The sequence below is a fragment of the Protomyctophum parallelum genome (assembly GCF_964188405.1).
Source record: "Protomyctophum parallelum genome assembly, chromosome: 12".
Taxonomy (NCBI): domain Eukaryota; kingdom Metazoa; phylum Chordata; class Actinopteri; order Myctophiformes; family Myctophidae; genus Protomyctophum; species Protomyctophum parallelum.
The window spans coordinates 20,005,574-20,066,521 of NC_139712.1; the positions used below are offsets into that span (position 1 = coordinate 20,005,574).

General features: G+C 41.9%; 1 protein-coding gene across 2 annotated transcripts; it reads left to right on the forward strand.

Annotated features, from left to right (window-relative positions):
* Positions 1-28,572: 28,572 nt before the first annotated feature.
* abcd3a (ATP-binding cassette, sub-family D (ALD), member 3a) lies at positions 28,573-60,526 on the forward strand. Of its 2 annotated transcripts, none has more exons than XM_083778335.1 (23): positions 28,573-28,705; positions 31,566-31,602; positions 31,965-32,063; positions 37,807-37,895; positions 38,619-38,688; positions 42,118-42,215; positions 42,605-42,728; positions 43,377-43,433; positions 43,540-43,682; positions 44,292-44,361; positions 46,664-46,733; positions 49,000-49,097; positions 50,320-50,411; positions 51,231-51,322; positions 52,624-52,696; positions 53,081-53,144; positions 53,432-53,509; positions 54,712-54,777; positions 56,074-56,163; positions 56,544-56,663; positions 57,199-57,303; positions 57,870-57,926; positions 58,423-60,526. In XM_083778335.1, exons 1-23 carry the CDS (start codon positions 28,593-28,595, stop codon positions 58,498-58,500), a joined length of 1,983 nt encoding a protein of 660 aa, XP_083634461.1. In that variant the 5' UTR covers positions 28,573-28,592; the 3' UTR covers positions 58,501-60,526. The 2 variants fall into 2 exon arrangements, with proteins under 2 accessions (XP_083634461.1, XP_083634460.1); XM_083778334.1 differs by lacking the exon at positions 38,619-38,688 and adding an exon at positions 41,360-41,429.
* The last annotated feature ends 422 nt before the right edge of the window (positions 60,527-60,948 follow it).

Genomic DNA, 60,948 nt, shown 5'->3' on the forward strand with positions numbered 1-60,948 from the left:
ATTAATCTGAGGGTCCTTCAAATGAACCATTGGTCAAGTCAACCACATCTCCCCTGAAAGTTACTTATATGAAAACATGCCCAAGTCGCTTGTAATAGCCAGACATGGCAACATGACTTCCAGCGCAACAGATACTTCTAATTCTTGACTTTACAGCCTTGTATAAGTATTAGGACCTACATATTGATTACAACAACCAACAAGAATGCACACTGTGACACTACACTCTGTATCAAAGCCCGACCACTGTGATTATAAAAGAAACAACCTACTCCTTAAGAACAGCAAGAGCAACTATACAGCAGAGCAGGTAGGCTATACGGCTGGTTTGTTGTGGTTTCCTTGATATTAATCCTGAGGACCCGACGTGAACATTTACTTGCTCTGCTGTGAACTGGTAATGTGTGAAATGACTGTTTGAAAATCTGCCACACATTTAGACACAGAGCAGCAAACTGGCTGGCTGCGCCGTTCAGTTCACACGTGTGTATGTGGCAGGCAGCTCCGCCCACAGAGGTTGTCGTATTTAAAAGAAAAGACTCCAGGGTGTCTAATGAAGTACTGTCACCCCATAGACACATGAAAAGCTGGAAAAATACAAAAATTGTGGCACTCCATCTTTAAAAAAGGCAAGTGCCGAGTAGCAGCACTGGGAGATGATGACGTCATGGGAAATATAACAGACACACTGAAAACGTTTACAAACTCGGCCTGAAGATGCCCTCTGCTGCACCCCCCCCCCCCCCCCCCCCCCGAATCAGGAGAACTGAAGTGGAGATGTGAGTCTTATGAAGCTGTGGTGCACTCGGAACTGGCAAGAAGATTTGATCAGGACAGCATGCTTATAGCAGTAAATAGAGAGATGACTGTTATCAACGCAGCAAAGGGAGAGCGCACAGCATTTGATGCACAGGCACTCCACATCCCCAAGCCCATGCAGCTGGACACGTACAGATCGCCTGCAGCGCCAATTAAAAACGTTGGGAGACGTAGCTAAGGGTACCCTTACGGTTGCAGAAGTTGGTGCATGTCTCGCCCAGCTTCAACCACCAACTAGGGCCTTGTACAGAGATGTGGAAAACCTCATACAGTTGTGCCTCAGTCTGCCAATATCGGTTGCATCCTCAGAGAGATCCTTCTCCACCCTTCGGCGCCTGAAAAGCTTTACGCGCAGCACAATGGCCCAGAAAAGACTCACCCATCATGCACGTACACAATGCCATCCTGGACACGTTGGATATAAATGCCATGATGAGGGAATTCATCGCTGTCACCCCGGAGCGCAAGAGCACATAAAGGGTTTAAGGTAAAGAAAGCATTTACTATTTAACTATATTATTTCTCTAATAGTCACTATTGCAGTGAGAAATAATATAGTATTTAATAATTACTATGGCCGCCGTGCCAATTGAAATGCTGAATACTGCTGCAATTTAATGTTAGATATTATGTATTGTGTTCTGTTCTTAGATTCTGACAGGGAGGGATCTATCTATGATGAATGATGACGATACAACACCCGGGTCGCCGAGCCCAAGCGTGCTGCGCTGTCAACTTGTTGATAAGACTTTAGGATAGGACTTTATATTATGCCTCCTCACTGTCCACAGCTCCTTTGTTGTATATTTAGGCCTATGATTTATATGCTTTGTTTTGATATCGGCGCCTTGCCAATGTCATGTGTGCTGTTTGGCCGTGCCAGTGATAATCAGCGCCTTGCCATAAATACACTGTGTGTAGCCTAAATATGAATTCTTTTCCCTGATGGGTTTCTGCCTCACTGCCTCTGTGTTGTGTTAATATTATGGGTTCTTACTGTTCCATGTCCTTACAGACCATGGTCGTGCAAGACGCGCATTGCACCGTTTAGCCTATTATAGGCTGTTATAATTTATATTTTGTCAGCGCCTTGCCAATACCATAAATACACTGTGTGTAATAAGCAATTTTTTTCCTAATGGGTAAATTATGTGATATAGCCTGCGTGAGGATGGATTCTGTATTCATTTTATTTATATGTTCCAAACTGATTCTTGTTACTAGGCCAGGCCTAATAAATATGCTGTATATCACAGTATCGGCGCCTCCTGGTTAATTGCCTGTGTCAGTTCCCAGCAAACATGCAACGTTGTACAGACGTCCTATTCAGGTCGAAATGACGTCCGTCGGTCGGGGACCTGAATACGACGTCCATACCACGCCGTATTCAGGTCTTGGAATTTCACGTCATTTCCCGACCCTTTAATGACGTCGATATCCCGTTATTTATGTCGACTTCTGGCTTGATCGTTTTTTTGACGTCGTATGGACGTTTGCTACTGTACTATTTTTTTTGTATGCTGGGTCAAGCCGATTGGTTAATTAAATTGGTTTATTTTCATAGAAATGGGTAATCTGATAATCCAATTCGCTGGGTTAGTTCTGTTTGGCATTTAGTTATTATACTGTTGAGTTATGGACTGCTCTGGGACTAACCATTAAATTGGTTATTGGGTAACCGCTCGTAAAGTTTGCGCATGGGCAACCACAACAACCGCGCTCTTTGAATCATGCAGCCTCAGCCTTGAAGCAGCCTCGGAAAGTGGAAACCCAGTTTTTATTAATAATAGTTATATTATATGTGTGTCGACGGCCCGACGCACCACTACACAGAAGAGAGTCGATTCAGTGCAAAGCAAGGTTTGTACATATCCACTATTGTTTTACCATATAGTTATCTCACCAGACTGTTCGTCTGTGCGGTGTGCATGTGTCCATCCTTGTCCAGTTTCCTTAGCCTTACTCTGGTGTATTTGAGTCAAAGAAGCCTTCTCTGAGTCGGTGTCACTGTCAATGTTGTTGTCGTTGAATCTGTCCTATCGAGTCTCCCTTCCTCCCCTCCTCTTGGGAGACTCTGGGGATATTGCTTAGTACGTTCTGTAGCTTGCTTGGTGCCCTTTTGCGAGTGCTGCGACAGGGGTTGCTGGCCCCTGTTACCCCGCCAGTCTTTCCTGGAGGTCAGCTGTCTCTCCAGCGTCACTGACCTTCCTCGGTTGCCATCCAGACTTTCCTGGAAGTCACTGGTTTCCAAAGGTGAGGATTTGCTCTCTCTGTGTGGTTCATCCACGCTGTTTAGGTTGTGGCAGCTTCTTCACCACATCACATTTCAGAACATGTGCCACATCGTTTTCCTTTATAGCAAATGTGGGTCTCTCCCATGCTTTCGTGTTTCCCGGGATTCTTCTGATAATTTGTGCAATTGTGCATATATTTCTGGTGTATTATCTTCTTTTCTGCCTTGGCCTCAGTGGCTGCCTTCTCCATTTCCACAAGGGCGGTTCCACCCCAGGTTGTCTTTCTGGTGTATCTTGGCATTTTCTACAATGTTTATGACATAAACATAACATATGCAATGTAAAATTAGATTAAATATGTTTAAGACTGAACTTAACTTGTGCCTCATGGTGGGGTAATTTGTAGAGCATTTGTCTCACTTTACCCCACACTTTGGTAAACAGGACCTCTTTTAGCAATTCAGGCTAATCTTCAGCTAGCAGCAATCTCATGGATGTATATGTTGGTAGTTCATCAACGTTTATGATTTAAGTTTTTCTACCTGAATTAATTTGTTTTGACACAACAGCTGATTATGTTGACGACAAGAAAATTTACTTTTACATGCAAAAAACATATTTTTTTGAAGGAAATAAACATGCTTACCACAGCTCTCCTCCATGGCAGGTAGGAAATGGGAGGGGCTTCAACATATAATGGTCACATGGCACAAATGTGTTGTGATGCAGGGGGTGTCTCAGTTTACCCAGTGTCTCACATTACCCCTGTCTCCCCTACCTCCCTTTCACTCCCATTCAGTCCCATGCACTCCCATAGTATCAGTCCCATAGTAACAGTACCTCCCTTTCACTCCCATAGTAAGTAACAGTACCTCCCATTCACTCCCATTCAATCAATCCCATAGTAACAGTACCTTCCATTCAGTCCCATTTTGAAAGGTGTGTTAAAATGGCACACAGTCACATTTTATTATGACTTAGGCAAAATAAAATGGCCTAAGTCTCCCTCTTGACATAGGCCATTGTTTTAATAGGGTGTAACAGGAAGGCCTTTTACGTTAGGGCTTAGGCGATTTTATCAGAGGTGGCCAGCATCACCAGGTGGTGATTTAGGCCAAAAACTCATTTTCGGCAAAAAATGACTTAGGCAATTAGTTTAATAAGGTGACGATACAATAGATCCCATGATATTTTAGCCAGATGCAATGTCCTGGGGTCTGGTAGGACTACAGTAAATAATAATTAAGAAATCGCCGTACAATTTGGTAAAACATGTACATCAACATAACGTAAAATACACTATAACTATTTGCTCAGACACTATGACGTGAAATTCTCCATTCATTTTCAATGGGAATTAAATTTTGGTGTAAGATGAAAATCTACACTAATAGCTGAAGGATCAAAAACAGCAACAGCGGTCTTGTTTCCACTCAGACCCTATGCAATCAATTCATAGACATGAAGAATACAGTAACGACAATCACACTTGTGTGAAGTGAGGGGTGCTCCTATCTCAAACATCACATTCCATGCTCAGCCAATCAAATCATTACAAATCACTTTTGGCGTCTTCACTTTTTCCGCCCCCTCTTTTTATCCCCAATATGTACAATTGTACATCTACATGAAAATTGAATCATCTCTATGGCATGATGATCAGCCAATCAAATCATCGTGTTTGTGTTCACACAAAGACAAAGCCCAATAGGACGAGCTAGCACCCCTCAACAAAATCAATAACATCAGTAACAACAACAAAATAAATCATTACAGGAAAATATAAAACGCTAAGTACAGAGTGGGAGAAAGTTTAAAAGAGAAGTAATAATTTCCTCTTCATTGGGCCTGCTGAAAGGTGGACTTTCAGGCCTGTTTTAAAAGATTTAAGTGATCTGCATTTTTGAGGGAAGGGGTCAAAGCATTCCACGCCTGGGTGGCCGTGCTGTAGAAGGAGAATTTACCCATATTTGTTTTGAAATATAGGAGCAGTATAAAAAATACTGTCCTTGTCTATCGACCTCCCTACGGACATACAGCTGTTTAATTTGATCTTCCCTGCGAGCTCATTTATAGTGGAAACTTTCTTTTTTTTACCCCGTGGTGTGAATGCAAGTGACCCGAGTTATTTAAACTTTGGTCACACCGTTTAAAGTGGACACCTTTTTTTGCCCTGTGAGAACTGTGGACACCAAGGTGTCTCTTCAGATTACTTGAATTGTTGAAACTCTTGTCAGAATGTTTACATTGGAAAGGTTTTTGTCCAGTGTGGACACGGAGGTGTCGCTTAAGGAGAGATGAGATTCTGAAACTCTTGTTACAGTGAAAAGGTGTCCTGTGTGGACACGATCAGTTTAACTGACATCTGAGTGCCTTCAGGTTACTTAACTGAATGAAACTCCAATGTTTCCATTGGAAAGGTTTCTCCAGTGTGGATACAAAGGTGTTTTTTCAAGTAGGATGACACGGTAAAACTCTTGTCACAAAGTGGCACTGGTGTACCTTCAGGTTTTGTAACTGATTGAAACTCTTGTCACAATGTTTACATTGGAAAGGTTTTTCTCCAGTGTGGACACGAACGTGTGACTTCAGATTAACTGACAGACTGAAACTCTTGTCACAATGTTTACATTGGAAGGGTTTCTCTCCAGTGTGGACACGAAGGTGTGGCTTCAGGTTACTTAAATGATTGAAACTCTTGTCACAATGTTTACATTGGAAAGGTTTTTCTCCAGTGTGGACACGAACGTGTGACTTCAGATTAACTGGCAGGCTGAAACTCTTGTCACAATGTTTACATTGGTAAGGTTTTTCTCCAGTGTGGACACGCTGGTGTGTTTTCAAGTAGGATGATGAAATAAAACTCTTGTCACAAAGTTGACATTGGAAAGGTTTTTCTCCTGTGTGGACAGACTGGTGTGCCTTCAGGTGATGTAACTCTTTGAAACTCTTGTCACAATGTTTACATTGGTAAGGTTTTTCTCCAGTGTGGCCACGAACGTGTGACTTCAGATTAACTGACTGACTGAAACTCTTGTCACAATGTTTACATTGGAAAGGTTTTTCTCCAGTGTGGACACGAACGTGTGACTTCAGTTTAGCTGACTGACTGAAACTCTTGTCACAATGTTTACATTGGAAAGGTTTTTCTCTAGTGTGGCCACGAACGTGTGACTTCAGATTAACTGACTGACTGAAACTCTTGTCACAATGTTTACATTGGAAAGGTTTTTCTCCAGTGTGGACAAGAACGTGTGAATTCAGTTTAGCTGACTGACTGAAACTCTTGTCACAATGTTTACATTGGAAAGGTTTTTCTCCAGTGTGGACAAGAACGTGTGACTTCAGTTTAGCTGACTGACTGAAACTCTTGTCACAATGTTTACATTGGAAAGGTTTATCTCCAGTGTGGACACGGAGGTGTGTTTTCAGGGAAGATGATGCAATAAAACTCTTGTCACAAAGTTTACATTGGAAAGGTTTTTCTCCAGTGTGGACACGCTGGTGTGTTTTCAGGTTACTTAAATGATTGAAACTCTTGTCACAATGTTTACATTGGAAAGGTTTTTCTCCAGTGTGGACACGAACGTGTGACTTCAGATTAACTGGCAGGCTGAAACTCTTGTCACAATGTTTACATTGGTAAGGTTTTTCTCCAGTGTGGACACGCTGGTGTGTTTTCAAGTAGGATGATGAAATAAAACTCTTGTCACAAAGTTGACATTGGAAAGGTTTTTCTCCTGTGTGGACAGACTGGTGTGCCTTCAGGTGATGTAACTCTTTGAAACTCTTGTCACAATGTTTACATTGGTAAGGTTTTTCTCCAGTGTGGCCACGAACGTGTGACTTCAGATTAACTGACTGACTGAAACTCTTGTCACAATGTTTACATTGGAAAGGTTTTTCTCCAGTGTGGACACGAACGTGTGACTTCAGTTTAGCTGACTGACTGAAACTCTTGTCACAATGTTTACATTGGAAAGGTTTTTCTCCAGTGTGGACAAGAACGTGTGACTTCAGTTTAGCTGACTGACTGAAACTCTTGTCACAATGTTTACATTGGAAAGGTTTATCTCCAGTGTGGACACGGAGGTGTGTTTTCAGGGAAGATGATGCAATAAAACTCTTGTCACAAAGTTTACATTGGAAAGGTTTTTCTCCAGTGTGGACACGCTGGTGTGTTTTCAGGGAAGATGATGCAATAAAACTCTTGTCACAAAGTTGACATTGGAAAGGATTTTCTCCAGTGTGGACACAAACGTGTCTCTTCAGGTCAGCTGACCGACTGAAACTCTTGTCACAATGTTTACATTGGAATGTTTTTTCTCCAGTGTGGACAAGCTGGTGCATCTTTAGGGAGCCTGAGTCTTCAGTGACTTCAGTATCAGATTCAAGTTCAACTTCAATCTCAGAGTAGTGGGAAGATATGTCTTCTTCATCATCATCATCATCATAATTTTTTTCTTCACCTTTCACTGCTAGTAATGTCAGCGTTGACCCAACAGGTTCCTCTGGTCTTTGAAGTAGCTCCTCCTGTTCTTCTTTAAACTCCTCCTGTTGTTCTTTAATGTGTGGAGGCTCTGGTTCCTCCTGGAGCAGACTGTGGCTCCTCTCCTCTTCAGGAGAAACCTCCTCTTTACACACAACCATGTGCAGGATGTCTAGGAGCAGAAACATAACATGATGGTCAATACTGGATTCCTAAAATGTAAATCCATTCTTCTTCCATGTTCCATGTACAAAATAAAACATTACCTACCAAGATAAGATTGACTAAACCATTATTAACTACAGGTTATTACTGTTCTAAAAGATTTTATCAAAAATACAGAAAAAGTAATGTTTAGTAATATATAAAATACAAAATCTGATTTGGAAGTAAATTAGTCATGCCACTCAGTGCATGACGTCATGAAACAGAAGCACTTCTGACAATGAAAGCTTGAAATGTGGACCGATGGTGGCTTAACAAGCTATGTAAAAGATTTCTACTGTGTAGCTCTGTACGTCTGGAAATGTTTCTGTGAAACTGTCTGACTGTGTGGCAAATTTCACAAGCGATCAGTGCCAAATGTCTTGTTCACGCTGCCAGTTGGCCATAGCGGGGCAGATAAAGTGCAAATTACAGGAGAATCGTTCACTTACAAGCACCAAAATTGGCACACATACTCCTTAGGTATTGCTCTTTTCATAAAACCATCTGGCCAACAAAGAAATTCAAAATGGCGGCCATTTTTCATATATTTCATATATTCATTGAATATACAGTAATATTGCATTTTGCAATAAAATCCCATAGACTTGTCCTATTTGATTGATCTTGGTGTCGAATCATAAATCTTTCACTATGTATAATCCAAATTTGGACCCATGGACTTACTCACTGGCTTCCTTGTACCATATATCAGTCCCGGAATCCTAATATTCTGCTAAATTAGAGGTTTGTGTTATGTCTGACTCGGGTAAGATCACCACACCTTAATATAAAGCACAGCCATTTTGTCTCAGTCAGTGAGGTGCACATCACTGGCTGTGGCAGGTCTGTATCCCTATTCTTCTGCAAACATTTTACCATTTTACTCTTCATTACAATACATGATATTAACACTGACACTGATTGGTTTTAGACTCCAAATACTACACTGGTGAACTGAACTGATGAGCTGGATGAGCTGTTGCATTTGAACTGAATTGGTGAGTTTGTTTGAAATGTTGTTTGTTTGAAATGTTTGAAGTGTTTTGTTTGGTTTTGTTTATTTTCATTTTGAAGTTTGAAACGTAAAAGATGATTTGACATTTGTAAATGCTGGTTTAATTGTATGCTGTTGTAGATCAGCTACTTTAATTATTATTTTGGTTATTATTAATTTGGCCTTTTTGTGTTCAGGCCAGGTTTTTTCCCATTAGTTCATGAAACCCGATGACGATGATGCTGAACACAATGGCGAGCTAGGTCCCAGAGCGATCCCCTGTTTCTGTCCTACCTGGACGGTAGGATATCTCTGCTTCACTCACACACACACTTCCCCCCCATAACTGCTGCATACACTCTAAGAACTGCCTCACATCACCCCTCTGACCTTGAATGACTTTGAACATTTGACTTTGGACAAACCACGACTGAGTCTATACTTTTGGGTTGAATTATGTTGTTTTATATCTGAATTGATAGTTGTTTACTTTTGTGTTTTTCAATAATAATATCTCATTAAGCATGATTTTCAGTCTCTTGGTTCTTTGTTTTTCAATGCAAACTCCTATCATACGCCTACTTCTGACAGCAGTACTGGTCCAATCATATCCCTATATCACTCAGTATAATATGCTACAGCTGTCATCAAGGCAGATGGGGGTGCGATTGGTGTGACTGAAGACCATCAGCACTGAGAAGATGGATGATAGCTGGTCCTGAAGTCAGCCACTTGGTTTCACAGTATGAGGCAGCATGTGGGGCCAAAGAGGGGACTAAACACACCAGCCATCATGAGGAGACAGAACGAGTACAAAGAGGGTTCCTTGAGAAAGTAGAAAAGCTCTCACAAGTCATGAAAGATATGGGCAATACTTTCCAGGAGGAGAGTCAGGACCTGCTTTCACTTGATACAAAGGATATTGCTCACCCCACTGCCGCCGAGCTGATTGGCACAAACCTTGAGAAAGGCAAGGTCCGTTTCCAGAAGTTTATGAAGGGACTGGAGGGGAAAGAAGAATCCACCTTCTATGAAACAATCAAGAGGAATAGGGTTGACTTCTTCCGACAGGTACCAGCCACTGTTGACTCTTCAAAGCTAAAAGTGCTGAAGGAAGACTGTCAACTGTTCTCCAAGCTGTTCATATCATGCCAGAGCAGAGAGTGTGACTTGAAGGAGTTCTTCCGTCATGAGAACCAGTCACATCCTGCTGCCCTCAGTGATGGTGGAAAACATCATTGATGGTGCAGCGTTGGTGAACAGTCAGACCCCAAGGAGTTCAAAGACATTTGAAGAGTACGCAATGCTTGATGTCCTTCCTACAATAAAAGCATACTCGACCAAGTACAAGAGAACAGACATTGTGTTAGATGTTTACCGGCCATCTAGTATGAAAGCTGAAACTAGATCGAAGTGTGGACGTGGGGTGAGACGCAGGGTGACAGGTTTGGGCAAAATTCCCTCAAAATGGCAAAACTTTATGAGAGAAAATGACAACAAAGCTGAGCTATTCAACTTTCTGGCTGATAAGATAGCATGCACCAAATGTAGTCATTGTGACAAAGGAAGAAGAGGCTATCATTGTGCATGCCACAGAGCAGGGTCATCATGGTCAAAACCAACGACACAGATGTTGTCATCTCAGTCAGTGTTCTGCAGGCACTTCAGGAGCTCGATCTGCAGCAGTTGTGGGTTGCCTTTGGCCAAAGACAGAACTTAAAGTGGATTCCTGTTCATGACCTGTTCATGACTCTTGCAGAAAAGAGCAAAGGGATGCTCTTCTTCCATGCCTTCACTGGCTGTGATGTTTCAGCATTCCGCGGAAAAGGGAAGACGTCTGCTTGGCAAACCTGGAATGTTTGTGATGAGGCTTCCGGCGTCTTCAGCAAACTCAGCCATTACCCACCTGTAGTGAATGATGAAGACCTGAAAACCTTGGAGAAGTTCGTGGTCATGATGTATGACCGATCCAGCACAGCTGAAGGTGTCAATGATGCAAGGTTGGACTTGTTTTCTCGGAAGCAGAGGCCGTACGAAGCCATTCCTCCAACCCGATCAGCACTGAAGTAACACATGAAGCGTGCTTCCTACCAAGCGGCCTGCATCTGGAGTCAGTCAACAGTATGTCAACCAGAAATGCAGACTCCCGCCAACTGGGGCTGGACCAGGAAAGGAGATCTGTGGCAGATTGATTGGACTGAGCTCCCACCCATTGCAGAGAGTTGCCAGCAGCTGACCAAGTGTGGATGCAAGTCGGAATGTTGCTGTCGATGCAAATGCTACTGCTTTGGTCTAACCTGCATGGCACTGTGCAACTGCAGTTGCGAGGTTTAGAAGCGTTGTTGTAGTATAGGCGTACTATACTATTGTACTATAATTTTATAAATAACAAGTATAGGCCTACATGGAAAAAAAACTTCTAAAAAAAGAGAAAAGAAAATTTGAAAAAACAAAAAAAAGACTGCCTCCTGCCTCGACGGGTGGGGCAGTTTGAGTGTCTCCATGACCCCCAGAGCTATGTCGGCAGGAGTCTTGTACTCCTGGCAGGGTTACCCAAGTCGAAAAGGTCAAAGGGTAGAGACTAGACAAAGAGTTATCCCATGGCGCTATTATGTACCATGCATTTTAGCCGCGTCAGCCACTGTGCATTGACATGGCATTGACTCTGTTGAGTTACAAACAGGTGCTCCCAATCTGAAGAGCCGGAAGCAAATCTACTCCCAGACACAACACACAGACATGGATACCAAGTCAAACTGAATTTGCACTATTTATACTACTAGTTACAATACGTTCTAGTTTGCCATTGTTATTGTACAGTGAAATTAAGACATTGTGGCAGCCCTACAGAACAAAAAAAAGAAAGGAAGAGCACATGCAACTTACCGAGGTGTGGGTGGTCTTCAGCTTCCTGTTTAATAGAAACGTCTTCAGCGTCCTGTTTAATAGAAATGTCTTCAGCTTCCTGTTTAATATTAGAAACGTCTTCAGCTTCCTGTTTAATAGAAACGTCTTCAGCTTCCTGTTTAATATTAGAAACGTCTTCAGCTTCCTGTTTAATAGAAACGTCTTCAGCTTCCTGTTTAATAGAAACGTCCCTGGCTGAGTCTGGAGAGTTCATCTTCACTCGGGAGTGATGCATCATGGGTATTGTAGTTCTTATAAGTCTGGAGAGTTCATCTTCATCTGCAGTCTGGACTCTGGTCTGAAATCAAGTGAATAAGGAAGGACTTTAATAACTGGAGACCTATAGTCCGGAAGCTGGGGATGTGGAGTGGGAAATTTGTTATATATCTTTTTCAATTTTTTTATCCCACGATTTTGTAACCCATTTTTCAACCCTGTGTCAATTATCTAATGTGATCCTGCATGGGCTCTACACACCCTCCGCCTATCTGGGGAGAGCAACGGACTTAAACTCATGCTTCCTTCATGACCGAGTGTCCAAGTTGCTCCTTTACACCTGACAGGGGAGAGATTCCCCAGCCGGATGTAGCGCGTGGAAGGAACACGTGATTCCAACCAGTTCCTTTCCCCTCCGTCAGGCTGGCCAGGGGGAGGTAGTTTAGAGAAGAGGATTACTGCATGTTTTTTGTGAGGGTACCTACCTACCCTAGGGGACACGGGGAGAACATGCAAACTCCACACAGAAAGGCCCTTTTGCTGTGGAGGGCAGTAATCCTGGTCTTTAAACTACCACCCCCTGGAGGACATTAAATCCCCATTGACAATGAACGAAGAATTCAGCGTCATAGTGTCCCTCTTTTGCCGCTCCCTAAAAGCTCAGTGAGATGTTTATTTCAGATTTAGCCCAGATGAGTGAAAGAAAAACACCCTTTGGTCAACAAGAAAACTACAACAAATTAATCTATTTGGAAACACTTTGGTTTCAAGGAGTCTGGAACAACAAACTAATTCCGTGTTAAGATTTGTTACAATAGGTGTTTGTTAGGGTTTGGGTTACATTTCAATGGTGTGTGCAGGTGCACTACAAAATAGGTCAAACCCACTCTAAAGAGCACCTACGGGGTTTTTCAATTTGAAACTGGCCTCCGTAAAAATAAAAAACGTTTTTCTCTTTTTTTCCTTTTTCTGTAGCCTACGTCTTTAAATGTTCTGATGAATTGAAAATGGTGGACCCTGATATAAACAAGTCTTAGTGCTTGTCGTGGTTTCGTCCTCAAATAAGCAGTTTTTGTATTATTGACCTGTGCATTCGTTTGAAATGTACCCATTCTACATACTGAGAATACAATTTTCAACAGTTGAACATTGTATCAATCGGATCTCTCTCTCTCCTCCAAATCAGCAGAGCAGGCAGGCAACAAAGCCACGTAGCCAAGAGAGCTAGCTCCCTTTGGAGTGGCAACTTCTGGGAACTCAGATTACCTTTGGAGGAGCGGCGTTACAATAATATTACTGCGGTTAGTATTAACTACTGCTTAGAATAATTTATAACTAACAAGCAGATATGAGAGAAATACTCGTCATGTTGTTCCATGTTAAAAGATGAGTCAATAATATAAAAGATAGGCTATATGTAGTAAGAACAAGCTGTGAATCAGTTCATATCTTACCTGCTGTGTTTCAGGGTTGAGATGCTTAACGACGACACTGTTTTCAAACGTTTTACTTTTATTATTAAAGTATTTTCAAACGAGTGCAACTGCAAACAGCTAGCTGTGTGTGTGCGTGTGTGTGTATAAGGGTTGTGCGCATGCGCACTAGCCCTGCTGGAGCCTGGAACGTGCACTGTGCACGTACCATAAACGATCACTAGGGGGAGCCATGATACAGTGTAATACAGTGGGGAGCAGCTATGGAGCTATAGAGATTTACTGAAATATTTATTTATATAAATTATTCTGGTGCGATTCGGCTCGGCTCTGTAGAGGCTAGAGCCTACAATCATGTAACGTAATTTGAGGTTCGGGGGGGGGGGGGGGGGTGTACCGTGCTAAAGTCATTTCGGCACTACAGCGGTAAAATAGGAGTATGATATGATATGATATGATATGATATGATATGATATGATATAGTACTTTATTGTCAGTTCACACTGAAATTTGTCTTGCGACACAGCAGCCAAGTATGCAGAAACACATAACAAAACACAAATAACAAGACAATTTACAATTTACAAGACATGAGCAATATCCACCGCTTAGATTATCCTGTGGCTACTACATCTCCTGATTAAGCCTCAAGGTCGATTGGTAGACAAAGGACCTCTTTAGTCTGACCTTATTGTATGCTGGTACACCATATCTCCTTCCTGAAGGTAGCAACCTATATTCTCCATACAACACATGCTTAGTATTAGAGGTGATATTCCTTGCTAACCTTAGGATGCTGTTATCATATGTGGATGTATAAAGTTTCTGAAGTTGTTGTCCAACAATCTTTGAACAAATGTTCAGTTGTTGCAGCAGTTGTGACTTTAGGGCTGCAGACAAACATCCATACCAGGTGGTACTACAGTACTGAAGAACACTCATAATAACAGAAGTGAAAAACAAAAGAAGAATCCGTCTACTAGCACCGAAGGATCTTAGACGGCGAAGGAAGTAGATTCTTTGCTTTGTTTTCTTACACACTGAATCAATCTGATCTTTCCATGACAAAAGATGGTCTATTACTACTCCTAGGTATTTGTACGAACATACCTGGTTGATCGGTTCACCATGAATAGTAATGGGGGATCTGTGTATCTCTGGTGGTGTACCAAAAACAATCTCTTCTGTCTTTTTTGTGTTAATGATGAGAGCGTTGTTATCACTCCATTCAACCACCTTATTTACTCTGTGTTGGTGCAGTCCAGGATCACTGGAATTATCTAGGAGAGAAATCAAAACTGTATCATCTGAGTATTTTAGAATGTATTGGTCTGGTGTGTCAGTGCGACATTCAGACAGGCATTCCTCAATACGACAGCTGTCAGTATAAAGGGTGAAGAGTACAGCTGAGCTCACACAACCCTGGGGAGCACCAACATTAGTAGTTAATGCTGATTAGTTAATGCCGCCACCGCGGTAAAGTTGGTTTCAGGTTTTATATCCATCCAGTTGGATATTCGAAAATGTTAGGGACCGTCAATAAATTACAGATTGCAATTTAAAAAAAATGCAATATCTCCTAGACAAAACCACCTGGACACACCAAAACACATCACAATGTTCATTGGCCATGCCTACACTATGCGCACCCTTTATTTTGAATTCTTTCCTAAAAATATATTTTTTATGAATTTCTGAAATCTAAGAAATTGAATAACTTTTTGGTCATGTGACTAAAAAGTTATTCAATTTCTTAGATTTCAGAAATTCATAAAAAATACATTTTGAGGAAAAGTTTCTAAATAAAGGGTGTGCATCATGTAGGCATGACTGACAGACAATATGAACAATGATTTTGTTGAAGAGGTCATGTGACCAAAAAGTTAATCAATTTCTTAGATTTCAGAAATTCATAAAAAAATACATTTTGAGGAAGAAATTCAAAATAAAGGGTGTGCATCATGTAGGCATGACTGACAGACAATATGAATAATGATTTTGTTGAAGAGCTCATGTGACCAAAAAGTTATTGAATTTCTTAGATTTCAGAAATTCATAAAAAATACACTGATAGGAAAAACAAACAAAATAAAGGGTGTGCATGATGTAGGAATTACTGACAAATAATTTGAACAATGATTTTGTTGAAGAGATCATGTGACCAAAAAGTTATTACATTTCTTAAATCAGTGAAAAACATGCCTATTATTTTAGGCTCATAATGTAATAAGTTAATTGTAATAAAAACTCATAATGTAATAATCAGCTCATAATGTAATAAAATCATGAGCGCATAACGTAATAACAGATTTTTCAAAAAAGACGTGTTACATTATGAGTTGCCTTAATAGGCAGCTCATAATGTAATAAAAGTTCATAATATAATAATGGCCCATATTGGTGAGAAAAGTCTTACACTGTCATTGTTATTACCTCTGTTGACAAATGTAGACTTTCATATGGCCCATATAGTCTTACACTGTCATTGTTATTACCTCTGTTGACAAATGTAGACTTTCATATGGCCCATATAGTCTTACACTGTCATTGTTATTACCTCTGTTGACAAAGGTAGACTTTCATATGGCCCATATAGTCTTACACTGTCATTGTTATTACTTCTGTTGACAAATGTAGACTTTCTTATGGCCCATATAGTCTTACACTGTCATTGTTATTACCTCTGTTGACAAATGTAGACTTTCATATGGCCCATATAGTCTTACACTGTCATTGTTATTACCTCTGTTGACAAATGTAGACTTTCATATGGCCCATATAGTCTTACACTGTCATTGTTATTACCTCTGTTGACAAATGTAGACTTTCATATGGCCCATATAGTCTTACACTGTCATTGTTATTACTTCTGTTGACAAATGTAGACTTTCTTATGGCCCATATAGTCTTACACTGTCATTGTTATTACCTCTGTTGACAAATGTAGACTTCCAAATGGCCCATATAGTCTTACACTGACATTGTTATTACCTCTGTTGACAAATGTAGACTTTCATATGGCCCATATAGTCTTACACTGTCATTGTTATTACCTCTGTTGACAAATGTAGACTTCCATATGGCCCATATAGTCTTACACTGTTATTGTTATTACCTCTGTTGACAAATGTAGACTTTCATATGGCCCATATAGTCTTACACTGTCATTTGTATTACCTCTGTTGACAAATGTAGACTTCCATATGGCCCATATAGTCTTACACTGTCATTGTTATTACCTCAGTTGACAAATATAGACTTTCATATCGTCACCTTATTAAACTAATTAAACTAAAAATATGAAAAGATATGACTATTGACATACAAATAAAGGTGTATGTCAATCATGTAACATGTAAGGATAAAATGACTTGGGTCAATATCTGAACATGCCTTAGGCAATTATAAACGTTATTTAGGCCAAATTACTTCTGCAGTAAGTGACTTAGGCAAAATGTTTTATTCCAATTATTTTAATGATGGTTTAGGGTCAGCCACAGAGTGTTTAAAATAATATCAGAGAACAAAGACATTTGACACTGAAGGGGAGTGAATTGGAGTGAATTTGGAGTGAATGGGAGTGAATGAGAGGTACTGTTACTATGGGACTGAATGGGAGTGAATGGTACTGAATGGGACTGAATGGGAGTGAATGGGAGGTACTGTTACTATGGGACTGATACTATGGGACTGAATGGGACTGAATGGGAGTGATTGGGACTGAATGGGAGTGAATGGGACTGAATGGGAGGTACTGTTACTATGGGACTGATACTATGGGAGTGAATGGGACTGAATGGGAGTGACAGTCCCATAGTAACAGTACCTCCCATTCACTCCCTCACTCCCATTCAGTCCCATTCAGTCCCATTCACTCCCTTTCACTCTGAATGGGAGTGACAGTCCCATAGTAACAGTACCTACCATTCACTTCCATTCACTCCCTTTCACTCTGAATGGGAGTGAATGGGAGTGACAGTCCCATAGTAACAGTACCTCCCATTCACTCCCATTCACTTTTATGCACTCCCATTCAGTCACATAGTAACAGTACACCCCATTCACTCCCATTCAGTCCCATTCACTCCTATCGTGTCAGTCCCATATAACAGTACCTCCCATTCAGTCACATTCCCTCCCATTCACTCCCATTCACTCCCATAGTATCAGTCTCATAGTAACAATACCTCCCATTCACTCCCATGCACTCCCATAGTATCAGTCCCATAGTAACAGTACCTCCTTTTCACTCCCATTCAGTCCCATTCACTCCCATTCAGTCCTATTCACTCCCATAGTATCAGTCCCATTGTAACAGTACCTCCCTTTCACTCCCATTCACTCCCATTCACTCCCATTATATCAGTCCCATAGTAACAGTACCTCCCTTGCACTCCCATTCAGTCCCATTCACTCCCATTCTATCAGTCCCATAGTAACAGTACCTCCCATTCAGTCCCATTCAGTCCCATTTTGAAAGGTGTGTTAAAATGGCCTAAGTCACATTTTATTATGACTTAGGCAAAATAATATGGCCTAACTCTCCCTCTTGACATAGGCCATTGTTTTAATAGGGTGTAACAGGAAGGCCTTTTACATTAGGGCTCGGGCGATTTTACCAGAGGTGGCCAGCATCACCAGGTGGTGATTTAGGCCAAAAAAAGAATTGGCAAAAAATGACTTAGGCAATTAGTTTAATAAGGTGACGATATGAAAGTCTACATTTGTCAACAGAGGTAATAACAATGACAGTGTAAGACTATATGGGCCATATGGAAGTCTACATTTGTCAACAGAGGTAATAACAATGACAGTGCAAGACTATATGGGCCATATGAAAGTCTACATTTGTCAACAGAGGTAATAACAATGACAGTGTAAGACTATATGGGCCATATGAAAGTCTACATTTGTCAACAGAGGTAATAACAATGACAGTGTAAGACTATATGGGCCATAAGAAAGTCTACATTTGTCAACAGAGGTAATAACAATGACAAGACTTTTCTCACCAATATGGGCCATTATTACATTATGAACTTTTATTACATTATGAGCTGCCTATTAAGGCAACTCATAATGTAACACGTCTTTTTTTGAAACATCTGTTATTACGTTATGCGCTCGTGATTTTATTACATTATGAGCTGATTATTACATTATGAGTTTTTATTACATTTAACTTATTACATTATGAGCCTTTTTGAGCCCTTATTACATTATGAGTTGCTATTACATTATGAGTTGCTACACACTTGCCTGTAGAAATAAAAACAAGGATGTGGGCAGGGAAACAATGAACCTAACTTATATGATGTCACTGAGCATCATAAAGGTACTGAAAGACCCACCCACCTCAGACATCAGCAACATTATGAAAATTACATGAATATTGTATGTCCGGGGGAAAATCACCAGTGTTTAGTGTTCCAGGGTTAACCACTGCAGATATCACAAGAGATTAGGGTGACCAAAAGGCCCCCTTTGCGTGGGACAGTGCCTCCCCCAGAAATTAGACCCTGTCCGACATTGTGACTGGCAGACATCAGTGTTCAAATGCCCTAAGTTATAGTCCCCTAACTAATACAGTATTTGGCCTTCTGTTGTTCTCTTTTCCAGCAAGATGTGTTTTAAGTCTGTTAAAATCACATGAGAAATATCCCCTATAGGCTACAGCACTATAGCTTAACAACCCATTGTTTGAGCCGAATCTGGGTTGAACGAGATTGGTGGAGTTTTTGAAGTAGTGGGTGTCTCTGGCCCAATATAGCATAATGAGCAGGGGGATGGGTGTGAGGCCAAGCAGTAGCCTGACCAGTGAGTTCTTGTTTTATCATGTAGGCATAAAGCCAAGGGACATTGGATGAGTGCAACCAGCTAAGAGTGTTCCTTGTTCTTTCGTGCTTTAGTTGCATTTTTTTTCCCACTGAAGAGATTTTTCCTCCATTAAAAAAAATACAATCCAGGTAGGTAATTTCCTCTTTTTCTTGTGATAACTTTTTAATTGTAACCCACTTTGACTGTAAGCCATCGGTCTTGCAGAGGTTTATATTTGACAAGTGGTGGAAAGCAAATTAAGTATGTTTACTTAAGTACTGTAGGCCTACTCAAGTACACTTTTGAGGTATTTGTACTTTCCCTGAGTAATTCCAACTGCCAGTATACTTTTACTTCTATTCCAGTACATCTCAGAGGCAAATATTCCTACTTTTACTCCACTACTGTCGTGTAATTTCTATACACTACACTGAACTGATGAAATTACCTACCTATAGGTTCCAGGTTGGAGGCTAATCTTTCCGGTGATAAAATGGCCACCAACGTAATCAAAAAAGTCAATCAAAGAACAAGATTCCTTTACAGGATCTCCTCACTGGTCAACAAAAACACCTTGAAGACCTTAACAGGAGCCCTCGTACAAGGTTTCTTTGACTATGCATGCAGCTCTTGGTACCACAGCACCTCAAAGGCCCTTAAAACAAGGCTCCAGAGTCCAGACCTCCCAAAACAAACTGGTCAGGCTCCTACTTGGCCTCACCCCCCGAACCCACCTCACCCCTGCCCACTTTGACAGGCTGGAATGGCTTAGGGTCGATGACAGAGTACAGCATCTTGCAATGGGTCTGGTCCACAAGATTCGATACATCACCAAGATACCCATGTACCTGTCTAGATAATTCCTTAATGTAAACGAAGTCCACACCCACAACACCAGAGGGAGTGCAACAAACCATGTACAACCCAGATTCAGCACAAACAAGGGACTAAATTATTTTCGCTTCTATGCCACCAAAATGTGGAACGCCCTACCAACGGTCATTAAGACATGTGAATCCCTTGACTCCTTCAAAACCGCTCTCAAAGGGCACCTACGGACGGCTGCAATTCGAAACTGGCCCACCGCCCCCCCCCCCCCCCTTTTCCCCTCACTGTATATGTTTCTTTTCCCTTTTTACTTCCTTTATGATGAATTAATGTTCTGTTCTTTGACTATAGAAGTGTCTATTTGTACGTCTCTAAATGTTTTGGTGAATTGAACATGGTGGACCATCTTGTAAACAAGTGTAATGCTTAATTGGGTCGTCCATTCACAGTCTTTGTATTGAGTTTGTGCTTGAAATGTACTGTAATTCTGCAAACTGTTAATAAATATTTCAATCAATCAATCAATCGACTAGAGAAGACTGGAGTTCTCTAAAGCAAACAGTAGTGTAATGAAAACCTTGTCATCAGAGCATCAGATGAAGAACGCAGGCAGAGAGAGATTTGGACTATTTATTGAAACCAAGACAAAGACCCTGAGCCCAGGAGCTCAGGCCCCATACCACTGACCGCAGCGGCAGGACGTGGCCAGTTAAGACTGAACTATTTAATTGACAACATGACAAGATATACGTTTTACATCAAACAAGAGTTGAATCCAGGAAGGGTGGAGTTACAGACTTTACATACATACAGATCAACATATGGCATAGAAATAGCAGATTACTGTCTCACTGTGTGTTTTGGTTCAAACTAAAGACTCGTCAGGACAATGGAATGATAATTTTTCACAAAACATCACAGTTTGGTTTGGTAATCAATGCAACTGAGGTCCAGATTGTTCAGATTGGTGCAGACTGCAGGGAAGATCATAGGGGTAAGACACCTCCCCTCTCTGCAGTCTATTTATGAGCAGGCTACATTAAAACCTGGCTCAAAAAATCGTCAGTGATGTTAGCCATGTTTTAAATGGCGAGTTTGTACTTCTGTCCTCTGACTCCTCTGGGAGAAGATACAAAGAACCAAAGTGGAAGTAGCCTACATCAGATTTAAATAATCGTTTGTACCAGCATCAACTAAGATGTTGAACGAGGCTCTGAAACAGCAGTAACTGTGTGAGGCGAGATTATATCCACATCATGTGTGCAATTGTGTAATGGTGTGTCTTCCTCGTTCCTCTGTAGCCTAATGTATTTTTGTTGTCATTGATGTTTTATGTGTGGCTGTAGCTGGGGTGAAAGCCCAAGACAAATTTCCCTTGTGGACAATAAAGTTTACCTTGACCTTGACCTTGAAAAATACAGGAGAACCTCTGAGTGATTGCTTCAGACAGACAGTCTCCTTCTAACCCATGATGATCAAATAAGCACAGAAATGTATAGTTGACCAAAATGTAGCCTAATTATTATATGAATTATGGATACCACACTACATTTATTTGAAAACTTTAGTTACTTTGTCGATTTTGATTATTATTACAAAACATACCACACCAGCCCCATTTTGGCTATTTGAAAATAGACGATACACAATGCAATGCATGTGAGCTTGTAGAATAGATTTTCAGACATTTGAAAACTTGAAAACGGACATTCTGTGTAATGAGTAGGCCTACTTTTACTTTTCGTACTTTAAGTAGGCCTACATTTTCATGTGAATAGCTTTTGTGCTTTTACTAAAAACAATTATTCCGGAGTTTTACTTGTAACACAGTACGTTTCTGCAATGCAGTATAATTGGTGACTTTTTCCACCACTGCCATTTGACCCAAAGAAGAGAATGGTTTATTCAGAGCCATGTGCAGAGCTAGCCATGGTTCATGACTCTCGTATTCATACGAGAGTCATGAAGAAATTTCACCCTGTTTTTTGCGCTCGCTGCATTTACAAGATTTCCGTATATATAAACATTCAGATTTCAAATATAATGTACTCACAATTTGTCCCACGGGTGTTAGTTAGTAGCAGCTCCAGCGATTAGAATTTCTGCATCCCGCGTTGTTTAATAAAAAGCATTTTTATCCAAGGTGTTATTTTGCCATTGGCTTTCAACTACGCGCCCCTATCGGTCGGGAGGAGAGCCCCTATCGGTCGGGAGGAGGGTGGCACTCGGTGTGTTCGATATAGGTACGCTGACCGCCCTGCCAATACAGACTAATAGGCGAGTGCGCTCCCGGTGTGCAACTGTGGATTTCCCAAACGAACCCCGTTTGAAAAAAGTAGCCGGGGAGCTCGGACAAAAATGCTTTTTATTAAAGGGGGGATGTCACGGCCCTCGGGAGCTAATAATGCTATTAAAATTAGCGTCTTGGATTATGACATCAGGTCGGGATCGCACAATTTGACCAATGAAATTGATCTTGTATCTGGGCTAAGGGCAGAGCGCCTCTGGGCTCTGCGAGTTAGCAGTCCTGGTGGCTATCAACTCATGCTAGTGGTTTTGGTGTCAGACTTAGCTTCATAATGGTTCATAATGGTTGAAAAAAAAAAAAAAAAAAAGTCGAAAATATTCGTTACAATGACATTGAGTTGACGTGTAAGTTTCAGGGTATACTATTACATAGTCGCAATTCCGCGTGACGCGTTCCATGCCCCCGGGCCCATCCGCTCTGTAACGCCGCTAACATACTGTCAACCACGGCCAGATTCAGCGGGCCATCCAGTCCTCTGTACCCGACGTCATGGTGCTTCTACCCGGGGCACTGCATGCAGCCTAGCCGGCTCAAGTAACCTGTTACCTGACCGCTCTCTCTCTCTCTCTCTCTCTCTCTCACACACACACACACTGACACACACACACACACACACACACACACAGTCACACGCACACACACACACACACACACACACACACACACACACACACACACACACACACACACACACACACACACACACACACACACACACACACACACACACACACACACACCGATATGGGGGGGCGGGACCTCTCTCTCTCTCTCTCTCTCTCTCTCTCTCTCTCACACACACACACACACACACACACACACACACACACACACACACACACTCACACACACACTCTTCGCGGCTATACGTGCATGGATCTTATGGATCTTTTACAAAACGCACATTTCTTTGTGCGTTTGGGCCTTTCAGCCACACGCAAACGGCGTTTTTGGCCACTCAAACGGAGGTTTTGGAAACGGATAAATAAGTGGAGATTTTCGAAAATATTTGTTTCAGTGGAGCTGTGTAGTCATGCGAAACGGAGCTTTTGAGAAACGATGATGTCACCGCTTATTAGCGCATATCATTTTTACTATAATTAGGTGAGAAATGCAGCTTGTGCCTGCATGGAAACTACACAGATATCTATCCGATTGTTCATGTTTATATATCACTGTTAACAACTTTAAAACTTATCATATATTGCATCAACTGCAGCGAGCAAAGGCTCTGCTCTGCTGCATCCAATAATAAATATATCAACTAGTCCAGTGCGGACTGGTCATTTCATTTGTATTGGTGCCGAGTGCAAAGCACAAGTTGCACAACCGATTGTTTTAATTCAAAGTGGTATATATATTCTGTGAAATGTGTATCGTCATTCCGTGTATACAAGCTCCAAGTGTTGTGTCCACAACTCACATGCAGCGCGTTGTGAGCTTGCAGATCGTCGGTGCCCCACTCGCCATGAATCCAAGCAGAGGTCCTCACAAGTAGGCCTATAGGTAAAACACTGCCAGTCTGCAGCACAATGGCCCGTTGTGCAAAGATGTTGAGATTTTACTTGTGCGATATTCAGATAGTCTACAACCGATTGTTATAATTCAAAGTGTTATATATTCCGTGAAGTTTATATTTTCATTTGGTGTACAAGTCATGTTTTTAATATGCCTTTATCAAATGATAGAGAGATAAGCCATGCAGCCCATTGACTGCATGTCACTCTGCCTATACATGCTGACAATGTGCGCACGTTGTATTAGCCTACATTATAACGTGACATTTATTATACAGCTCGAAAATATAGCCTCTCTACAAGCTCACAACTGGTTGTGGACACTTCTATAGGTCTGACTCTGCTATTAATTTCTGTACCAAGTCGCCAGAGCAATGGTAAAGTGTCTATCATTTTTTAATTATATGGAGAGAAAAGTCGAGAGTCGGGATCTGGAGATTGCTGACAGACAATGAAAGAAACATATACTTCCACTCACAATTTAGGTGGCTTTAGGTGGTACTTATTCCTTCATTAAAAAATATGATTGGCACCTCATAAGTGTAAATATAAAATCCAATATAATATAGCCTACAATTGAAACCTGCTACTGCAGTGATTTTATCCTGTGTTCAATGCGTTGCTGCGTTTGTGTGTGGACATATATCTCTGTCGTATGGCCAGGGATTTTTTCCAAAACGGAGGACGAAAATATCCGTTTTGCAAAAGATCCATGCACGTATAGCCTGGGCCTCAGAAGGCATGTGATGTCTTCGTCTAATGAAACGATAATCTCATTAATCATTGACATAGCGTTATTTAGGCTATAATGATCAACTTGTATGGGTGATCATTTTATGTATATCAAATATTATATTAACTCAAGGTAATTAATGCTACAGCTCTGAATATAAATGTCGGAACTGGTGTAAAATGGAGAATAAGTCTGTTGCAGTGTTGCGCGCTGAAAACCAGAACAGGTACGCTCGCCCCTTTTCCAACTCACCCCCACGAAAAGTGAAGAGCGGTCGCCCCGGGATTTCGAAAAGTGAAGGCTGCTTGCCCCAAAGCCATGAATAGCTCGCTCCCAAAGTGTGGTTATCTCGCCCCACAGCGTGGATATCTCGCCCCAAAGCACGAATATCTCGCCCCATGTTTATTTCATGTTTATTTCACCTTATTTCTCATATTAGAACCTTTAGAATCAATGTTGTTTGTCAAAGGAGAACATTTAGAACCAGTTTGTTGTTGTTGGTCAAATGAAAATGATGCATGGTACCCAGGGGGCAAACCACCCTTTTTTTAGGAAACCTGCACTTGCCATGACCTCAAAGGTTGTCCACCAGAAATAATATCTCATAGGATCACAACCTATATGGACAACCCGGTCAATTTCTTTTGCTGGAAATCAGAAAATATAGGTTTGGCAGTAACTTCTGAACCAGATGAGCTAGAAATGCAAACTTGGTGTCTATTTCATGGTTTCTGACCATGAGAGACTCAATGGAATACCTATTTTTTATTATTGGGTGTGTCTGGACCCTTATTGTGCATATTTACAAGATGGTGCCTACCCGAAACGTGAAACGTGAAAAAGAAAAGAGACATTGTCTCTTTTATTTTGCAGCCATATTGACAATATGCAAGCTCAAGGATATATGTCCCTTCTGGGCCATACATTAGCCAATGGATTAATATTGCTTGTGTTTGCCAAAACAGTCAACACTCATGGTAGAAATCATGGTAAAGCACAATTTCGATATTATTAATTTTGACAATTTAGATATTATTTCTGGTGGACAACCTTTGAGGTCATGGCAAATGCAGGTTTCCTAAAAAAAGGGTGGTTTGCCCCCTGGGTACCATGCATCATTTTCATTTGACCACCAACAACAAACTGGTTCTAAATGTTCTCCTTTGACAAACAACATTGATTCTAAAGGTTCTAATATGAGAAATAAGGTAAAATAAACATGAAATAAACATGGGGCGAGATATTCGTGCTTTGGGGGCGAGATATCCACGCTGTGGGGCGAGATAACCACACTTTGGGAGCGAGCTATTCATGGCTTTGGGGCAAGCCTTCACTTTTCGAAATCCCAGGGCGACCGCTCTTCACTTTTCGTGGGGGTGAGTTGGAAAAGGGGCGAGCGTACCTGTTCTGGTTTTCAGTGCGCAACACTGCAACAGACGTATTCTCCATTTTACACCAGTTCCGACATTTATATTCAGAGCTGTAGCATTAATTACCTTGAGTTAATATAATATTTGATATACATAAAATGATCACCCATACAAGTTGATCATTATAGCCTAAACAACGCTATGTCAATGATTAATGAGATGATCGTTTCATTAGACGAAGACATCACATGCCTTCTGAGGCCCAGGCTATACGTGCATGGATCTTTTGCAAAACGGATATTTTCGTCCTCCGTTTTAGAAAAAATCCCTGGCCATACGACAGAGATATATGTCCACACACAAACGCAGCAACGCATTGAACACAGGATAAAATCACTGCAGTAGCAGGTTTCAATTGTAGGCTATATTATATTGGATTTTATATTTACACTTATGAGGTGCCAATCATATTTTTTAATGAAGGAATAAGTACCACCTAAAGCCACCTAAATTGTGAGTGGAAGTATATGTTTCTTTCATTGTCTGTCAGCAATCTCCAGATCCCGACTCTCGACTTTTCTCTCCATATAATTAAAAAATGATAGACACTTTACCATTGCTCTGGCGACTTGGTACAGAAATTAATAGCAGAGTCAGACCTATAGAAGTGTCCACAACCAGTTGTGAGCTTGCAGAGAGGCTATATTTTCGAGCTGTATAATAAATGTCACGTTATAATGTAGGCTAATACAACGTGCGCACATTGTCAGCATGTAGGCAGAGTGACATGCAGTCAATGGGCTGCATGGCTTATCTCTCTATCATTTGATAAAGGCATATTAAAAACATGACTTGTACACCAAATGAAAATATAAACTTCACGGAATATATAACACTTTGAATTATAACAATCGGTTGTAGACTATCTGAATATCGCACAAGTAAAATCTCAACACTTTGCACAACGGGCCATTGTGCTGCAGACTGGCAGTGTTTTACCTATACTTGTGAAGACCTCTGCTTGGATTCATGGCGAGTGGGGCACCGACGATCTGCAAGCTCAACGCGCTGCATGTGAGTTGTGGACACAACACTTGGAGCTTGTATACACGGAATGACGATACACATTTCACAGAATATATACCACTTTGAATTAAAACAATCGGTTGTGCAACTTGTGCTTTGCACTCGGCACCAATACAAATGAAATGACCAGTCCGCACTGGACTAGTTGATATATTTATTATTGGATGCAGCAGAGCAGAGCCTTTGCTCGCTGCAGTTGATGCAACATATGATAAGTTGTTAACAGTGATATATACTGATACTGTGATATACCGATATATGTTGTCGCGCTGTGATGCGTTTTATTATTAGTATTAGAGAGAGAGAGAGAGAGAGAGAGAGAGATACGGAGGGAGAGACTGGCGGTGCGTAAGGCAGTCCATATGCGCGCTGAAGGCTGATGCAAGACGCAGTGTGTGAGACGTGAGTGTGTGTGTGTGTGTGTGTGTGTGTGTGTGTGTGTGTGTGTGTGTGTGTTGTCGCTGCTCCCTGGTGATCGCTGATCAGATAGGCTATACAACACTATACAGCAACTGGCCTAATCATTAGAGAGACAGAGTGTGTGTGTGTGTGTGTGTGTGTGTGTGTGTGTGTGTGTGTGTGTGAGTGAGAGAGAGAGAGAGAGAGAGAGAGAGTCGAGAGAGGGAGAGAGGGCTCAGGTTAGCCCGGCGCTGTAGCGCTAGACAGGCAGTGGTACTGGTAGTGGTAACCTCATGTGAAGCTCCAGGGCTCCAGCACGGAGCCCTGTTCAGCACTTAGCCGTGTTTGAGGCCATGTCAGCGGGGGGAGACGGGGGGAGACGGGGAGAGCATGGAACTCGTCACGCGAAAAAAAGAAAACGCAACAGTTTACCGTAAAACTTACACGTCAACTCAATGTCATTGTAACGAAGATTTCCGACCGATTTTTTTTTATTTTTTATGATAATTTCACCTAGTATGACGCAGAAAGTTACCTCAAAACAGGTAGCCTTTAGTGCGCTAGCCACTCAGCTTGACTATATGCTAGGTCACGTCAGAGCCTGAGATATAGTCACGTGTCGTTTAAAATCGTTTTCATTCAGACCACGTGATGTTCCTTATCAGCAACGTTAATCTCGGGCCGTGACATCCCCCCTTTAAACAACGCGGGACGCAGCAATTCTAATCGCTGGCGCTGCTACTAACTAACACCCGTGGGACACTTTGTGAGTACTTTATATTTGAAATCTGAATGTTTATATATACGGAAATCTTGTAAATGCAGCGAGCGCAAAAAACAGGGCAAAGTTTCTGCATGACTGTCATGATAATCATCATGGCAGTCATGTTCCAGGGCTAGTGCAGAGCCAGATTTTACCGAGTTCAGAGTGTCATATCCAAGTGACATATCCACAAATCGCAAATGTAATAATACTAATACTAATAAATTATTATTAATTATAATTATAATTATTATTATAATGTTTGTAATAATAATAATAATAATAATAATAATAATAATGTTTTATCAAATTAAATCATTTAAAGTTGCCACGACAACCCAAACCAGCCATTCAGAGGGGAGCGTACCTGCTGGGCTATGGGATCTGATCTGATCATTAATTTTCTTCCTGCCTGCCTGCCATCCCACAATGCAGTTCGTCTGTGTCATCAGAGCAGCAGAGGAGCAGAAACATGGCGGCCGTCAGTAAATATCTGACAGCGAAGAACTCCTCCATAGCCGGCGGCGTCCTGCTCGTCCTCTACCTGCTGAAGCGACGACGACGGAGGCTCGGCGGCTCGCACGGGTACGTTCTGGAAACGTTTAAAAATGACCGGCGTGGTCCGTTGGTTGGTGGTTTTGCTTTGAAACTCGTTCTTTTAGAGGACAGATTCCTGCCCCGGGTTATCAGCCATGGTTCATCAACTGCAATGACGCTCGTACGTCTTCTGTTCTGTCGCGGAGGAACCTCGACCTGGGCTTACGCACTCGCTCCGTTTACAGCCCTTTACGTCTACATAAACGTTCATGTTTTCTAATATTTGTGCTCGCCCCCAGGGTCACGGATGTCACGATTCACCTCGGCCGGGTATGAGTGCCCTTATCTTCCGCGTTGTTCATTAAAAAAGCCTTTTAATCACATCGGTGGCCATTTTCTCCGTATCCGTATGTATGCTTTCAACTACGCCGACCCTGTCGGCTGGGAACGTGCATTGCACTCTGATTACAGTATAACCTTTTGATCAAATGGGCCACCGATCGGATTGAAAATGGTTTTTATTGAACAATACGGAACATACGGGTACTTCTACCCACCCGAGGTGGATTATAGCATCCGTGGCCTCCGTGGGGCGGGAACTTTATATTTGAAACACGATCGTTTATATGTAGACTTTAGCGCTGTAGAATGGAGCAAGCGCGTAAAACCGGGTAAAGTCGCGTCATGATTATGACAGGGGCTAGACCCCTGTGTGTGTGTGTGTGTGTGTGTGTGTGTGTGTGTGTGGCGACGGATGTGAGTACAGGAACAGGTGTACTCACTGTACTGGAGTTATAACAATGATTAATATAATGATTAAAGTATCTTATTTGTGTTTGGTTGCACATCCCCAGCCACGTTTTGCTCACTAAATCTTGCCACATCACCTCATAGTTTTGAGGACAATGGAGGTCTTTGTGAAGAGTTGCCCCTTCTGATCTGACTGGGATTGTATAGTACTGTAATTGTTACTAATTATACATACTGTATATGTTACATTACACATAACTAGGAATTGCATGGTATTAATACGCTTACCTTAATTTAATTACTTACACATCAAGGAAGAGTGGGCACCGTTGGTGTTGAATTGGCAATTCTTTCCTAAACATTTTAGAATGTCGAATCGAATGTTTAGGCATGTTCTAAAAAAAAATACATCAAGATGGTTGCCCACTCGAGGCGTTTTTCGGAAAAACGCAACTAAAAAGCGTCCAGTGTGCAGGGGCCTTTAATGTATTTTTTGTATTTTTGAATTCGACAAATTGAGGTCTAATATTTCTTCAGTAGCAGATGTCCCTATTATGCCATCTATCCTGTATCCGTTACAGGTTACACACACCGGCTTATGTTAATTTCACGTAATACTAATTACACATATTCTAATTACACATAGTAGTAATTGGTACGACATGGCTAATTACTAGGGATGTCCCGATCCGATACCACAACTTCTATTTTAGCCGATACCGAATACTGATACCAGATATTATTTTTAATAATAAAAATAATAATTACTTATTTTATCTCGTGTTGTTAATAGCAGACTCCTCACTCAAATGTGCACTTGCATTTTGGGAAACTCGAAAGCAAACTCCACATGCCCCAACATTTTATTTACCTGCCATAGCGTCAACCCCTTACCCCTGTGTCGGATCGGTGGTTAGACTGGCATATTCGTCCTTACCAATATGACCCAATATGACCAAAAAGGGCTGATACAGTATCGGGACATCTCTACTAATTACATACACCTATGCCACATATTAGACACAGTGGTACTATTAAGGGCTCTATGCACATTGCACACAGATACTTCCTTCCTTCACAGGTGTTACCAATGATACTAATCCAGGCTCTGTTCCATTTAGTGTACCATGGTTCTCAAACCTTTTTTAATTTCAAGGACCACCATAACTCTGAGAGTGTACAGTACAAATGGAACGAAATGGACCCGTACAAATGGAACCAAATGGACCCGCCTAATTTGCATATTTAAATGTAAATTACAAAATGTGTGAATATGAAAAATATATATTAATATATATTAATTTACTTATATTGACAATTTAATATAGGTATAGCAGTGATGTGAATAGGAGTCCCGGGATGCAGGGGTGGTTTTCAGTCTCAGGGACATTTTATGAGTCCCACTTCAACAACGTTAGGAGTCATATTTTGACATTTTTACAAATTGCAGCATTTAACTCTTTCATTTATTATAGTGTGGTTATATTCATGTAGAAAAAAGAAGAAGAAATTATTATTATAACTAAAGCTAGCAAAATAAACTAGAATGAAAGAACAGTACTGTAGTGCACCGTGGATGCAGAGGCCGTCCCTTAACTATAAACTGCATTTTAGGATGCACAATGCACCCTATTTTAATCTCTGGTATAGTTTTGCCCACTCAATGCATAATTTACGTTCCAATTTTGGAGGTCTGGCTCATGGACAAAAAACTGGTTCTGAACTGAACTGGTTCCCAACTAGTGGAAAAGGGACCTCAGAGTTAGGGCCGATTCATACTCCTATTTTAGAGCCGAATAAAAGTCGGTTCAGCTCTGTAGAGCCTACAATGTGACGTCATTTGAGGTTCGGGGGGGGGGGAGATAATCGGGCCGGGCCGGGGGGGGGGGGGGAGAGATAATCGGGCCGGAGTAGGGAAGGGGGCCCAAGGTCTTAAATTGTCCCAGCATTATTGCAATATTGGGTCATTGAAATTGTCTGAATGTCCAGTGTTTATTTACACTGGACTGGTCTGCAATTGGTCAAAGTGCGTTTCTTGCTTCAGACGGTTGAATGAGTATTTAATCCACTGTTGTGCATGAAAATATTGCTGTTGTATCAGTTGTACAGCAGTGTAATCACTGATGTTGACAATTGCCTTCCCCCCCCCCCATTGCAGTACAGCGAAGGGCTCGGAGGTTGTGCTTAAAAATGACGTAAGTTTACCTTCCATTTCAAGCTCAATGTCTGTTCTTTTTCATGTACTGTGTTTGTTTAAAATTCAATAAATAAGTGAAATAAAAAAATAGCAGATATACAAGCCCACTGCACGCTACAAGTTGTACATCTGCTATTTTTGAAAGATGTGTAGAATCCAGACCTCGGACTTAACAAAGACTTTGGCAATTTATTGTCAACATTTATTTGCGTGCACGCGACCTCGCAAGGTCGTTTCTAGCCCCCCAGGGTGTCTTACTGGTTATTATGTTTAGTAGTAGTACTAACTGCAGTTTGGCTTAGTTCCAGAGATGTGTGTGTGTGTGTGTGTGACACATTTTGTGGGCTCTGTTCATTGCAGAAAGATGCCAAAAGGGACCGGGCAGCTGTGGACAAAGCGTTCTTCTTGCGAATCGGCCAAATCGTGCGGGTCATGGTGCCCCGATTTCTCTGCATGGAGGTGGGTCTTCTTAATTATTTTTGTGACGGTAACAACTCATGTGTTGGAGACATGTAGCAGTCATTCTAATTATCATCTAGTTATGCACTCATTCACCCTTTTTGAGGAGAAAAGCTTGGTAACAAGTCACAACCTAATGCAAAGCATCATGTGCATGGGGCCGGACTTTTGTTGTGAATGAAAGAATGAATGATTAATTTTCGTGTCTGGCTGTCTTCACTTATGGGATTATTCAGACAACATTTAAAGAACATAGTATTTCCTGTGCCAACATGCTGACACCCAAATGATAAACAATGTAAATAAACATCACACACTGTATAGCCTGCCCTACATGATTCTGATCAAGAGTACAGTCTAGTAGTCCAATTGTCAGACTAGAGACTAGAAAGGGAGAGTGAAAAGAATAAGGAGAGAATGACAGACAGAAGACCGACTTCAATGTTTAACTTTGACAAGGTGATAAAATTTTGTAATGCAGTGAGTGAAGCTGTCTTTTTATTTTGACCAATTGCAACACAGGTTTCATATCGGGGTTTCACAAGATCTGCAAAGCATCGATGTAACCTCGTTCCTTCCTCGTGCGGAGCAGGTGTTTCTGGTACATCTGTTTAGAGTAGACACTGTCCGGGTGCTTCTACACAGTCGCGTCACGAAGTTGCCAAAATGCCGCTCAGTGTGTTTCCGGTGTGTTCTGGCCGACGCGGCAAGCTGCAGCGTGAGTGGAGCTTCGTTTCCATCCACCGGCTGTCTTAAAAACCAGGAATAGACTCCTGCCGCGAGCGGCTTTTCGCCGTGCCTTGACACCCATATCTGCTTGTACCCTCTCAGTGTCTCAGTAGCATCAATATAACCCTTATTCCTCCAGGTGTTTCTGGTATATCTGATTAGACACTGTCCCAGTAGCAGGTCTCGCCCAGCGACGTGCTTAACCCATTTTGGGCGGGAACCCATTTTGGTGTTGGCATCATGTCGTGCTTTAGCTATTGAAAAATAGCAGATCTACAAGCTCATAGCTTGTAGGTCTGCTATTTTTGAAAAATCGAAGAGCGACTGACATAGACATTTTTAGAATCTGATCTCAGGTCAGAATGAAAACTGTCAGGATGTAGAAGACATTTTTGAATGAATGAATGAATGAATGAATAGTTTATTTCGATCTTTCAGAGGGAGACATTACACAAAAACAGTTTACTTTTTCTTTTGTGATCAAAAAGGCATAGGCAGAAGCTTAAAGCTTATAAGTGCCTATCCTTATCTCAACGTGCTCCAACATGCTGTTGAAGACATGCATAACAATCAACACCAAAAAACAAACAAAAAAAAAACAAAAAACAAATGACATTTATAGAAGAATAGAAAATTAAACAAACCAAAAGCAAAAGCAGTAAATAAAAACAGACAACGAGAAAGACAAAAGAAAAAAAAAGACAGGAAAAAAAAGACAAAAACAGACAAAGCCAAATGTTATACTAAGTCCAACTCTTCATGGCATAAACATAGCTCAGCTCCCTACTCATTCCAGGTTATATCCATGCAATAATTCCTGTTTGAGCCTCTTTTTAAATTGTTTAAGGTTGTTGCTTTGCTTAATTGACTCAGACAAGCTATTCCACAGCTTAACCCCATGGACAGAAACACACATGCTCTTTAAGGTTGATTCAACACTTATTTGTTTGAAGTTTAGTTCCCCTCTCAGCTCATACCTCCCATCCCTATCCCTAAACCTTTTTTGGATATTTCCAGGGAGCAGATTATGTCTTGCTTTAAATAATAATTGTGCTGTTTTAAAATCAACTAAATCAAAAAACTTTAATGTTTGTGAATTTAGAAACAATGGATTTGTATGTTCATGGTAATTTACTTTATTTACTATTCTTATTGCTTTTTTTCTGCAGTAAATATATTGGCTGAAGGTTGCTTTTGTAAGTGTTACCCCACACTTCCACACAGTAGGTGAGATATGGTGTTATAAGGGTGCAATAGAGGGTGTATAGTGATTTAGACTTTTTAGAATCTGATCTTGGGTCAGAATGGGTTGAAGGGGAACCACGCCCAGCCTAGGGCTGATTTGGGAGTTTTGTCTGTATTGCCAGCTCAGTGGCCTTGTGGTTGGTGTCCGTCCGGAAACTGGGAGGTCGGGGTCCGATCCCCGGCCGGGTCGTACCAAAGACTGTAAATATGAGCCCCTCGGCTGCAGCTCACCGCTCCAAGATATGGGTCAAGTGCGGAGAACAAATTTACAGCAGTGTATGTGACAAATAGTAGGACTTTAACCTTTTTCCACTTAAGGTCAAAACTACAGCAGGCTCTAAAACATGGCAGAGTCTGGTAAGCAACACGGCTGCCCCAAACAAATTAATAACGAGTTTGTTAGATTTAATAATAATAATAATAATACATTTTAGATTGCGCTTTTCAGGGTACTCGGTCGCTTTACAGAACAAAATAAAAACTGTTTTATTAGAAAAATAAACTAGATAAAGTTTAAAAGGTTAAACCAGAAACTATAAGGTAGACAAACAAAGTGGGGGGTGGGGATTTGTGTAGCGAAAGCAAGTCTGAAATGGTGGGTTCTGAGTGTGCTTTTGAACGTTTCGAAGGTGGGAGCAGCTCTGATGTGAGCAGCTGGGAGTGAGTTCCACGGTAAATGGGGCGGCCACTGTGAAGGCCCTGTCACCCCAGGTTCGCTTGTTGGACAAGCGACATTTTCATAGGCATCAATCAATCAATCAATCTTTATTTCAGAATAGGTCCATATTAAAATAAATCTTGCAGATCTGGAAGGACTTCAATTTGCAAAGCAGGATCAGTATCTACTGAGGGTATTGCTGGTGGCATCCAAAAAAGCCGTAGCAAAAAAGTGGCTTACAAATGTTATACCAACTATAAATGAATGGATTGATTTAATCTATAGTATATTTAGTATGGCGAGAATTACATTCAGCTTTAGAGGCCAGGTTGAAGTCTTCACAGATAACGACACGAAACATATACTAAACATATACCCTATATGTTTTTTTCCTAATGGAAATATCCTAAAAAAACAGGGTAGTATTATTATTGGGGACTAGACTATTTGACATTCAATGTTCTTTTTCCACAAATTAGTCTTGGGGACAATACGGTACTAAAGGGACGCATCTCAAAAACGTATCGGTACAGTAGGGCTGACCTTTTCACAAAATATTATTGTATTATTCCACTAGATCTGTGGGGGACATAAACACATTTGAACATTCTTTCTGACTGTTTTTAATCAATCTCCAATGTGCATGTTGAGTGTGTCTGCCTGTGTAGCAATGTGCCACTGCCTGTGACTTGAATCGCACAGTGCGCTGGCCTGATAGACTCCAGAATCTCAATCTCACCTGCTGTGCTCAATCTGGCTAATGACAAGCCTCTCAGTCGATGTTCACCAAAAAAGTTTTTTTTTCTTTTTTGGGGAGGTGGGGGTGCTCAGTCGACTAACAGCAAATTTATTCATATTAATTTCGACTATACAAATCCTTAGTCGGGGACAGCTCTACGGTACAGTCACTCTCTAATGTCTCCAGAAACGGGAAGAAAGAGGAAGCTGCTCTTAGGCATGCCATTCTGATGTACCAGAGCAAGCACGATACACCATATGGATGCATCTGAAATCTACTGCACACCCATTATTAATAATAATTTGATTAGCTGCAGCTGTGTTGCTAACATCACCGTGTACTGCGGAGTGCATACTTAGTTTAGACATTGGTTAGACATGGGTTAAGGTTAGGTTTAGGTGTGCTGCCCCGTGGGAGGTTAGGGTGAGGGTTTGAGATAGGTTGTAGGACTAATGACTGGTCTAACCAAATGACTAGTCTACTCTAAACCAAAAACTGTCTAAACTAAGTACTGCACCCGGGGTATCCACATGCATAAAGTGAATGGCAAGTCAAGTGAATTTAATGTCGTTTTAACATCGTTTAATACAATCAGGTAGGACTTTTCTGTTTGGATGTATGGGCTGTCAAGGCCAGAAAGTAGGTTTTTGCCACTCTGTAGGCGTTCCCACATAACATCCGGGTATGATGATGTCACGCGCATACCCTCTATAGGGGCATAGCAGTGGCTGGCCATTGTTTCCCATAGGGATTTACAAAAATCTATTATTTTAAGCCTAGAATCAAGCCACCCAGGATCCTGGTGAATCATGAATATTTAATTGTATGATGTACTACATTTAATACATACGGGTCGGGTACCCTTTGTTTAGTTAATTTTCTCACAGTATCAAAGGTTTTATCGTCGCGATTCACTGGAATTCTGGATGGCGTGATACCCTATAAGGTCACTGTCACCTTTTAATCACGTTGAACTTGAAGTAATTGATACTATAATACATTCTGACCGGCCTTGTACAAATCTCTGGAGAGATTGCGAGAGTAGAGGAAAGGGGGCACACGCACGCTTGTGTGTGCGTGTGCGAGCATACGGGCGTGTCTTCATGTGCGCACGTGTCATTGCGTCATTTTACACACCTCGACTTATCGTTGGCGTGCAATCAGTCCAGAGAGGGTCACTGAACACACTGGCCAAAGAGCTGCTTCTTTGGGTGCAGGCTCACTTTTGTGGCAAGAAAGCGCCTAGTCCAGGCGTCTCTTCCGGGTTTTTAAATAGATGGGCGCATGGAAATTACACTGGTGGAGGTTTCAACTTGTAGCGTGGGCACAAACCCGAAATGCTTTGCCAGTTGCCACGTTATCAAAACACTTAACACTCCTTTGAAACGGGTTGATGACTGCAAGTACAGTATTTGGGTTCATAGATCTATCTATCTATCTATCTATCTATCTATCTATCTATCTATCTATCTCTTCTTCCCAAAATGACTTTCAAACTAGGAAGCGTATGGCCTGGTCAGCCTGCAATGGCATGCATAAGAGGTGGTCATCCCAGCAGACTGTCGAGCCGATTCTACTCTATGGCTCCGAGACATGGACACTTTCAAAGAAATTAGAGAAACGGCTTTATGGCATTTACACCCGCCTTCTAATGAGAGCGCAAAATCTCTATTGGAAGAACCACCCATCGATTTCTCTAATAACCTTGTTTAACCCGTGTAAACTGTGTACCCGTGTTTCTTCACTAGTCCGATCCAGAAGAACACAGTTTGCCGGCCACTGCTACCGAGCTGACAATGAGGTATATATCTTCACCCCTTCTCTGGAATCCTGCCTCAAAGCAGACCAGAGGTAGAAAACTGTCGTTCCCTGATGTCATCGCTAGGGACACATGCATCAGTAGGCGGGAACTGGGGATGGCAATGAAGGACCGGGAAGTCTGGCGTGGCATTGTGAAATCCATGATCTCGACCGTGTTGTCCTTTCTCACTGTGTCACAAATTGCACGTTAGGGACACAATTATTTTTCAGTGGTGAGATTTTTATTTTTGCTTTCCTCAATGTGCTTGTCTCTTATTGCGAATGCAATGAGCACTAACTATGAGACCTAGCAGAACATGTCTGTAAAACGTAACTTAAAAAGAAAAAACGTTAAAAAAAAATCGTAAAAAAGCACGCATACATAGACACTACAAAAATAACTTAAACGTAACTTAAAAATATCTTCAAAAAACACACAAAAAATAAAGGAGAACAAAAAAAAAACCTTAAAGTATGTAATTTATTCGAATTGTTATTGGAATTTACGAGCTGTGTTCGCTTCCTGCGATCGCGCGTCTTACTTGTCTTCTTTCTACTGTTCTCTCCCACAGGCGGGCTACCTTCTCTTCATCGCTGCCATGCTCGTGACCAGAACATACTGTGATGTGTGGATGATCCAGAACGGCACCATGATCGAAAGGTCAGGAATACAATCCGTCCTGTGGGACACTTAGTCGTGTAATGACAGAGCATCGCAGTCCCGCCACCCTTTCAGAACCACGAGGGCACCAGGAAATAAGTCCCCATTCGTTTTCCCCATAGACGTTGGCAAAAGTATTTATTTAACCAATTTAGGCCTGACGTCGAAAACATTTCTTTTTTTGTGCCGCATTTTCACGATTTTTCAAAAATAGCAGACCTACAAGCTTGTAGATCTGCTATTTTTAAATAGCTAAAGTATAACATAATGCTTAGTTAAAACACCAAAAGAGGCGTTCAGAATGGGTTAAAGCCAACAGCTGATTTTACAAATCATGGCAATAAACATGTTTTTGTTGGGGGGCCGAACAAATAATTAGAAGAAGAAAAGGGCAGGGTACAACACTTTTCTTTTAGTTTTTCTTCTTTCTAATTATTTGTTCGGCCCAAAAGAAATGAGTTTATCGTCATGATTTGTCAACTCGGCTGTTGGCTTTGTCCCAGGCTTAAATGCCTCTAAATACATTATGCTAACGTCTATGCCGGGGAAAACGAATGGGGAATTATTTCCTGGTGCCCTCGTTGATCTCAAAGGGGTCTGCGACGCTCGGCTCTATAGTAGTTCATATTAGACTAGTGTCACTCAAACCTGGTGGGGTTGCATTGCTGTTAATATTGTCCTTGCCAGGCCCACTGATTGCCTATTTGTCTTAATTCCCCACAGTGGGATCATAAGCAGAGATATGGCTCTGTTCAAGAGACACTTTTATGCCTACATTGCTGCCATACCCGCGGTAATATGACCGTCCGTCGTGTGATTGCATTCAATAAATGCATCCCCCCCCCAAAAAAAAAACCCTTTTAACCAGTAACATTGTGGTGGTTAACATCTTTCTTTTAAAGGGTTAGTTCAGATTTTTTGGGACTTGAAGCTGTAAGTAATACTTGCCATTATTTTGTTGGGAGTCTGGGGGCCACGCATACAAAAAAAAGAATCCACAAAACTAGCGTAATTTGTATTGTTCCATTGTCACATGGAACTATGTTGTTGTGCTGCTGCTGGCGTAGTGATACTCAACACAAAAAATAGCTGTGACAGAGGGGGGTCAAAGTTGAACGAAAGTTGCTCTATAGACCGATTCACAGAGGGTTTCCTGGGTGCGGCCATTACTGAGGTGTACCATTAAGTGCAGCAGCACTGATTAGCTACACCTGGTCTACAGAGCACCTTCTCCATGTATTACACCTCAGTAATGGCCGTGCCCAGGGCACCCCTCTGTGAATCGGTCTATATGGTAGAAATAGGTCAACATTACAAATGACGCTAGTTTTGTAGATTATTTTATTTTTAATGCGTGGCCCCCAGGACCGCCACCAAAATGACCCGGAACTACATCATATTAACCAAATACAAGACCCACAGGACTCGGGCTATCAGTTGATACCTTTTGCGACCACTATATCAATGTATATTAATGGCAAGTGTTTCCTACAGCTTTTAAGTCCACAAATCTGAACTAAGCCGTTAAATGGCATATTATCTGGTGGTGTGTTTGTACTGGACATTGTTTTAACATGGTGCTGGGCGCTTCTGCACCGCTAGCCAAGCCTTAACATTACTTACTTACATGCAGTTGAGGCCTGATGTCGAAATTTAAAAATGTATGAAAAACCTCATGTTTTTATATAGGTGGTTCTCAGTATTTCATGTCAAGGACCCCCAACAATTATACGTAATATGCCGCCGACCTCCATCTGAAAATATGTTGTTCCAGTGAACCCCCCCAGAAGCAAAGATTTGAGTAAAAAAAAAAGTTTGCTCTGAAAGAATATATTCAAAGCTTTGCACTACATTTTCACGATTCTTTCAAAAATAGCAGACCTACAAGCTCGTAGCACGGCACTCAGTGCCGCGCTACGAGCTTGTAGATCTGCTGTTTTTCAGTAGTTAAAGCATAACATAAATGCTTGCATGCTTAAAACACCAAAAAGTTTTTTTAATTATCAGGATGACTTCTCACAGGGGAATTTCCATCAAACGTGGGCTTGCGTTTTAAATTATGTAATTCTCATGGCCGTTAAACGTTGTGAAAGTGCTAGTACTATGTCTTCAGGAATATATGGCCATGCGAATAACATTCTTAAACCGATCGAGTGCCGTGAGCGTTATCCACCACGTTTATGTCGCTGTCGGGACCCATTTAGACCTGAGGCCGAAAAATTCTAAATCCTGACAGTTTTCTGAAAAACCTATGTATCTGTCAGTGGTTCTCAACCTTTTTCATGTCAAGGGACCATCTGCAAATATGTAGTTCCAGGGACCCCCCCCCCCAGAAGCAAAGATTTGAGTTAAAAACATTAACAACGAAAGAATATAGATATTCAAAGATTTGTGCCACATCTTCACGATTTTTCAAAAAATGGCAGATCTACAACCACGTAATGCAGCACTTGGTGCCGCGCTATGTGCTTGTAGGTCTGCTATTTATCAATAGCTTAAGTATAACAATCCTTAAAACACCAAAAAGGATTCCCATCCTGAATATTAATTAATATTAATATTAATAATCGTTATTATAAGGACATTAATATAAAATGTTTTCCTCCTCTGAACCGTACGGCCTAGAGAATGATTGATCGATTTGATTATTTCAGTTTGTAGAATGGGTACAGTTCAAACGAAATTACAGGTCAATACAAAAACTGAAAGAAACTGAAAAACCCACTAAGACTTGTTTACATCAGGGTCCTCCATTTTCAATTTATCAGAACATTTAAAGAAGTACAAACATACACTTCTATGAAGGGGAAAAAAAAAGAAGGAAATCATCGTGTGTGTGACTGTGTATATATATTTACAGTTAAAGGACCACTTAACCACTTTTCAACCTATCTTCATATAATAGGCCCTCACTAATAATCATGAAAAAATGGTGCAATCTTTTTCTACTCGGTCTGTGTATCATAGGAGGGCTGTGGGCAGTTTAGAAACAGTCTTCCAGTGACATCATCGATGGGGAATACAAGCTAATAGAAACTGCAGGCTTTCTAGTCCTGAAAAGTTGCAATGCGAAAATGGAAGCCATCGTTCTCACGATAATGAAAAAACATTTTTGTAAAAACATATAGTTTAAAAGAAATCTGCCTAATGATGTCACTGGAGGACGGTTTCTAAACTGCCCACATCCCTCCTATGAGACACAGACTGAGTAGAAAAGAATCGTGCCATTTTATCATGATTATTAGTGAGGAGTCGGACCTATTATATGAAGATAGGTTGAAAAGTGGTGAAGTGGTCCTTTAAAGAAGTACAAATATACACTTCTATGAAGGAAAAAAAGAAGGAAATCATCGTGTGTATATATATATATATTTACAGTTAAACATAAATAAACGTCATGTTATCTGTTCCACCTGCCATGCTGGGAAATGTTGGCTCATTCTTGTGCATGTTGTGGTTTGCAGTGCAATTATCGGTCGATCGACTAAAGATTTCAAGAGGTTCTTGTTCAGCTTTATGAAATTCATGCCAGTTGTAAGTTCATCTTTTTTTCGTTCCCTCATCTTTTTTCTTTTCTTTTTTTCCGTCATAGCACTCTTTAGTCAAAGTGTGCCGACTGTGATGTGTTCATGTTTCTTTGAATTGCATTTATAATGCATATAATTGGCATTATAGTAAATTGTCAGTGGAACAATTCAGAGGAGGCCTGCTTTTTTAATTAGAAACCCCACTAATATGATTACTAACATAACCTTTCTGTTATTAATATGACATTTCATTTAGGGCTGCACAATTAATCGAAAGCACTCTGGATGTCCTGAGTTTGTTTCCCTATTATGTAATTGGGGAAAATCCATAAATCAATTTCATGCCATTATTGCGCAGCCCTAATTCCTCCAGTAATTTCCTACTGATCTTAATGCATTCATCGAAACCCTGTTTAGTGTTGCATGACTAACACATGAATATTCATCGCGATAAAGAGGATAATAACCAAATCATAATCTCAACCGAATCAATGTCAGTCAACACATCTGTGCTTTTTTCTTACAATCTTGGTTTTATTGCAATTAATTCTAAGTGTCTTCAGATGCATGAGTGCAAAAGAAAAAGAGGATAACTGCAAAGCATAGCCTAAGTGCCATGCTGAAGGACAGAGCCCGTGGTGAGGTGTGTGTGTGTGTGTGTGTGTGTGTCTGTCTGGTTGGTTGGCCTATTGCAGATTGCCTTGGTGAACAACTTCCTGAAGTTGGGCCTGAACGAGCTGAAACTGCGGTGTCGCGAGAGGCTCACAAAGCACCTTTATGACCAGTACCTCACGTAAGAGCTGTCTGTCTGTCTCTCGCTCGCTCTCCGTCTGTCTGTCTCACTCTCGCGCTCTCTCTCGCATGCTAGGGCATTAAGCGACTAGTATATCCACTTGTCAACCTTGTTGGTACTAGTTGATAAGAAGAGAAAAAACGTTTTTTCTTTTTTTTCAAGATCAGGTAGATTATAGTTAGTCACCAATTTACAAATATTTATTTCCAAAAACCCCCGCCCCAAAAAAACCATAATAATTAAACAACTAGTAGACTAGTAAACTAGGCAACTATAGTCAACTAGTAAAAATGACTAGAAGTGAATGCCCTATTGCACGCTACCTTGTGCGCTCTCTCTCTCTCGTACGAGTAACTGAACGGCGCGCTGCCCGTGTGTGTTCTGTGCAGAGGCTACACGTATTACAAGATGGGCAACCTGGACAACCGGATAGCCAACCCGGACCAGCTGCTCACACAGGACGTGGAGAAGTTCTGCAACAGCGTGGTGGACCTCTACTCCAACCTCAGCAAGGTACAGTTACAGTAGCACCCTCTCCAACCTCAGCAAGGTACAGTTACAGTAGCACCCTCTCCAACCTCGGCGAGGTACAGTATAGCACCCTCTCCAACCTCAGCAAAGGTATACTGAGAGCTTTCAATGGATTCACCAAAGTTACTGCCATGTTAGAATGCTTTGCCTTTTGGCCTGGGCCGCCCGCGGCTGAGTGGTCCAGGCACCTAGGCCGGTAAATCCAACCTTTTGCCGTATGTCCTCCCCCCTTTCCTGTCAACTTACTGTACCCTATTCAAAAACGACAAAAAGCCCCCAAAAAATATCTTAACCCATGTTGGCCTGAGATCAGATTCTAAAAATGTCTTCTACATCCTGACCGTTTTCTGAAAAAGCTATGTTTCTATGTCAGTCGTTCATCGATTTTTCAAAAATAGCAGACCTACAAGCTCGTAGGGCGCAACTCGGTGGCGCGCTATGAGCTTGTAGATCTGCTATTTTTCAACAGCTAAAGCATAACATAATGCTAACACCAAAAGGGTGTTCCCGCCCAAAATGGGTTAAAAAAGAAATAATAATAATAATGCTTTGTTTTTCGTTGTACGACAACACACACAGGGTGGTTACGGATCAGTTTTTTTAACAATGTCTTCTCTCTCTGTCCCTCAGCCTCTGTTGGACATCGGACTGTATATCTTCAAGCTGACCAGTGCCATCGGTGCCCAGGTATACTGTTAAACGCAATCACAGCTTTACAAAACCCACGCGCCATCCATCCATCCAAGGCCCTCTTCCACACTAACACAGCACTGTGTCCCCTCTCCCTCCACAGGGCCCAGCCAGCATGATGGCCTATCTGCTGATCTCGGGCCTGATCCTGACCAGGGTCAGGAGACCCATCGGGAAGATGACGGTCATCGAGCAACGCTACGAGGGCGAGTACCGCTACGTCAACTCCCGCCTCATCACCAACAGGTAAACCGACCTGCAAAAAAAAATAGAAGATCTTACAAGCTCATAGCGCGCCACCGAGTGGCGCGCTACGAGCTTGTAGGTCTGCTATTTTTTTTAAATCGAAGAACGACTGACATAGAAACATATATTTTTCAGAAAACTGTCAGGATGTAGAAGACATTTTTAGAATCGTGTCAGAATGGGTTAAGGCCTGATAAAAATAAACCGTTGTGCCGCATTTTTACGATTTTTCAAAAATAGCAGACCTACAATCGGTGGCACGCTATGAGCTTGTAGATCTGCTATTTTTCAATAGCTAAATTATAACCTAATGCTTAAAACACCAAGGGGTTCCCGCCCAGAATGGGTTAAACGTTCTCAGTCGCCACGACTCAGTCTTTTTGGATTCCATAGAACCCACCGGGTCTTCTGTGAAAGCATGCTGGCGCACCGAAAATAGCAATTTATTTTCGGGCATTAGTTATTTTAAGGTGAAAGGGTGTTTTGAAGTGATCAAACTAGCAATAGAATACAAGTTTAGAAGCATCTTCCAGAAACCACCATTTGACGCTAACTTATTCAAGGCAATATCTGATCATGTGTGGATGTTCTGTGTCGTGTGTGCCGCAGTGAGGAGATCGCCTTCTACAACGGGAACGAAAGAGAAAAACAAACCATCTACGGCACATTCAAGAAACTGGTAGGTCGTCCATTTTACTTTTTGAGCGCCTCCCATGTCCAGCTTTTAGTGTGTGGGCACAAACCTTTGTCCTTCACTCCTATCGACGATGAACGGACAATTTTACGTCATGGTGTACGATGATAAGAGCGACCCTCACTTCACACGGGTGTGATTTTTTTTTTATGGGCGCTATCCCCTCCTATATTCAGCTATAGTGTAGACTTTCATTTTACACCCACATTAACCCATTTTGGGCGGGAACCCCTTTTTAGTGTTTTAAACATTATGTTATAAATTAGCTATTGAAAAATAGCAGATCTACAAGCTATTTTTGAAAAATCATGAAAATGTAGCACAATTTGGAATATATATATATATTTATATAACTCAAATCTTTGCTTCTGAGGGGTCCCTGGAACAACATTTTCAGATGGGGGTCGGAGGCCAATTACATATCATTTTTGGGGTCCTTGACATGAAATATTGGGCATCACTAATACAGAAAACAAACTCGTGGCGCGCTACGAGCTTGTAGGTCTGCTATTTTTGAAAAATCGTGAAAATATTTATTTCAGAAACCTGGAGGATTTAGAAGATTTTTTCTTTTTAAATGTTTTAGGTCAGGCTTAAATGGGTTTTAAGTTCCCATTGATAATGAATGGAGAATTCACGTCATGTGGACGAGCAATTTGTCTATTCTTGTGTGATTTCTTTTTTTAGATGTGTACAGTACATGGATTAAAGTCCTCTGTCCCCACGACTGATTTCCATCTTTTGGATTCCATACAAGACTATAAAAAACTAGAAAATAGCAGATCTACAAGCTCATGTCATGTCTCAGAGCGTCGTGTCGTGAGCTTGTAGAGCGGCCTATTAGTTATTTGAAGTCAAACTATGCCATAAAATGACGTTGAGAAGCATGTCTTCCATAAACGTGACTGTGCTCAGAAATGTCGCGAAAGCAAAAAAGGTCAAATTTAAGCCTCTTATCTGATTTCTTCAACTGGCCCGCTGCATGTAGAACAGCAGCAACATGGGTTTATATAATGATAACTCCTAAACTAGTGGTTCCCAAAGTGTGGTCCGGGGACCCCCAGGGGTCCTTGAGGGAGTTCCAGGGGGTCCCCAGCTAAATGATAGTTTGGAACCAAATTGACCCATATGGTTCTGTAACTGAGTGTACAAATGGAACCAAATGGACCCAATTCACTTTGATTTTACAATATAAAATTGGGGGTCCCAGAGATAGAAATGCCATTAAATGGGGGTCCGTAGACTAATGCATGTCAAACTGGGGAATCACTGCTAAAAATCATCTCTTATGGAGATCTCTGGCATATCTCTTCAAATGGGGGTCTGTGGGCTGATTAGTGTCAATTTGGGGGCCCTTGACATGGACAAAGTTTGGGAACCACTGACCTTTTGATCTTTACATTTTCAGTCATTAGATCGTATATTTTGCTTCATTCCGTGGGTGTTTCATCTTGAGCAATAGCTCATACCTGGTGTTTGATTTCCGCGTTGTCTTGTCCTCAGGTAGTGAATGTTCTGCAGTGTTGATTTCGTCGACTAATACTATGATGAAAAATGTTCGACTACCTTTTTTTACTGCAGAAAACTAAATGGAAACTATATGAAACGCTAAGCTATGATGACTAAAACTAAGACTATATATATTGACTATTTTGTCAACAAATAAAAACTAGACTAAAATGTTAGGAAGGGACTAGTGGACAAGAGATGTAAGTAAAAGACACAAGTCAGTTTACACTCTGTTGCATGCTGAAAATAGACTATCTACAAGCTCACGACGCGTCGCGCTGCGACACGTTGTGAGCTTGTGGATTGGCTATTTTCAGTAAGCGCATAATCGGCCATTACGCTGGCACAAAGGCCCGCCAAGATACATTTTAGTTGACTAAGTCAACTATAGATTTTGTCGACTAAAATCTAATATTTAGTCGACTAAAACTGGACTGAACACTAAAACATTCCATGTGACTAAAACTAAATGAACTATTCAAAACGGACTATAACTAAAACTAAAATCAAAATTTGATGTCAAAATCAACACTGTGTAAAACTCTTTCAGCGCCACCTGGTGGTCACCAGTTTTGGCTTTCGTTGGCAATTAGCCCATTTAAAAAAAAGTGAAATGTAATTCTATTATGCATGTAATGTGCATGTAATCACCTGCACACCAGATTAGAATGTTTTTCAAAAAACTCGTCTTATCGTCCATGGCAATCAGTGCATAATTGGATTCATCTCATCGTCTTGACGTCTCTGGCACTTGAACTGTTTCATTCTGTCCCTGCAGGTCGACCACTTGCACAACTTCATCTTCTTCCGCTTCTCCATGGGTTTCGTGGACAGCATCATTGCCAAGTGTAAGTGGCTCTGCATCTGTTCTTTCTGCTGTCTCATTCGCACTAAAACGAATCCTGCTGCGTATTGTCGGAAAGTGCGCTTCGTTTGGCAGGTGCGAAGGCTCATTTGAATCCTGACTGGCAACAAAGAACCGCATATGTGGCGGGTGAATGAGGAGTAAACACATTTGGAGACGGAGAAGGGATTTTTTTTTTACGCAGCGCAAAGCTGTCCCGTTACCGTGCATAGACGTGGGCAAATAATGAGACTGAAGCCCTCATTGAAATATGAGGACGAGTACATTCATCAACACGCGTTACCCTGATTTTACGTCCTAACAAATTACTCGAAGTTTAATTCAACACCATAGATTTCACTGTGTAGTTTTTGAATTGGACACATTGATAAAATTCTGTGCTGCGTTTCCAATTGCTGCGAATTACTGCACAGTGTGAAGGCAAATTAAATATGCTAGAAATATGCAACTTATCCGCCCATTCGCATCGAGTACCGAATTTGAGGTGAGAATGCGACCTGAGGCCCCATTTAGGACGCTCCGCTTGGCGTCTGTCTCCATGTAAACGGGCAGCGTGGAGGAATCCGCAAAAACGTGTGACATAGGGATGTCAGGGGTTAACCGGCTAACCGGTTAGCCGACCGTTAAGAAACATCCGGATATTTTTATCAGCTTTAACGGTTAATTTGCCTAATAATAAATACGTGTTCTGATCTTAAATCCCTTTATTTTAGATCGTTTTTAGTAATAGTACAACATAAACATTACAGAGACTGTACCTGTCACTGTACAATACTTTAAAACAGTTGTCATGTTGCACACATGCCTAAAATTATTCTTATTTGCGCCGCCCAGCTTGTCACACTCCAGGCTGCATGAACAGCGCTCGGGCTCGGTTTTCTGCCCCGTCAATGTCCCAAAGTTCTCTGTTGTACTTCTGCCTAGTTGGCTACAAGGGTAGCTTTGCGGTAGTCGAAATGTAAGCGAGTGACAGCGAGACGAGATGAACACATGTCGACCGTATAAATGCAGAGACCTACTTGGCATTATTAATTCCATTATTGGCCATTTGGCCTGGAGGGAGAACGTTTACAGCCGCTGCCGCTTCCTCCTCCTCCTCCTAGGCTCCAATCCATCTCCCCACACTGGCACGGCTTACGGCTATCAAGTTATCCATGTGCTATCGATGTTTGAGGGTTTTCTCGTCAGCGAAAAGTCAACAAACAGAACACGGTGACATGCATGCTGATCTTCCTTTATAGGTATAGGTTGCTCAGATCTGGACTGGATTTATTTATGTTTAGGACTAGAACCGGCGGACCTCTGTACTGTAGACGCGCAGATGCATGCATCATGCAGATGCGATGCGTTGTTTATTGATGATTAAGCCTACAACAATTTATTTATATTGTTAAATGTTGCTTTTTTGTTTCTTTAAAAAAAGGAGCATAAATAAATGTATACCATTCGTCTACCAACTTTAATTATGTAGCCTATACATGCATATTACATTTGGGGTAGCCTATTAAAAAAAAGAAAAAAATCAACCACATCCCTAGTGTGACATCATGACTCGCGTCGTACTCGCGTCGCTTATGCTTATTACATTGGAGCAGAGCCGTAGGCCAAATTTTAAAGTGCTCCCTCTGCCCGCTCAACCCCCATCCATCCATCCATCCATCCATCTATCTTCAACCGCTTATCCGTAGTCGGCTCGCGGGGGCAACAGCTCCACCAGAGAGCTCCAGACTTCCCTCTCCAGAGCAACATTAGTAACTTCCTCTTGTGGGATCCCGAGGCGTTCCAAGGCCAGTGAGTTGATGCGTTTCCTCCAACTGCGCCTTGGTCTGCCCCGGGGCCTCGAGGACCTCCCTAGGGAGGGACATCCTAACCAGATGCCCAAAACACCTAAGCTGGCTCCTTTCCAGGCGAGGAAGCAGCGACTCTACTCAGAGTCTATGTCGTGTGACTGAACTTCTCACCCTATCTCTAAGGGAGACGCCAGCCACCCGTCGAAGAAAACTAATTTCGGCCGCTTGTATTCGCGACCTTATCCACTCATCCTACGAATACAGATCTAGCGAACCGCGAAACCTTCAATCGTATTTCATCTCATGTAACGCATCTTGTATGTTCCTATCTTGTATCTGCCCGTCTTTGTTTTGTCATGTTCAATCTTTGCCTGTATTTAGGTTTTTATTTTGAATCCCATTGAAACGTGCCCTGTTGTACAAAATGTGTTCCCATCCCCCCCCCTCCCCTGCCCACAGACCTGGCCACGGTGGTGGGCTATCTGGTGGTCAGCCGGCCCTTCCTCAACCTGTCGGACCCCAGACACCTTCACAGCAAACACTCTGAGCTGCTGGAGGTACGCACACACACACACACACACACACACACACACACACGGATGAACATGACGTGACATTAAGTGTCGATATATTTGGCCTCCATGACGAAATAAAAGGCTGTAGGTAAAACGGGAAAAACGGGTTGTGGTGAATAATAATCGTCATGTCAGCTCTGCCAGAGGGACGGTTGCTCAGTTTCTAACGAGGTGATGAGTAAGTGTATAGCGGTGTGAACTTCGCCTGCGGAATACCAAAACACAGGTACTGCAAGTGGAACTACATTTTCTCTGTTGCATAAGCACATTTCACACACGCACACACACATCGCCCCGGGCCATCACATGTCGAGTGCTGATACTCAAATCCAACCTGGACCTATTGTGGAGTAGTTAATAACTGGTTTGTGACACACCAGGGCTATTTTGGGGGTGCCGAACAAATAATTGGAGGATTTTTTTTCTTTTTTGCCCCCCAAAAAATGTGTTTATTGTCATGATTTGTCAACTGCCGAGTTGGCTTCGTCCGAGGCTTTAGAGGTCTTTAAATAAATACTTTTTGAAACGTCTGTGAAAATGAACGGGGATTTTTTTTCCTGGTGCCCTCGTCATTCTGAAAGGGTGGGTGGGACTGCGACGCTCTATAAAAGACAGCAGCATTGTCTTCTATGGAAGCATACCATGCAACGGAAATAGGCCATCTACAGTACACGTCGACAGGCCTGTTTTCGGTGCAGTAGTTTTGCTATGAGATGAATATCGGTACATAATATGCATTTCTTTGCAGCTCTTGACGCAGTTCAATTAATTATTTAATTGATATGACGTTGTGACCAACGGTTTGCTTTTGGCTCCCTTGTCTGTATCTGTAGCCCTTTGTATCTGTGCAATTTGTCTTATTTGTCCTGTCTCGTTTGTGTTGGTTTGGAGTTTGTCTTGTACCGGTCTGTAGTGTCTGTATGTTTTGTATTTGTTATATTGTTTTTCCGTTTGTTGTTTTCTCCCTTTTTTTTCTTTTTCTATTATATTTTGCTTACTCATGAGTTTTTATATATTTATATCTGTTCTTTTTTTCTCTATTTCTCCATCCCCCCCCCCCCCCTTGTTTTAGCTGTCCCTGTGTAAGGCCAACTATGTGCATTAGTGATTTACATGTTTGTTTTGTTAGAAAAATTATATATTAAAAAAAACAAAAGGATCCAAAAACATTTATACTGTATGCATTGATATCTGGTGCTCGTAGGACTACTACCAGAGTGGCAGGATGCTGCTACGGATGTCCCAGGCCCTGGGGAGGATCGTACTGGCTGGCAGGGACATGACCCGCCTCTCAGGGTGAGCTCTCACTTCTATATCCAATTCATAAAGGGTGGCACAGTCGGTGGTGCTTTCGCCTCACAGCTAGAAGGTCCTGGGTTTTGATCAAAGCTTGCCTGTTACTGTATGTCTCCTAAAGGTACCACATCAATACAGCACGGAATTGTGGACAAAATCCTATCTAACCATAACAACATATTCTTTAGTTTTGGGTTCCGAGATGCTAAGTCTCATCAATTGGTGGTCCCTTGCTCAAATAATGGGCTGTGATATGAAAATCAGACCAGTCTGACGTGAGTGGTGCAACAGCGCCCCCTGTTGGTATTCTAAACATAGGGACATTGCTGTTCCTTGGAGTTGTTGCACCACTCAAAAATGTTGAAAACCACTGCTCTAGGTCCTAGGGCCTTCATCGACATGAGGACGTTCAGTCTTTCGGTGCCTTTTCCAATAAAAAAAACTTTTATGGTCGTGTAATCAAGCTGCTTGGCATGATTACATGCTTAAAACATCTGGGGGGGTAAAACCAAGACCAGGGTTTCTCAACGTTTTTGCCTGGGGACCCCCAGAATTGCTTTTGGCCATGTCTCGTTGGTGCGTCTTGGAAAGTCTGGCAAGTGGTGACGCGAGGTTAGGTGCGTCTTCTCTTTAATCTAGACGGACGCGTTCTAGCGTGCATACGCGTGCACCGTTCTGTATACCTGTTCCGTCACAATTCGTTTTTGGTATCCACGGTCGTGGTACTGCGTTCTACGACCATGACACCAATGGCAGACACTGTATAGAGCTGTATGTTTTAATGAACTTAAACTTATGTCTCTACTGTCCCCATACCAGATTTACCGCTCGCATCACTGAGCTGATGAGGGTGCTGAAAGATCTCAACGCTGGCCGATACGAACGCACCATGGTCACCCACCAGGAGAGAGGTAACTACATAGGGGTGTCAAAGAAAATCGATTTGAATTAGAATCGCGATTCCCGTTCAAAATCGTTTTCTTTTATTACAGTTACAGGAGTAGATTGGCTGGAGTAGATTGTGATGAAATCCTATGTATTGATTCGAGAATCATTTTGAATAGAGAATCGAAAGAAAGAAATTAAATTAATTGGATTGAGAATCGAGTTGAATCGGAATCGAATCGCGGGACACCCAAAGATTCACAGCCCTATAGAGCACCGAAGTCCTGACGTAACTCGCTCATCCCGACGATTCCCCTGGTTCGCGGAAGTAATTTCTCTATGGAGAATAACATGGGGTGATCTTAATATCGTCTACTATAAGCGTTGTGGTCCAAAAATAAACAAGCTGTCTCTGCGTTATTGTCAGGGAGGTGTCTCTGTATCGTTTGCAACAGTCAGTCACTCATATATGATACAGTCTGCTTCTAGCGAAAATCTAACTACGGTAATTCAGTAGCAGTAACATTAGCGTTTTCTCTCAGTCAGTTGATTCTTCATATCCATATGAGTGAAGCGGCCGGGATGACATGTTTATTTTTCAAACACAGTTGTTATATGAGGCGATCTAAAATCGCCTCAATGGGGATTTCAATGCAACTAAACAAATACATGAACCTGGGGACTGACGCCCTCTACTGAAAGTGACGTCAGACTTCGGTGCTCTATAACTACATGTGGAATAGGATGGTGTGGCCCAGACGGTTAGCTCAACCGTCTGGGCACCCAGGCTGCCAAGCCTAGGTGCCCAGACGGAGACGGAGGTTCGACTCCCGAGCCCGACGACGGCCCTTGCCGTGTGTCGCTCCCCATCTCTCTCTCTCCCCTTTCCTGTCTGTCTACCGTTCACTATCAATAATAGGCATAAAAAAAGCCCTAAAACAAATCTTTAAAAAAAAAAGAAAAGGGGGAGAGTTGGTTGACTCTACTGCATGGATTAAAGTTCTCAGTCGCCACGAATCATTTCAGTCGTTTGGATTCCATAGAAGCAGGCGTGTCTTCTGTGAAAGCATGCTGCGCACCGGAAATAGCCGATCTACAAGCTCACGTGTTGTGAGCTTGTAGGTCGGCTATGAGTCTGACGTGTTGTGAGCTTGTAGACCGGCTATTTTCGGTCATTAGTTATTTTAAGATGAAAGACTAGCAATAGAACACACGTTTTAGGATAGGATAGGAGAGAGTCTGGGATCGCTACTGTGACTTGTATCTTGGTGTTGATGTATCGGTCAGAACCGATGAATCGAATCCTCTGCGATTGTTTTCGCCGTAGATTCGGACGCTGGGGAGAAAATGACGTTGGTACCAGGAAGTGGCCGGGTCATCAACATGGACAACATCATCAAGTACGTGTTGATCGGGCCTGTCATTTCCGTGTGGAAAAATGTCCATATCATGTTCAAATGTTTTGGAAAGTAGCAGATCTACAAGCTCAAAAACGAGCCGGCGCTTTGAGCTTGTGTATCAGCCATTCGCACTATTAGTATAACGGTGTTAAATAAGCCTACAAGCCACAAATACATTTCTTGTTTTATTCATAATGTTTCCAATGTTCCAATAACAAACGATAGAAATGTAATCGTTAATCGCACTTTTTGGAAGTGACAATTTTTCCTCGTGCTAAATAAATAGCATACAGTACATATGATGCGGATATAATATTCAACCTTCTTTTGCATGCGTTCTGTGTTATTAAGTTGGCTGTATCTGACTGTGTTCCTTTTTGTCAGGTTTGACCACACCCCTCTGGCTACACCCAACGGAGACGTCCTGATCAGAGACCTGTCCTTTGAGGTAAGACCCCCCTCTCTCTCTCTCTCTCTCTCTCTTACTCACTCTCTTACTCACTCACTCTTACACACACACACACACACACACTCGCACTCGCACACTCGCACTCACACACTCACTCACACTCACTCTCGCACTCTCACTCTCACACACTCGCACACACTCGCAATCACACTCTCACTCTCACTCTCACACTCACTCTCACTCTCACTCTCGCACTCTCTCACTCACTCACTCACACACTCACACTCTCACACAGACATTTTACACAAGTGTGTTTGTGTGCGCAGGTGACATCGGGTAACAACGTCTTGGTGTGCGGGCCCAACGGCTGCGGCAAAAGCTCTCTCTTCAGAGTCCTCGGGGAGGTCAGTATATCTTCAGCTGTGTGAAGCATGTTTTCATCCATTACCTAATCAATAGTCATATACACATACAGGCCTGTCACAATTATTACATCATTGCCTGATCGCAATTATCTTATTCAATAATCGTCCACATTTTTCAAAAACAATGGCAGAAATAGCCGATCTACAAGCTTACAACATGTCACTTTGTGACGTGTTGGAAACAAGAGAAAAATACATGACTAAGACAGTCATTGATTTCTTTGTATATTTCAGTTGTTTGTCATATCTGCCCTGTACCATTTGTGATTACGAGGCCTAAAAGGCAAGCGGAAATACAATTTGTAAAGTTCAATGTGGAAAACCACAATTCAATCGTTAAAGGAGAATTCCATGCTAGAAGGCTTTCTTACCTTTTATTTGTAGTTACGTCCCCACCAAAGAAGTCCAGGTATTATTTGTAGTTACGTCCCCACCAAAGAAGTCCAGGTATTATTTGTAGTTACGTCCCCACCAAAGAAGTCCATGTGTTATTTTGTGCAAAAGTTCATTGTTTGCTATTTCCCATAATATTAGCCCTCAATGGGGGTTGGGTTTTTGTGCTAATTCGAAATAAGTAGTACAGTGTGCCGCTTGGGATACTATTTGCATTATGAAGAGAGGATGTATACAAAAAACAGGATTTTTGAGCAATGGTAATAAGCAAATTAGCACAACACCCCAATGCCCCATTCAATGCAATTCAATTCGTTGAGGGCTTATTATGGTAGGGGAAATAGCAAATAATGCGCTTTGCACAAAATAACACCTGGACCTCTTTGGTGGGGACGTAACAACTACAAATAAAGGTAAGAAAGCCTTCTAGCATGGAATTATCCTTTAATGGCAATTATTTGTTTGACAATTAACCGTCAAACATAAAGTTTGTATTCGTGACATCCTTACATGCATATATATGTGAACTGCATCATTTTAACCGATTCAGGACGGCAACCCTTTTTGGTGTTTTAACTCAAATGTTTGCTTCTGGGGGTGTCCCTGGAACCACATATTTCCAGATGCGGGTCCTCGGCCATATACAGATAATTCCGGGGGTCCTTGACATGAAAAAGTCTGAGAACCACTGACATAGAAACTTTTAGGATTTAGAAGACTTATCCTAAAGTTCCTAAATGGGTTAATGTACACTAAATGGTGTGATTTCCTTCTAATGTTTCTTCCAGCTCTGGCCACTGTTTGGAGGAGAGCTCACTAAACCTGACCGAGGAAAGCTCTTCTACGTTCCCCAGGTAGGTAGAGCTCTTCTTTGTGTCCTAAACCAGTCGTTTTCAGCCAGTGGTCCTTAAATAAATCAGTTTAAGTGCCAGAGACGTTAAGACAAGTTGAATCCAATTATGCACTGATTGCCATGGACGATAAGACGAGTTATCTTTTTTATTTTTATTTTTTAATAATCCATATTTTGAAAATTCCTCTAATCTGGTGTGCAGGTGATGACATGCACATTATATGCATAATGGAATTACATTTTCTTTATTTTTTTATAATGAGCTAATTGGCAACGAAAGCCAAAACTGGTGACCACCAGGTGGCGCTGAAAGAGTTTAACCTGGACGGGAACACGTTTTGGTGTTTTAAACTAAGCATTGAAAAATAGCAGATCTACAAGCTCATAGCGCGGGAACCGAGTGACGCGCTACGAGCTTGTATAGGTCTGCTATTTGTTTTAAATCGTGAAAATGTGGTACAAATCTTTGAATATATATTCTTTCAGATTTATTTTTTATTTTTTCGACGTCAGGCCTGGGGGTTCCAGGTGGTCCCCAGCTAAACACTCCAGCTAAATGGAGAGTTGGTAACCAAAATACCAAATTACCCTTTAACTCTTGAGAGCGTCAAATGAAACCAAATGGACCCGGGGAGGGTCCATTTGGTTCCATTTTACCCTCTCAAGAGTTACATTATTGTTAAACATCTGCATTACTTAATTTTGTCCAACGACAAGATAATATTTGTTAGTTTTGGATCTGAGAGGCTAAATGTCATCAAATGGTGGTCCGTGGCTCAGATATCCAATAAATAATGGGCCCTGATATGAAATGGGTTGAAAACCACTGTCCTAAACATGACTATTTTAGTTTCAGATGTTCAGATAATATGCATAATAAAGCACTTATTTGTTTGTCAATGACATGAGCTTTGGTTGCAAACACACAGCTGTGTGTGTCAGTGTTAATTTTGACTGCACATTTTTTATTTAGTTTTAGCCATATTTTTGTCATCTGATATGAAGATTTTATTCAACTAAATCTACAGTTTATTGAGTCAACATAATTGTATTTTGGCAGGCCTTGATATACTTGGCTCTGTGCTAAAAAAAATAGCACCTGACAAAATTGTCAATATATTTAGTTTATATTTCGTTATCATGGCTTAGTTTTTTTCCCCCGTTTTCATCTGTGAAAAAAGTAGTCTATGAAAATTTTTCGCCATAGTTTTAGTCGATGACATGAACGCTGGTGCGTGCGTGTGTGTGTGTGTGTGTGTGTGTGTGTGTGTGTGTGTGTGTGTTTGTGTGTGTCCAGAGGCCCTACATGACCATAGGCACACTTCGGGACCAGGTCATCTACCCAGACACGTTTGAGGAACAGAAGAGGAAGGGCATTTCTGATCAGGTGAGAAACAATAAAAAATAACGACTCAATCATAACTGCCAGGTGCAGCAAGCTACCCGTGTGCAGGCTACGTCCCATAGCCTGAAGTGATGCGACGCTCCGATTGGTTCAGAAACAAACGGGCTCCGGTTTCAGACTGAAACTTCAAAATATAATGACCGAAAAAGCCATAGCAGTGAGCGGGAACCCCTTTTTGGTGTTAGCGTTATGTTATGCTTTAGCTATTGAAAAATAGCAGATCTACAAGCTCGTAGCGCGCCGCTCGACTCGGTGGCGCGCTACGAGCTTGTAGGTCTGCTATTTTTTTGAAAAACATAACTTTTTCAGAAAAGTCAGGACATTTTTAGAGTGTGTGTGTGTGTGTGTGTGTGTGTGTGTAGGTGTTGAAGGAGTATCTGGACAACGTCCAGCTGGGTCACATCCTGGACAGAGAGGGCAGCTGGGACATCGTGCAGGACTGGATGGACGTGCTCAGTGGAGGAGAGAAGCAGAGGATGGCTGTAAGACCTCCTTCCTACATTTTCACCCGTTTTGAACTGGCAAAGCATCGTTTTGTGTCATTTTAGATTCCTTTGGCTATTAAAACGACAGACCTGTGTGAAGTGAGGGGCGCTCTTATCATCGTACATCATCTCATATATGTAGACACAAATCCTCCATTCGTTGTCGATGGGAATTTTGTGTAGGACGAAAATAGCTGAATATTGGAGGGGCTGCCGCCCCTCAAAAAACTAGAACAGTGCCTGTTAGGGGGGTGATCAGGTGTGATCAATTGGCTAATAAAGGGTGACATTTTGTGCAAATCTTTGAATATGCATATCTTTCTAAAGCATACGTTTTTAACTAAAATCTTTGCAAAACGTCGTAATTTTACATTATTGTGTTGTGTGTGTAGGAGACACTAGGCGCTAGTGTGTGGTGGCTCCTTTTGGCTTTCACGCCGTTTCACAAATTACCGTAGGCCTATAGCGACATTTTTCAGTCGTGACATTTTAGTTTGCTTTAAAAAAAAACTAATTTTCCTGTGTCGTCCAGATGGCCAGGCTGTTCTACCACAAGCCCCAGTTTGCCATCCTGGACGAATGTACCAGCGCCGTGAGTGTCGACGTGGAAGACTTCATCTACAGCCACTGCAAAACCGTACGTTACGCACACACACACACACAGGTTACACCCACACACAGGTTACACGCACACCCACACACACAGGTTACACACACGCCCACACACACAGGTTACACGCACACCCACAGGCCACACACAGGTTACACGCACACCCACACACAGGTTACACGTACACACACACATGAACCTGCAGGTTACACACGCACAATTTACAAGCTCATAGCGCGCCACCGAGTGGCGCACCACGAGCTTGTAGATCTGCTATACCGACATAGAAACATAGCTTTTTCAGAAAAGTGTCGGGATGTAGAAGCCATTTTTAGAATCTTAGGTCAAAATGGGTTAATTTAGTTTACACAAACATAATTGTCATATTGATCGTTAGCCTGTTATTTCTCCTATAGTACCAACAACATTACAGCATGGAATTGTGGATATGATTATCCAATGACGACAAAATATTCAAAGTTTTGTCATCAAATGGTGTAACCGTGGCTCAAATGGCAAATAAATAATGGACCTTTTGATGTGAAAAGGGTTGAAAACCACTGGTCTAATTGACTGTCCTCTGGTCCCCCCAGGTTGGCATCACGTTGTTCACCGTGTCTCACAGAAAGTCTCTGTGGAAACACCACAAGGTGAGCATGTCCACTCTGCTACAATATCACTGCTTCCCAGCACTGTTGAGTCCGACGGCACACTTTTATACGGTTTTAGATTTTAGTCGACTAAATGTACAGTTGATTTTGTCGACAAAGTTATTTCGGCGGGCATAGATTGAGTCGTAATGCCCGATTACTGTGCTGCATGCTGAAAATATCATCCTACTGAAAATAGTGAGTTACACGATGGTGAGTACACGATAGTGAGTAGTAGAGTACGCAGCGGCACTTTGTCGTTTTCTGTTCGGACCGTTGCTGTGTAAACGTGGCCACGGAATGCCTCTGGTGTCCGCCGGTGAGAACTTAACCGGGGATGTCTGAATCTCTGACACACGAGACTTTGGTTGTAAAGGCCCCAATACTTTACCAGAAAGCGATATATATGGAACTTTCGTGAGAGGGAGTGAGAGCCTTTCGTTACTGTCTTGGTTACTGACTGTGTGTGCTTGCGTGCGTTTCTCCGTCCTCCCAGTACTACCTGCACATGGATGGCCGAGGGAGCTACGAGTTCCAGCCCATCACCGAGGACACGGTGGAGTTTGGATCCTAAGTGCCACTCCCGCCGGCCTCCCGCCGCGCTCCGCTCCGCTCACCACCCAGCTCTCACAGCCAGTCAGAGTCCACTAATTCCCTGCACCACACACACAAGAAATGGTGGAAACTAAAGAAATATAAAAAAGAAAATCCTTAGACGGTGCCGTTTTTAATCAACTGTAACTCTGTTTTACGAGATGTTATTTAAAAAAAAAAGAGTCCTTTAGTCCGTGATTAATAGATTATTGATAATCTATGTTGATTGTACAGTATGTTAACTTGTAAATGTTATGGCCCTGATTAGTGGTCAGTCAGGAGTAGGACCAGACTTGTAGAGATTGTACTACTAGACACAAGGGGCTAAATCTAGATTTTTTTTGTTTTGTTGTATTGCATCCCACACCAGAGGACTCGATGTAACGCTAGGCAAGTGGTTTTCGTATCAACACAAATTGATTAATGTATCTTTTGTCGGCGGACCCCCCCAGCCCAGCCCCCCCCCCCCCCCCCCCCCACACACACACACAAATATATTGTGCCAGGGATCCCGCCATGAAGTGAAGATTTATTAAAAACCTGAACACTTTTCAAACGTTTTTGACAAGACTTTTAAAAAAAATGGCCGATGCACATGCGTGCAGCATGGCACGACATGATGTGCTCTGAGCTTGTGCGTCCGACATATTTTTGAATAGCCAAACAAAGTGGTTGAAATGATTTGCGATGCCTTGTTAACTATCCTCTGGGGGTCCCCGGACTTTGAGAACCAATGCTCTCTCTATAGGCGTCGTTCCACAAAGCCAAACGGGTCACCAACAGAATGGTTGTGTTTTGTTTTAGTTGTCGGTTTTTGGGGGATAAACAAACCGGCACAGAGGCATATTATGCAAAGAAACGCAAACGAAATGCTTTTTTGTTTTTGCTGCTCCAGTTGCACAAGTTATTCTGCCCGGCTATACCTCCCCGAGGGGGATGAAATGGTCGTTTTTTTAAAGTGCCGTCTCGTAGCCAGTGTTGCCCTGTGTGTTCTGTGTGAGTGACCGCTGCCCATTGGCCACCGTAAGTCCTGACACTGTCACTGGTGGTGCTGTTCCTTGGTTCGTGCTATCTTTATTTGTGTTGTAATCCCATGGATTAAAGTTCTCAGTCGTCACGACAGATTAAAGTTCTCAGTCGTCACGACTGATTTTTGTCTTTTTCATTCCATAGAAAGTCTTCTTTGGAGGCATGTTGCACGGTGAAAGCATGCTCTCAATGCGTCGTCGCACAATGAGAGCTTGTAGTCTATTTCCGGTTATTATTATTTTTTAAGATTTGATGTGGTCGAACTAGCAATATGATGAAGCATCTGCCATGAAATCTTACAACACGAATAAATAAATAAAACACGAATCGGGGGAATAGCTACATCTAGCGGCACTACCAAATGGCCCTGTCCACAGCCAACTCAAAACAACTATCAGAGCCGTCTTCTGATCTGTATGAAGGATGGTGATCGGTGTGTGACGAGATTTTGTCTGAGGTTAGAATCACACATGCACACACTATATGTATATTCTCTCACACACACACACACACTATTTATACACACACAAGCTTGTATAGGTCTGCTATCTTTATTAGCAGTATTAACACGAGCTTTGTCACTAAATAATGACTACATTGTATACTAAACCGTGTTGGTTTTGGACACGGTGTGTGTGTGTGTGTGCGTGTGTTTCCTGGATAATTGGCATCGGGTTATTCTGGGATTTTTTGGGGGGGAGTGGGGAAGGAGAATGCAAAGTTGTCACTGGATGAAATGTAAGTGGGATGGTTCGGTTCTTGCTCGGAGGCACATTAGTGGCCGGAAAGCCCTCTCCCCCCTCCCCCCACGCCATCCCTTTGTCACTGTAAAATAACACTATTTTATTGAAATGTAAAGCAAAGCTCTGTAGAGAACTCCTGTTTTTTTTCTTTGTCTTTTTTTGTATAATTATTATTAATGATGTGATTGTGCACTCGCGCATGGACCTGCAAATAAACTCGACAGTGCATTTTCATTGAGTTAAAGACGGGTTTTTATTTCTCCTGAAGCCACTTTGTTGTTTGACTTTAAGTTTAATCATTGACCTTTCTCTCCTTTTTTTCCCCTTTCGGCTTTTCCCTTCAGGGGCTGCCGCAGCCAATCATCTGCCTCCATCTCACCCTGTCCTCTGCCTCCATCTCACCCTGTCCTCTCTGCCTCCATCTCACCCTGTCCTCTGCCTCCATCTCACCCTGTCCTCTGCCTCCATCTCACCCTGTCCTCTGCCTCCATCTCACCCTGTCCTCTCTGCCTCCATCTCACCCTGTCCTCTCTGCCTCCATCTCACCCTGTCCTCTCTGCCTCCATCTCACCCTGTCCTCTGCCTCCATCTCACCCTGTCCTCTCTGCCTCCATCTCACCCTGTCCTCTGCCTCCATCTCACCCTGTCCTCTCTGC

Coding starts and splice junctions, on each gene's coding strand:
- abcd3a (XM_083778335.1), top strand. CDS start 28,593: ATGGCGGCCGTCAGTAAATATCTGACAGCGAAGAACTCCTCCATAGCC. Junction 53,145..53,431: donor TCAGAGACCTGTCCTTTGAG/GTAAGACCCCCC, acceptor TTGTGTGCGCAG/GTGACATCGGGTAACAACGT. Junction 54,778..56,073: donor AGCTCTTCTACGTTCCCCAG/GTAGGTAGAGCT, acceptor GTGTGTGTCCAG/AGGCCCTACATGACCATAGG.